This window comes from Anastrepha ludens, chromosome 3, assembly GCF_028408465.1.
Source record: "Anastrepha ludens isolate Willacy chromosome 3, idAnaLude1.1, whole genome shotgun sequence".
NCBI lineage: Eukaryota > Metazoa > Arthropoda > Insecta > Diptera > Tephritidae > Anastrepha > Anastrepha ludens.
In genome coordinates this window covers 130,432,332-130,494,102 of record NC_071499.1, presented here as the reverse complement: position 1 = coordinate 130,494,102, position 61,771 = coordinate 130,432,332, and the positions used below count along the sequence as shown (strand labels likewise).

The following is a 61,771-nucleotide window of genomic DNA, read 5'->3' as shown; positions in this document are numbered from 1 at the left end:
TAGATAGCTACTGTGCAGCACATACGCATCTGCATACATTAAAACACACGGGCGCATGCATGGATGTGGGTATTTGTCTTGCCAGCTTGAACAAATAAAATTTAAAACAAATATAAAAATATGTATGTATGTGCCTGTACTGCTATAGATGAATCGAAAAACCCAAATTCAGCAGCGGAAAAACAATTTTACAAAATCTGATAAACTCCAACACCGACATGCACTGAAGCAACGTCATTATACAATATCAAATTCAATATATTCCGTGGTCGTCACTCGTCGCGTTCGATCGGCGTTCAATCAGATGTCAACCAGCGAGTTGTGGTCAAGTGATAAGCGCAACGTCAGTTTTGTTGCTTTCCAGCTTATCACACGCATTGCCAGCATTATGGGTACACACACATACGAGTATGCACGCTGTGATAATGTAGGCAGAGGAATGTGAGCCAGTAGGAAATCATGCCACAGAGCGTAACATTGAAGTGCTTGATTTCCTTGTGGCGAAAATCTAATAGACGAACTCGATTCAAAATTCTGCTTGTTAAAATTCTGTATTGTAAAATTCTCTATTGAAAAATTATGTACTTCAGAATTTTACTTTCCAAAATTATTTATTAATTCAGAAGCTTATAAAAAAAGTCTTGCGGTATTTTTATTGAATTTTCAATTGTTCATAAAATTGGTTGTAATAATGCGATTTAAGTCAAATATGCGCCGTTTTGTTCGATGACGAGTTTTCAACGAGATGCCAACTTCATAATGCCCCTCTTATAGAAGCTCGCTTCCCAATTGTCAAAAAACTCGGAGAGCCAATTTTCACAGGACTCTCTTGTGGACAACTTCCGACTACCAAGCTCGTTCGCCATGGACAGAAATAGGTGGTAATCACTTGGTGCGAGATCCGGACTATACGATGGATGCAAAAGAACCTCCCATCCGAGCTCCCGTAGCTTCTGGCGCGTCACCAAAGATGTGTGTGGCCTGGCGTTGTCCTGATGGAAGACAATTCGGCCTCTGTTGATCAAAGATGGCCTCTTCTGCATGAGTGATGCATTCAAGCGGTCCAGTTGTTGGTAGTACAGGTCCGAATTGAGGGGATTCAGAAGCGATGCGCATGCATCCACAGGGGCAAAAATGTTTTTTTGCGTCAAGTCGTGTGGCACCCATACATCGAGCTTCTTTTTGATTCCAAGCTTCTTCAAATGGTTTATAACGGTTTGATGACTCATGCCCAGCTCTTGGCCGATGCTACGGCTGCTACTATGCCGGTCTCTTTCGATCAATTCAGCGATTTTATCGCAATTTTCGACGACAGGCCTTCCGGACCGTGGCGAATCTTCGATCACCTCTGCACCAGAACGAAAACGTGGAAACCATCGTTGTGCGGTGGAAATGGAAACTGTATCGGGTCCATAAACTGCACAAATTTTATTGGCAGCATGTGATGCATTTTTGCCTTTATCGTAGTAGTACTGTAAAATATGCCGTATTTTCTCTTTATTTTGCTCCATGTTTGCGACGCTATAACTCACGAACGACTAAAAGCAAACAACTATTAATCAAACACGTGTTAGCACGTGAAAAGAGCTTTCCAAAAAGCTCTAGCGTAAACCGATGCGACGAATACAACTAGAACAACGCGCTTGCAAAGACAAGCTTGCGGAAATACCGCAAGACTTTTTTGACAACCTATATTATATTAAGGCAATATTATTAAAAAAATTGAATTTCATATAAATTCATAAATTTTTACCCAGAATATTAATTTGCATTATCTCGCCACTTCAGAATAGTGAAAATACAGAATTCTGACCCTACGGAATTTATGTTGTGGGGAATTTATTTAATTTTTCATTTAAAATTTTTTTCCGAAAAGCATATTGGCCCTTATTATGAGCAACATTCGATCTTCCACTGTAGTCGAAAGTACTGATCGAACGAATTTTTATTTGGTATTATGGTGCTCATTCGCTAAAGAATAAGACTATTGTGAATTTCGATCGATCGACGCATTTACAATAGATAATTTTTTATCAGCTGATGCAGCAAATCAAAATTAAAGAAAAAGCGATTGTATTGAAATTCTATGTTAACAACATTTTTAAATGTTAAAAAAGTACAATATTTTTTGTGAAAATGAGTACAACGGAGTTGTGGTTCGACGATTCATCTTAATGCGAATAATGTAAATTTTGAGTTTGTGATCATACAATGAAAATAACTTATATACATGCGAAAAATCCAGGAGATACTCATGATTCTATGGCTTTCAACATGTCGCCATTGAAAGCGCATTTAGAGGAGCAACTTCTCAATGGCCATCACAATACTTGGCTCCTCGGTATATAATAAACATCAATTGAAATTCCGTTTTTAATAATTTTTGTCTGTGTCAGGTGAAGCTGGATACGCTCTAAAACCAAATGACGCCGTTCAGAAACTCTGAGGAAGGGTCTCCACAAAGGACATACAACAAACAACATGCTAAAGCGAGAAGTATCATTGAGAGAACAATTGGAGTCTTGAAAAACCTATTTCGATGTTTGCTACAGGCAAGAGCTCTCTCTATTCTGCAAAAAAGCAACACAAATTATTGAACTTTGGTGCAAATCCCTTTTGCGAATTGTGGATTCTCTTCCATTAATGCAACCAGCCTTTCCAATTGCTCCTTGGTACTCACGACTTTCGACCTGCATAAAATTAACAAAATTAGTAAATATATGTTTATTATTTGGTTACTACAAAACGATAAATAATCGCAAACAACCTACATTTTAACTAATTTTCCCACAATACGCTCCACAATTGAAAGCAAAAATGCATTCGACTCTAAATTCGGTATACAACGAAAATTTCGACGGGGCTGCACCGCTCATAATACAAAATTGACATTCGATTTTCGATCTTCAACATCCAGCGAATATCGCAGATCGATTCCAACTCATAATAGGGGCCTTTATAATGTAGAATTTAGGACCGCCTTGCATTCGTTCATTTATTGTACCTGAGGTCCGGTATGTTGAAATCCAATTAGGTGGTATGTTGAACAGGGCTACGACATGACAATGAACCAAGAACAACATAATGAACCATTCATACAAAGTGAACATGAGAACATCCAATAGGTTAGCCTTTTGCTAAGCGTCTCACATCTTCCAACTGGGTATCTTGCCTCCACACATGCACACACAATCACACATACCCACAAATGTATGCAACATTTTTGCTTTTCAAACAAACTGATAACACACTCCATATTATTGTTGTTGCAATTTACTGTTTTTCTTACTGTTTTTTTGTAATTTTATACTCTACTGTGCCTCACTATCAGTTGCACAAATCAAATATTGATAACTCAATATCGCCACCAAGAAAAAAAGAAAAAACAAATATATGCGTTCACGTTTAACTGGGTAATGGTAAATGTAAACAAGCGCCCGGCTACCACCAGAGACCACCAAGGCAAATAAGAGAAATATTCAGAGCAGCAGCAGCAACAAATGGGGACTCAGAAGAACCAACAACATTGATGGTAGCGAGATAGGTAGGTGAAATCGTCAAAGGTGACAGACGAGCGGCTGCGTGTTGGGGACAATGCACGCTCGAGAAGAGGGAGTGAGGGAGCTTGCTATATACATTCACAACTTGTATACACCTACAGCGCTCGCTTATCAGCGAAACGTATCGCCGAGATATGCGCGCATACAAGCAGGCCATCTGAGGCATGGATGGATGTATAACAATTGGGTACTAATCAAAAGGTTATTCGACACTTGGGTAAGTATTTGTTTATAGGTTTGTATAAGTGCTGGACTCGTACATACATGTGTGCATATATGTGACGCGGCTATTTCGTGCGAGTTTTGCACCTCCAGGCTTGCACCGTTTAAAGCACTCCAGTCGTCGTTTAATACCCTTTTGACTTGTATCGGCGATTGTGGAGGCATTTGAGAAGTGAGAAATCATTGTGCCACTTCAATCGCAACCACAACGGTAATGTATGTACAAATTAGTAGTAATACGGGCGCAAAAAAAATCGGTATCAAAAAATCGGGAAGCTCTAGCAGGAGTCAAGTGCGGAATCGATTTTTTAAGTGAAAATTTTTTGCGCGAAAAAGGGCATTGGTAACTGCGAGAAGTTACATTTTTATGCAAAATATGAATAAAACCAAAGTGAAGTCGTATTAATATCTTATGATATAAAAAATTTAGAAACATTTTTTTTTTGCTAGAAGCGATTAATGAAAAATTGCACAAAAATTCGTAAAATAGTAAAATATTAAGGTTTTTATTCATAATATTAATAAATAAGAAATAATAAATAAATTAATTAATAAATAATATGTCAATAAAAAATATTTTCAAAAATTGAAAAAAAAATTCTTTCAAAAACCCGAGCGAGCAAACATTCTGAATAAAAATCAAGGCATTCAAGTTGTTATGTACAATATTATTTAAAAATATTAATAAAAAAGTAATATCAATACTATCAAAAAACTATTTCAAAAAAAAATTATTATTTAAAAATAAATAATAAGCAATTAGCGAAAAGTTACACAGAAATTCCTAAAAACCAATTGAGGTTGTATTCAAAATAATTAATTTAAAAAACCTGAAACCGTATAATAACAATGCTATAAAAAAATTAAAAACCTTTTAATAAAATGTGTCTTCCAAAAACACGCAATTGATGAAAAATACCAAAAAATTCAAAAACCAGTTCAGACTTTCAATTTTGTATGCAAAATAGTAAGAAAAAGTGAAAACGCGGTAAAAAATATTGTAAAAAATTTCCCGAAAAATTTGACTTCAAAAAGATAAAAGTAAATAATTAAATGTTCAATTAAAAAAATTAAAACTTTGAAACGCCTATACAAAATATTAATCTAAAGTATTATTTATGATATAATTTCAAAAGATTTTCACACTCAAAAAAAAGTCACAAACATTTCTTTAAAAGTTCTAACTCCACTGTTTATGCGCTGCCAAAGTTTCAGTTGGCTTTCTTCGAGGTATTTCTTAATAATTCTCCATTTTTATGGCCAATAAATCTTTATTGTTGGCCCAACAAGAACATGAATGAAATAAAAATATAAAAATAAAATTTCATAAAAGGTAGCCAATTTACCCTATCAGTGACACATAAAAACCGATTTTACGATCCGACTGTTCGACGTGCTCGCTTCGCTAATTTATGTCGCAAGTGTAAAGTCCTTCCATCATTCAAATCATAAATCAAAAATATGAAATAAACATACAACATTTTCTCGCCACGATCGATGAGATCACTTGCCGATTTCGCCGGCGGCAAATCGATAAATTCAGATATATTTTTGTAATTAGAAAAACATACACATAGCGGTTAATATGAGCTTGTTTGTCAGCCACATTAATCGCTAATTGCACAATTAAAAAGTGATTGTCTTCATGCGCCTCAAACGCCTACGCAGCCGCCTCGAATCGATACCGCACAATTGGCTCTCTAGTATTATTGTTGTTGTTGCTGTTTGGTATAGTCGTCTGTCAATTGGGTATTATAAATCGATTGACAGAAATTTTATGCGGCGAATTTGATATTTTCTCCTGTATTTGTGTGCCTTGGTATTATCGCTTGTTTGCTTTACATAAAACGAATTGCACCGAATATAATAAAAAAAAAACATTGAATAAAAAATCGCAAAATATTTGAATTTGCAAATATGTAAACAATAACAGAGGGAAAAATGGAAAACAAGTCAACAAAATATGGGCTGTACTGCACTCATACACTCCGACACGCCAGGCCTGTCCAACGTACAAATAAGCCTACTTCCACCTAAAAAAAAGAAAAGCGGCACGGCATTAAGTGGTTCTGAATAATCAGATCACACGTAGCCTGAGTTACACCATGGCTAAGATCAACTCTTTGTCTAATTGCTTGGTTTTCAAACAAGGCCCAGTTGGTGAGGCCCGTTTGAAGCTTTCTCGGTAGATGGAAATACATATCAAAATATTTATTAACTATTTTCGAAGCTTCTGCAACACCATCTGCCATACTCACGCGTGGTAGGCTGCAGGAAGGCGTCGATTTTTGATTTCACACATTTTTCATACGGCTTCTAATACATTTTCTACAACTTCGACAGCAACGTCTAACAGCGATCGAACTGACTTGCAAGTGAGATGGTTCTGGTTGAACTTTCTTCCATTTGGTAAACTTTTAATAAAACTAGGATTTCCCAACTACCAAATTTGAAATAATTAAAAAAAAATATTTCTCAGTGAATATCAAACTTTTTCCCACAGCTAATTGGTACAAAAAGTGTAAAATCGATACTTGAATATTAAAAAGTGAAAATTAGAAATTCAAATATAAAAGGCGGAATATGAAAAGTGATTCGTAAAAAGTTTTTGGAAAAAGTGAAAACTGTACCTTAAAAGGCGCTTAGTGATCGACGCCAATTGGGGAATAACAAATATAGAGACTTTTCAAACTACATTCTGCAGTGCATTGCCGACGGCTGTGGAATTTCTTCTATATTTCGCGAAAATGGCTAATTACAATTCGAATTGTGGCTACTATGACGATTACATTGGCTATTACACCAACACAAATGTCTACCAGCAGGATTATTGCATGCAACCGGATTATGAATACAACAAACACGATTATGAGTGAGTACGCGCACACATCCACACACACAGCTGGACTCACACACACACATATGCTTTGATAAACATGTAAATTAATAAAAGAAAAAGTAAACCAGTAAATGCGCTAATGGCGAATATCGATTTGAAAGGCATTTAACTGCTCCACTAAACCAAAGTGTGACCTTGTCTGCTTTTAGGGATAAAAAACGCCGTCGGCAGCATTTAAAAACCATTCTAACATATAATGGTTTTGTACTAGAGATTTTAGAATATAATTCATAATAATTTAATAACAATTAATTTAATTTTTAGAAGAAAAAAATTTCTAAAATTTGATCGGAAAAATTGTATGATATGTAAAAAACTTGCACTAGGAGGATCTTGAAATTGGTGACAAGGTGAAAATGGTTAGCTCCATTTGAATTTCAATATTTCTGATTGGTAACTAAAAAAAATTATTAGTTTCCTTGCATTAAAATAAATCGTGTTTAAAAACAAAGCAACAAAAATTGCAAAACTCTGTCAACTAGGTTTTCCTTTTTTTAATTTGTATAAAATACAAAATTTTCTAAAAAATTGCTTAGCAAATTTTAAGAAAAACTTTCGTGAGCAATAAATCTTTCTTGCTGAAAAATTTATTTCACTTTTTTAAAAAAAAAAAAAAAAATTTATAAGAATTATTTTAACAATATTATTTGAAATTCTGAAAAATCGTCTGCGAAAACTCTGTTTATTTTTATTTGACTGAGTTTAAGGAAGCGCCATCAGTCGTTTCTTTTTCGTGCTATCCAGCGCCAGTGGGTGCGCTAAAACTATTACTGGAGCAATTTAATAATTTTATTTTAAGCAAATTAGATTCAAAAAGATTATGTGAAAACTTCTTTTTTTTTATTTAATAAGTAATTGGTGTTAGGGTTTGGAATTAAAATGTCCCTTCCCTTTGAAAGAGAACATTATTGTCTTTGGTGGTATTTAGTTACAATTTTACTAATACTTAATTTTATATTATTATATTTTATTTTATATTACAGTACGTGCATGATCTGTGGGAGTTTTACGCTTTAGTCTTCTTGGTTTAAGTTCCATTTCCGGTATCAGTCTCATCTCATGGTTTTTGTGCTCTAATAGTCGCAAGATGTGCTTACTGCTGCTTCTTTTTACTGCTTCAGTGATAGTGTCAATGCCGAGGTCGCGGTGAATGTCGTTATTTTTATGTACCAATTTGCGTTTGTGATTGTCCTTAGCATCTTAGATTGACTTCTCGGAATGATTTGTAGGTTTGATTTACTGGCAGTCCCCCACATTTCTAGTCCGTAGGTCCATGTCGGTCTGATTATTGATTTGTATATCATTTGTTTATTAAGTAAGCTTAGGGTTGATTGTTTTCCTAGTAGCCAGTAGAGTTGTCGGAATTTGTTTTTCATCTCGTTTCTCTTGTTCAGTATGTGTTTTTTCCATGTGAGTTTTGAGTCAATCGTTATGCCTAAGTATTTTGCACTTGAGTATATTTTTATGTCTTCCCCGTTAATTTGGATTGGATTTCTTGCAGATTTTCTCTTCGCGTATATTACATGTTGTGCTTTGTCTTTATTGACCTCAATGCCCCATTTTTCAAAGCATTATGTTGTAGCTGATAGCGTATCTTGCAGTGTTTTTGTTGCTGCTTCTTCATTGTGGTTAGCTGACATTAAAACTGTGTCGGCTGCAAATGTAGCTATCATTGATCCTCGAGTAGTTGGCGTTGGTATATCTGCTATGTATATTAAGTATAGTATGGGGCCCAGTACGCTTCCTTGAGGTACTCCAGCAGACGCCGTCAAGATAACAGAGCACTCATCGTCATGTTTTATGAAGAAGTATCTATCAGTCATGTAGCTTTTAAGGATATTAAATATGTTAAGTGGTAAAATGGTTTTTAGCTTATATAGAAGTCCTTTGTGCCATACTTTGAAAATCATTTTCTTAAAGAGATCTTCAAAATATTAACTGTTAATAAATCATTTTAACTTTGTATATTACCAGAAAGGTCCTTTTAAATAAATTGGAAATTTTTGAAAAATTACCTCCACTTTTTTAACCCCCATTGAAAACCTTTTTTGAAACCTTCGGTTGGGCACCCGGGTCTGGCCTCTTTTTCGTTCTGTTCGACGATCCTTTTTAAAAGGTTATATCCATAAATCGATAGAAAATTAAAATTTAGGAAGCTACCTGATTAAATTCAATTCAGAAATATGTTTCAAATGAAAAGCCTGTCTGGCCAGAACCGGCTGCCCAAGAGAGGCTTAATATTTGAATAACGCGAAAATACTAATTTTTACTCAAAATTTTACGCATTTCATTTAATCTATCCAGCAATTAGCTAAAACCTCCCATATATTCATTAATACTATATTTTGGCCTTCAAAAATTTTTGAAATATCAAATAATTATTTTGTTTTTCTCCAGTCCTAAACCGTAGTATAGACAATTCTAAGAAGTTACTGTTGATATTTTTTAAACAAAAAAATATTTCAAGTAAATAAATACAATTTCCAGATATGGAACTTCACTTGAACAATGAGAATTTGTTGCGTTAATATTCAGTTGGTTTTTCTGCACTCAAAAATATTTTTTTTAATATTTATTTTTATTTCACGCAGTATGAAAAAAAATTTTTTAGCTTGCCAGACAGAAACCAAGTCACCAGAAAGCATTTCTACGCCAGCTCCTTGCATTTGCATTGTTATTTTCCCATAATAAATAATAATGAAGCGACAATGATGACACTCGAAAAGTGTAGGGAAAATAAATAGCCCGAAAAAAAACGCCAAAATGCCAAGAAAATAGTGAAAATAAATAAAAACTCAGCGAAAGACATATTAAATGTCATAATGTCAGAAATAAAAGTGAACAAATGTATGAGTGAGTGCAGGTGTGTGCCGTGAGCGCCCGCCCGTCATTCAATCATGCCAAGTAGACTCATAAGGATACTCATATCACACACACGCACCTATACACACACACACACATTTTTAAGCAATTGTGCGCTGCATGCCGGATAGTTGTGACACTGAAGTGCAAAAACAATAACAATAAAACATAAAAAGTATTTAAAAGTCGCCAAGAAAGCTTCCACTTTTGGCATATGAAAATATCAATTTAACCAACGAGAGAGAAAGCGCAGAGAAAGGTGAAAGGAGCGGAGAAAACTAAATGACAGCCACGTCATGTTACAAAGTGCAGAAGGAAGTCTCGAAAAACTTAAAAAAGTGTGTGAATATGTGAATGTTTCTTCCTGCTTGTTTGTTTCTCGCCGGCAGTCATGGAGAAAGTTGTGACCTCTTTTGATTGACAGTACTGAAGTTTATGACAATTTTTTTCACTAATTTCGGCTACTTGCCTAGTGTTTTTTCAGAATTTTCTTTTTTAATGCAACCTAAACATGCAACATATTCGCTATAGCAACAACAACTATGCCGGCGATATGTTTAAATGGTATTAATAATACTAGTTGTATAATAACAAGAACAAAAAATCATTTCGGCTCTAACATTTGCGACGTTTCCCAGGATTAATCAACATTTGACTGAGCGGCGGGGGGCCACGACTCGAGTGCGTTCAACTGACGTTGAGCGTTATAAGAATACAAGTATTTAATAAAAAAACTCTTAGAAAAATTAAAAAAAATACAATATATTGGCAGTGCGGCATTTCATGCCTCGAAAAAAACAGCAATCGCCCCTATTGTGAACCATTTCATTTATTTGCAATTTCTTCCAATTTATTTTATTTTGCACAAACTTGTATATTTTGGGTTTCTTGCTTTATTTCGGCAATAAAATTATTTTTTCGAACTTCAGATTTCATTGCGCTAAGACACAAGCAGCAAAGTGGCGCCAAGTCACGACATTCGCGGCGCTCGGATTCTAACTGCAGCCCATTTGGCTATCAATAAATGAACTGGGAGCAAAAAGTATCAGCGAAGCTAGTTAAGTAGTTCGAAAAAAGAGCTTCTCATTCTAAATTTTATACTCATTACTCTTTTTTTGTTGCCTCTCCAAAACTTAATTGAGCACACTTCGGCGACAAGTGCGAGTAAAGACATTGAATTGGCGGCGTAAAATGCCGTTTGACATGGCATTCTAGATAACGAAATGAAAATAAGTTTTCGAAATATTCGTACTTTGTAGATAATTTCGCTCGATTGTAGGCATGTAAGCCCGCTCTGTAACAGAGCTACACTGCGATGGCCAAGTTGATTCATATACTTTTTATTTTTTTCCTGTAGCTCCTATTGAAGCATCATACAAAGTCATATAGAGAATCTAAATAAAATTATTTGTAAGTCAAAGTGGTGTTTTTCGAGCAAAAATATTCTCATTTGAACAACGAGACATAGCCCCTTATATCTTCTTTATAAAACACAATTTTTTTCGCTTAATACTCGTAAGAGAATGAATGAATTAATTTCAAATATTGAAGATATATTCGAAAGCTTTAACTTTTGTAGTGCATGACACTTTGTGGACAAGTCTTGCAAGATGTCAGTGATGCGAAAATTAATAAAAGTGAGCTGGTGTTACAAAATATTGAATTCTAATAATCGAAAATGTTAAGGAACTCAGATAAAATTCCCTTACACCTCAATAACATCTGGTCCGCCTCTCCCGAAACTAAAAAACGGCATTGTATGCATGTAAAATATTCATATTTAGAAACAATGTGGGAGAAAACTCAAATAAATGAGTTCTATGGGACAGAGTTCGTGTTTCTAACTTTTGACACCATCCTTTCCTTCTTCTACTTTCTTTTCCACCATTCAGCTGACTATCACTGTCCCGATTGTCCCATTTTTCCAAAACCAACGAAACGCATCAGTCTCTTTTATCGCCCCAAAGTGAGCTGCCGGCATTTGAAAGCCACGTTCTCTTCCACTTAGCCTCTGTGGTCTGTAGTCTTTGCAGTAGATGGCCACTTTCGTTTTCACTAACCGAAGCCACATGAAAGTTATTATTGCTAAAGTATTCAACCAATTCGAATTAAATGATCTAATCGGCGATTCATAAAGACCGTAGATTTCCTTTTATAAATAAAATGCAAGAGAAATTATTAGAATCGTTTTTGTTTTATTTTGATTTCATTTACGTATAAAACACAATATCCATTAAATACCTACCACGACTTCTCTGGCAACACAGGTCGCGCACATCAAAATTTTCCATGACTTTTTCGCATAATTCGGCTGTATATAATTTAAAATGCGTTTGATTTCGTTCTTGAGCCCCGGAGTAGTCTCGGTCCCCGCAATCGGCAGGGACCATTGCTTCTCATGTTGCCCCAGAGAAAGAAGTCCAATGGTGTCAAAGTAGCACCGTCTTATTTAAACCACATATTGCCCAAGCCCACATTATCTAATTCAGTTCCATAAAAAGTGTGTTAACATGCCACGATAATGTTCTTATTCACCGCTCCGTAATAGCGTTGCACGCCGCTTTTTCAAAAAAATACGGTCCGATGTCACCACTTTTGCTTGTTAACATATCAGTTTAGGTGAAAATGGGCTGCATCGCTCAAGCACTTTTTGCAGAATGACCATTTCCATAACACGTTCCATATTTTTGGATATCTTTTACTAACTTATGAAAAATACGATCAAGGCAGGAAAACTCATTCTGATCTCTTATGAACTATTTTGGCACACATTTTTTCTTCTACTCAGTGCGCTCAAAATATGCTAACACTGCATAAGATAATTTTCCAATGTATCTTCGCGTTAATATCAGGTCAGTCCATAAGTTCGTGCGTATTTTACCCATAATTTCATTTTTGTACGATTTTTGCCTACAACTCTGACGCCTTGCTCGAACTCGTGGAAGCTGAGCCAAATTTGACGGTCGATATCATAGCTCAGAGGTTAAATTCATCGCATGGAACAGTTCACAGGCACCTGGTTCAGTTGGGAAAGATTTCAAAGCTGGGAAAATGGGTTCCGCATAGACTTTCCGTCGCCAACCTTCAGCTGCTGCAACGGCCTGGAAATTGAAGTTTTTTGAACCGTATCGTTACTGGTGATGAAAAATGGGTCCTTTACAATAATCCTGTTCGCAAACGCCAATATTTAGATAAAGATGAAACACCAGAACCGACCCCTAGAGATGGCCTTCACCCCAAGAAGATTCTCCTGTCTATTTGGTGGGATATGGCCTTAAAAAAATCGACCGTCTTTAGTAAATAGAAGCAAAGTTTTGTTTCACCACGACAATGCAAGACCTCATACCGCAAGGCAAACGTTAGGCAAACTGAACGAGCTCGGATATTGCACCTTGTGGTGATCACCTTTTCCGTGGGCTTCAATTCCATATAAGTAACAAGAACTACTCCTCAAAAGAAGCTATAAAAAGAGATATCGAAGCGTATTTTGGCAAGGACAAACAATTTTTTGAGCAGGGAATTACAATACAAACGCTGGGAAGACATTGTAAGTAATGAAGGAAAATATATTATTGATTAATAAATACTTTAAACATATTTTTTATTAATTTTAAAACCACCTTTAAAAAACGCACGAACTTATGGACTGACCTGATAGGATTGCGGTTCCTCTTTGCCCGCCAGAAGGTTTGAGGAACGTTAGAAAAATGATTCGTATAAGAATACAAACATCTCGTCAAGGTAAATTGAAAACTCAAGCCAGATTAATCGATTGCGAAATATGTAGATACTACAATAGTATAAATAAAATCACATAATTTGAAGAAGTGGCCGTAAAACAAGTTCTCCACTAACGTCATTGAAAAATGAGCTCAAATTATTCATATGCTAAATCCTTAGAAGGGAAACTTAGAAAATCTTACACATAGAAAATTAAGATGGATTTAAATACTTCAGCCTGATGGGTGTGGAGAATTTGAAATGCTGTTAGAGAGGCAGCAGACAAAAGCCATAGCGAAAAACTGGACGGCTAAGTCTTATGGCACGTCGAGGAAAACAGGAAGGAAAACGTATAGCACGGCTTAGGAAACTTGTGGAATACGGGAAAAAGTGTTAAGTCAACCCTCGTCGTCTATTTGTTCAATAAAAATGCAATAAATAAGCATCAACCGCAGACGAGCAGGAAATGATTTGGTTGGAAAAAGAGTTCAAGATTTGCCACGAAGAAGAATCAGAGAGGCATAGAGAAGAAATGTACATATGAATGTGGACAACAAATTAACAAAAAAATATCATCGACATCAAATGAGTTAAATGATTTCCGCGTGATTTTATTTCTTCGCTGAACCGGATGCAAGTTTTACACAAAATATACACACTTCCACATATACACAGCCATAAGCATCGATACAGGTATCAAAGAGACTTAGAGCAGGAATTCTTGTGGCAAAGCAAAATGCAGGGAAATTTGGTAGTACGTTTTTTGAGGAAGAATTGTTAGTGTAAAGCAATAAAAAATTTAAAGCAGGAAGTTGATGTTGAACTATGACAAATCGGCAATGACAAATACTTGTGATTACTAATGCGAAAGGATAGAAGAGAAAAACAGTATATATGTGTGCGCGTATATATGTAAGCGTGTGTGAAAGGGCTAATTAGGTACCCAAATGTGAATGAAACCACGTCCAGTAAAACTAAATATTGAAGTTTAAGTGAGTAAAAAGAAGTTAGCGCAAATTGCTACGAATTTAAACTTTCAACTACCCAATAAGAGTGGCTGGTCAAGTTCAAGCAAAGGTTGGCTCCCGGTTTCAATAGGATTGCGAAATGGGGCAAGTTCCAGATATAATTGGCCCTTGTACGCTTTGTTGAGTGTCTGGCCGTGCTCCTCTTCTTATTTGTGTTACGCGTCTTGATATTTTTCCACAAATGGATGAACCTACAGTTCTATGCTGCCTCCAAGTGGCAGTTGAATTTTTAAGAGGAGCTTTTTCATGGCAGAAATGCGCTCGGAGGTTTTTCCGATGTCTGCCGAGGGCCGACCGCTATTAAAAAAAAACTTTCTATCATTTTGGAGTTTAATGTTCGGAGACCCGAATCCGGGCACTACCGAATTGTGGTCACGCACCAACCCATTCAGCTACGAAGTCCGCTAAAGAAGCAGGATATATCCTGATTTAACCATTATCATCCCTGTATATAGTCATAAAAGAACATTCGATCTGTTAAAGATCTCATGCTTGATATTACAACGCTTGTGGCGTTCTTATTAGTCATAATTCTATTCACACCCCGTCCAGCATCCTGAGTATAGCACTGATTACTTTAGAAAATGTAGGCATGAAAATGAATAGTAAACATTTGAGAATCTTTTGTGTAGATCTTTAGCTTTACTTCGAAAATAAAGGGCCTATGAGTTCAATTTTCTGCGGTATTTCTCTAAGCATATTTTTCACAGCATTACTCTATAAAGAAAAGTCAGAGCCGTGATAATAAAATATACAGACAGTCACCTGGTACAGTTCGGAAGACGGTATAGTTTTCTACTGAGATAGGAGAGTTTTATTCAGTGTTAGTAGAGTTTGTTCAGAACCCTTAATAAAAGATGGAACCAGGATCAACCTATCTCAACGCTGAACTTTTCTGACTTCACAGCCACAGCACTCTAATATACTGCTCTGGAATTAATGAGTCTGATTCTTCGTATAGTCTCTAAACGCTCCATTTTTTCACCACCACTTTTGCTATTAACTGCACAGCTTTGGACAGTATTTCCTATATAAGCTCGTCTTATTTTGTTTAAAATTCGCATAACCCCTGAAAAGTTCTCTCTATGCAAAGAGAGAGAGATGAGATTCCTTCAGCTGCTTCTGTTCCACACTTAGACATGTGGCCCTCAGTTAGCTCAACGAACCCAGGACGACAACTTTTATTTAGCAGAGCTCCTTCTGCTATTCATAATTCTTAATAACGACTGTTCGAAGATATTCTTTGACTTCATAATGATTTGTTCTAAAGCTTTTCTGATTCTAAATATATCAATTTGTGGTACACAGTACTTTGAGGGCCCGATGCGTGTGACTGAAAGTCAGTTAAGCTTTTCTTACCGGACTTCTTTTCTCATCTTTGGGGGTGGTATTGGTTTAAGTAGACGATTTGACAGCCTTCGGCTACGGATTGCCGATCTGTTGCCATAGGTTTCAGTGGATGACCATAGGTAAGTTGGGTTGGACATCCGTCACCAGTTTGATAATTTCCAGAAATGCTATAAGGAGTCTCCGCAGCCTGGCTTCACATAGAACAAGACAGATACATAGGAGATGAAATATTCATATTTCTTACAGTTCCAGCAACAAGCTCAGAATAGGCTATAAACTCTTGACTCGCTACTCCATGGGCCTTTTAAGAATTGACAAGTGTAGCCATTCCAAGAAATTATTTCATAAGAGATGTGATCTCCACAAATTTGCCAAGCTTGTCAAAATTTAATTAAAACTCACAAAACATAAAATCTGCAGTATTTATGCAACAATGAAATAAAAAATAGACATAAATAAGTTTAAACTACAAAGGAAATTCATGTAGGCTCAGAAAGGCTCTTTCGTCTTCGGCAGGTCTGGTGGACTCTGCATTATTGTGGACAATTGCTAACGATTTAAACTGCTGAAAAAACAACTTACGCGTCAAAGCAATTGAATATCCTTAGAGAATTGCTTAACAAAAACACCAATACAACTACAGGAAAATAAACAAACAAAAAATTGTCAAACTCACGGCAAATCAATCAATAATGTGTGGGCTAAGACCGAATTAAGGTAATGAAATTGCATTTAAGAAGTTGCCAAAGATCTTGCGTGAAGTCAGTAGAAAAGGACTTTGCATCCAGGATGTTTGTGGCATTTTTCGTAATCCAATGTTACGGCATTGAAGTGAAAAGGATCAGCTGAAAAAAGTAGCTAATAGCCCAGGCAGTGAGGCTTTATAAACATGCATATGAATATGTATGGGTATATGTGTATGTACATAAACATATTCGCAAAAAATATATGACACACAAAGTGTTCTACCGGTCTAGATTACAGTAGTGTGCAGTATCGACATTACTTCCACTTCGTCACCTTTTCATTCAAAGCGCATGATCAGTCCACAATCAGCCGTTATGCCTTTGCCTTAACTGTCGCAGTCATTCATTCACTCTGCCAGTCAGTCAGTCATATAAATGTCTGGATGGCCGTAGGATACATTTGCAATGTGCAATTTCTCAACTTTTTGTTGTGCCCAGCTCTAAGTGCATGCATACTAGGGATGTACATATATTTTTCGATATTCATTAATTCGCAACAACTTGAAACAAATTGCAACATTTCCGTTGGAGAAGCTGTCCTACGACGTAGTAAATGCTAAATAAAGGGGTCTGAAACATAATTCATTAATGAAAGGTTTGCTCAGTAAGCAACTTACTGGTTTGCTCTTGACAAATCGGCGCCCTTAGCAAGACACTGGGTTGCTAACTCTGCAAAATTTAAGTAAACGTTGAGGAAAAGTAAAATTTTTGAATTATTTTTCATAGAATACATCCTGACATACCGCTTAAATCAAGGGAGCATAGAACATTTTTTTGGGACAATGTGCACGAAAGATAAGACATTTTACCAACCGAGCCCGATGCCTTTCAAATATTATATGTGTGACGAAAGTATTTCCTAGGTTGCTTTAAAAATACGTAAGTTACCAACATGGGTTAACTTAGCACTCACAGCCCGCAATACCGGAAATTTTGCTGCTCTTGCAAACTGATGAAACCGAGCGCCTTCGATAAGTGGAGGAGGATTTAAGAAGCTTTCTTTCTGATGACGCGGCGATTTTAAAGGAATTCACGTTTTGCACCGAGCGAGCATTTCACAAAGTCTTAAAATAAGGAGAAGAGTTTGATAGTATCTACGAGGATACTATGGAATACATTGCAGGCTTCATTCAGGAGGGCTAAGATTGACAGAACATATTTCTAATGAGTGCACTTTTACGTGTGTGGATGAAACGTTCAGAGCACGTGAATGCCAGCGCCGATGTCAACAAGTTTTTTCCACAACAAAAATGTAAAAATGTTTCAACATTTGCGCACATAAATTCAAAATAAAAAATATATAAAAACAAATTATTTTCAAACTAAAAAAAATATTTAAATTATTAAAAAATCCCTTTCCTTTAAATATAATAATAATTAATATAAATAAGTACAGGTATTTTGAGAAGTAGTTAGTAATGTTAAATGTAAAAGTTAAAAGACTAATGTCACAAAAAGCAAACATTTTATTATTAAATCATGGGTTTTGGATATACTTTTTCATATATTGTAAATTGAAAATTATTTTATAGTACCCAGCCAAACAAAATACAATAATTCTCTTTAAATGCCTTTAGTGGTACTTCAGCCTTCACATGCATAGCTACCTGTAACTTAAGCTACCTGCATATCGCGAATACAGCTCAATACAAATGGTGGAGAAGTCGGACTAAGTTTTGTATGGGATGAAACCTGTGTAATTGCACTCGATATGCAAAAATCAGAACTTAATTTTAATACCGGAAACTGAACGGCAATTCACTCATATTATTTTAATATTTAATAGTTAATACAACACGAATATTAATATTTCACTCATTTGAAGAGTTAAACATTGAATACAAAATAATACCGCTGATGTCTACAACAAAACTGTTGTAAATGCAAACTGCTTTTCAATGTTGCTGTTTTTTACAAATCCCGAAAATTAGAAAGTAGTCACGGGATTTTTGGTACTCAGAAAATACCGCTAGCCCGGGACTGGCATCCCTAATACATACATACATACAATCATGTGTGTCACTTTGGAATTCGGTTTTTACGCATGGCTGCAACACATATGCCAACGCTGGGGAATTCTGGTTCCGCCTTAATCTTTGTTTGCGAGGTCAGTGCATCGGTATATCGGTGCACCGAGAGCAGAGATCGTTGTTGCTTGGAAGTGTTACTTACGTTATTGTTATTACTACATTTTTGGTATTGTTTTTATTGCTATTGCTTGGCTCGCCGTGCTTTTTGTAGTTTTTGTTATTACTCAGCGTTGTTGTCACTCACTGTTTATCCTCATATCGCCAGGCAATTGTAATTGGGTTTCTATGCCTAATCGCCACATCTACCTTCGGCTAATCTCGGCTGATACTCTTCGCCGCAACCAACAACGCAGTGCGAGTATGTCTTTTGCTATCTTTGTTGACAAATATAGAACGGGTAGATGCACTGAAATTTCGCTAAGAAAATTTGCAGTACATAACATAAATAAAAAATAGTTTAAAAAAACTAAAAAACACGCTTTTATTGCCAATCGAACTAAAAAGTATAAAATAAATTTTAATGAAAAAGAGACCTATAATGAAGTAATAGCAAATCGAACGATCAGTCATAGTCAACTACCTCACAACAGAATTATAACAAAAATTAAGATACAAATAGAGTAATTCAAATTAGAGTTAAAAGCGTGGGATGGTTGATATAGTAAATATTACAATCATTCTATTGGCAACTACCTATGTACAGAAGGTTATGAAAGTGAAGCAAAATGCATGGGATGCTTGATATAGTAAATATTACAATCATTCTATTGGCAACTACCTATGTACAGAAGGTTATGAAAGTGAAGCAAAATGCATGGGATGCTTGATATAGTAAATATTACAAGCATTCTATTGGCAACTACCTATGTATGTATGTACAGAAGGTTATGAAAGTGAAGCAAAATGCACCCCACGCTTTTAACTCTAATTTGAATTATTCTATTTGTATCTTAATTTTTGTTATAATTCTGTTGTGAGGTAGTTGACTATGACTGATCGTTCGATTTGCTATTACTTCATTATAGGTCTCTTTGTCATTAAAATTTATTTTATACTTTTTACTTCGATTGGCAATAAAAGCGTGTTTTTTAGTTTTTTTAAACTATTTTTTATTTTCTACTTTTTAGTTCGATTAGCAAAAAAGCGTGTTTTTTAGTTTTTTTTTTTTAACTATTTCTTATTATGAATGAAAATTATTGTTATCATTGCAGTCAGTGAATTAATGATCCGATATATTCGTGTTATATTTAATTCCTTTCTTATCGACTGTGAGTCTAAAGCTATGCAGTTATCGGCCGTGATAAAGAAGTAATCGGGATGAAGAACTTATTTCGTGGAGGGAGCCTGAGAAACGGCTTCCCCACTCCATTGGCCAGTTTTTTTCGATTTTCGTGGTGTGGTGCACTATGAATTCCTTCCACCTGGCCAAACTGTTAATAAGGAATATTATTTGAGCGTTATGCGTCGTTTACGTGAAGCAATTCATCTAAAAAGACCAGTATTATGGGCCAACAACTCTTGGTTTTTGCATCACGATAATGCACCGTCTCACACTGCACTCGTTCTTCGTGACCATTTCGCCAAAAATTCCACGCATATCGTTCCGCAACCACCGTATTCGCCTGATTTGCCTCCGTGTGACTTCTGGCTATTCCCAAAACTCAAGAGACCACTCCGGGGAACGCGTTTCGAGTCGATTGAGGAGATAAAAGCTGAATCGAAGAAGGTGCTGATGGCTATACCGGAAATTGACTATTGGCATGTTTCGGGGATGGGAAAAATCGTTGGCATAAGTGTATTTCATCGAGAGGGGATTGTTTTGAAGGGGATGAAATTGATTTACAAGAATAAATAAAAATTTTTCATTTTACAACCAAATTCACCTTACTTTCTGCCCACAGGTAAAAAAAGAAAATATTAATCCTGCCAATCCTAATAAGGATAATGGAAAACTTTTATCAAAGTATTGCATTGTCATCGGTCCTTGATAGGTGTGCAAAATTCCAAGTCGATCAGATTTTTAGAAGCCAGTGAAAATTAAGCTCAAAGATTCCGTTACATACATACATACAACCCGACCTAATAAAAGTGTGTTAAAAAATATTGGAAAACTGAAGAGTGGGAATTTTTTGGAAATTTTTTTTACAGTTTTTAAAAACACAAAAAATATATATATATTAATATTGTATATATTTGCAATAAAATACTAATAGTGCGAAACATAATTTATTGAAAGATATAGTAACAAATCACAAATTAAAAAAGCAACAAAAAATGCACTTGCGAAAAAATACTAATGCAGCAAAATATATATATCTGAATGACTGTGCCTCAAAAACTTGTAAGCCAAATTTTTTTTCAATGTTAATCTCAAATCTTATTAAATATTTATTACGAATTATTAGTAAAATTCACTTCTGAGCATTTTTTTCCATTTTTTCAATAAAAAAATTCAGAAAATGTGACCTAACATACTAAAGACTTACAAATTAAAAAAAATTAACTCTCGTATGCTATAAAAAATATTTTATGAAAGACAAATATTTTTATTTACATACGTGCATACTAGCAATTTAGTGGGCAAAATAATGTGTGACTTCATTTTTAAAGCGGAATGTATTTCGAATAGTTTGCTCTTTTATGGTAGAGCGTTCCAAAGATGAACAGCAAAAACGAAGAACTGACGTTCAGATACAAGACAAGTGAGAAAAGAATATAGAGAATTTATTGGCATATAAAAGGAAAAATTTAAAATTATTGATAAACGAGTAAGAGAAATTAATAGGAATAGCGCATTTCCAGATTTCAGAAAATATTATATTTCAAGATTAAAACGCAAAAATTTGGATAACATATTTACTGAAAAATTTATAAACACTGAAAAACTTCGAAAAAAATAACTTCTCTTTGGAAAAAACCAAAATTGCTTTCATTTGATAATATTTTTAGTTAGTGCTAGAAATATTTATGAACTTTTTTTTTTGTTTTGGAAAATAATATCTGAAGTTGAAGTTAATGTTTCAAAAACTATTTAAGAATCATGGTGCTAAAATTTGGAAATAGATAAGCTTATAAAGTTCAAAAACTAAGAAGCACGGAAAATTTTCGGAAAAAAAAATTTTATTTTCATTTCAAAAAAAAAATGCTAAATGTAACGAATTTTAAAAAAGAAATTAGAAGAAATTTGAACAATTTTACCTATATACCTATACATATATATAAATATATTTATACATATAGATAACGTTGAATTATGTATATAAAAACATTTAAATTATATTTTTGCTTTTTTTGTCCAAAATAATATCGGAAGTTGCTACGGAAATAAATCCATTCTAGGGTTTTCCAATAAGAGGTGTTATTTTGATATTGAAAGAAGAATGCTATTTTTTAATATAAATGGCGGCCGCGGTAGCCGAATGTGTTGGTGCGTGACTACCATTCGCAATTCACAGAGAGAACGTAGGTTCAAATCTCGGTGAAACACCAAAATTAAGAAAAACATTTTTCTAATAGCGGTCGCCCCTCGGCAGGCAATGGCAAACCTCCGAGTCATGAAAAGCTCCTCATAAAAATATCTGCCGTTCGGAGTCGGCTTGTTACTGTAGGTCCCTCCATTTGTGGAACAACATCAAGGCGCACACCACAAATAGGAGGAGGAGCTTGGCCAAACACCCAAAAAGGGTGTACGCGTCAATTATATATATATATAAATATGTATATATATATTCAAAACACCATAACTTTTTTGTGTGAAATTAGTTTTTATTGATTTCAAAGACAAAATTTTTCAAAAATGATTACAATTTTAACATACATATATTCACTTTAGCTGCCAATTTAGATGACCACTGCCGGAGACTTAAACGAAAATAACCAATTGATCTTGTTCCAGAAATTTTGATGACTGACAAATATATGAAAATTTCTGTCTTCCCGTATAATATTTATAACGTTTCAATAAATAACAAAACAAAAACAAAACAAAAAAAAAAAAACAAAAACAAAAAAACTTAGCTCGATATGACTACCTTTTGCCTTCACTATATACTTCAAACGGTCAAAAAAATGAGTTGCATGCTGCACGAATGTGGTCTTGAGGTATTTTGGCCCATTCTCGTATAATCGCTTTTTTCAGCGCATCCATACTGGCATATATTTTAGTCCTCACCTTGCTTTCCAAAATGGACCAGAATAGTCCATCGGATTTGCGTCTGGCGAATTCGAAAGCCATTGTGTGGACGAAATGAAGTGTGGAACATGATTTTTTAACCATTATTGGTTCACACGAGCTTTATGAGACGGTGCCGAGTCCTGTTGGAACGTCCGTGGTCTACGACCGAAATGTTTGCGTGTCCACGGCTCTAAAGCAGCTTCTAAAACATTTTCCCGATAATAAGTCGCATTCACTTTGACACCAGGCTCGATAAAAACGATTGGAGAGCGCCCATCAGCGGTCACTGCGGCCCAAACCATTACTTGCGATGGGAAATTGCTTCGAGTGGTCATACGAAGGCTCTAATTCTCGTATGAGCGTTCGGTCAAGTAAACACGATCATTTTAAGTGTTTATGAACTCCTCAATTGGGAAATTTTTTTCATCAGAAAACACAATGTTAGGAAATTCGCCACGTTCGTGCAAGCGCAACAACTCATTTGCTCGCTCTTTCGCACCGAACTTTTTTTTGCTGGGATAAAAGATCGTGTGCTTTTTGGAACTTGTAAGCCTTGACCTTGAGCTCATTTATCAATATGCGTCGAATGCTGTCTTGCGATATTTTCAGTTCTTTGACCATTTTTCTTCCACTTCGACATGGGTTTCGTTCAAGTCGAGCCTTCACTTTCCGAACCATTTCTGGCGTTGTTGCAGTTTTTTGTGGTCCACCTCCATAGCGTTTTGCAATGCTACCAGTATCATTGTAACGTTTTATAGTGCGATACACAAACATTTTATTCACTTTGAGGTGACTGGGCTCACGAACAATGGCTGGTTGTGATTTTCCAGCCAAATATAACGCAGTCACACTATTACGTTTGAATTCCATCACAGAAAATAAAATCAACAAAACTGAGACGCAAATGCTTTTGAAGGCTTATAAACAATATATTGAACTGTCACTAGAACAATTTTGGCGTTGATATCAGGAGCTGTTTTACAGATACAAGCAGTGTGAAGTTGGTAACACTTCATATCGTTCAGCATGTATATTGGAAAACCCTTTACCAGCAGTTTTTGAATTTTTTAAAAACGTTATTCGAAATTTTTGTATTCCAGGAATCATTCTTTTATGGAAATGGAAGTGTACAATTTTTTTTAATTTTTAGAGGTTTTTTTCAAAATTTTTTCTCTTTAAAGCCCTTGAAATTTTTCGCGTCCAAATATTGTATAAATCTCAATAACCAAAACAAGCCCTCTATAAACGCAAAACAAAATTTTGGAATACATTTTTTTCTTTGTTTTTGAATTGGATCCTCCGCCTGTTTGTGGTGTGCGTCTTGATGTTTTTTTTTATGGCAGAAATAGAGAGCTTTGCCATTGCCTGCCGAGGGGCAGCCGTTATTAGAAAAAACTTTTTCTACAATTTTGGTGTTTCATTCACGGAAATTCGAACATATCCACTCCCGAATGGTAGTCATGCATCAACTCCTTCGGCGACGGTGGCCGTTTTGCAGGAAATTTAATAGCAAAAAACCTTCAGACGATTTTTTTTGTTTTTGGCTTGGAGCAAGACATCGCTTAATAAATGCAAACTGCTTTTTCTTATTTTCTTTCTATTTTTTCATTTAAAAAAATTTCCTTTTTTTTGAGATTTTATGTAATGTAAATTGTTTTTGTATTTTGTTTTTAAGATTTTTTTTTTCGAAATATGATTTACATTTGAATTGCAAGGCTGGAAAAAGGAAGCTATTATCAGTAAATAAAAAATTCGTTAAAAAATTCAGATTCTGAGCTCAAATTACACTTCCATAAAAGATTATACAATTTTTCAGGAATTTTAATTAAAAATGTACTTTCATATAGGAGAAGAATATTAGAAGCTTTGCAAATCAGACTGCTTTGCGTTGCTGTGGGTGTCAAATTTATAAAAAAAAGTTCTACTTCAAAACTGCTTGCCAAAAGTTTGGTCAAATATTTTACATTTTAGAAACCTTTACTTTTGTATGCCTATGCACTTTCTAATGCTCTTTATTCAAAACTGCAGCAAAAAAAAGTGTTCTTCACTTTCTTCGACCACTTCCGCATGCTGCGCCCAGCACGCAAATGAGTAGAGCTACGGCTACCCAAGAGTTCGCCAATTAATAAATATCGAGTACTGAGCACCGACAGTGTCCACAATTTCAATTTATGGTCTATATAAGGTTATTTGCTTGCTAAATAATTTTGTTGGTTCAGAAATTTCATTCACAAAAATTTTGTTACTCCAACACCTTTCTAATGCAGTGCCAATGTTCATACATATTATACAACTGTATATGCAGTGATATATTGGAGCACCTTTCGCATATGGCCCCTGAAGAATGCCTTGATCAAACAATGAAGAGTCAGTGAGAACCTGCTGCGCCTTTCAATTTGCTGGGCACTCAAACTTTTTTGTAGTTAGCACATATACGAGAAGACTATATGTATATGTATGTAAGGATGTGTGTATGCAGCTGTAGTGGGTAGACGCATTCATTCACTTTTCGGTTAGACACATGCGTATGTGCATACCCTGCAGGGAAAAGCCAAGTTGGTATAGAAGTGAAAAGTGGGTGCAAAAATAAAAACTACTGGATTGATGGGATAACCTTTTTTCATTTTTCGACATAGTCTCCTTTTAGGCTTCTGCAGTGCGACTAACGCTGTTTTAGTTTTCGATACCTTCCGAATAATAGGATTTGTCCAAATCTGTAAAATAGGCATTCGTTTAGGCAATCATCTCCTCGTTTCAATATAATCTTTTTCCGACCAGCCATTTCTTCATATTGGAGAACAAATAGTAGTCCGAGGGATCCGATCAAGCTAAGTTTGGGGATTAGAGGAAATTTGAAATAAATTAGAAGCCTATTCCCATTAATTGTGCGATCACAACTGCTGAGGCGTGAGCTGATGCGAGTCATGATGGAAAAGAAAACCACTCGACTTCCTCCATTCAAACGAATGCCAAACACAACGAAAGAGACCGATCTGGATGTGTCTTCTTCCAAGAGATGCTACTAACTAAGCTTAACCTCGATACGTGCCATCTCACTGCCTTTGCACAAACTTTTCGAATGACCCTCGTATGTTTAATGGCCTAAAATTGGTGTAAAACTGTTTAGTATACTGGACTAGAATTTTTTTGGCTAGTATTTTGCTGACTGTTAAAAATGTCACTTGCTGACATGGGAAAGAGGTAAAACCCGAACTGGTTGCGCTGAATAGTGAACTAGTAGTATTCCTATTCACAACTAATATTTTCCCTGCAGGGTACTTTTGCATAAATATGTACATACAAGCCAATTTCGAGTTTTCAATTATCTTTTGTTTAGTTCATTTCATTTGTTGCTGATTTTTCTATTTCTTCCAAAATTTTTGTTGCTATTTTTATTGTTTGTAATTTGTTTTTTTTTTTTTGTATTGTAATTTCATTCCATTTGCGCTGCTTTTGACACATTAAAGTGCCGCTTGTCATTGTATGAGTTTGTTCCTATCCCCACGCGGCCTATCGTTACTCCTCAGAGTTCACGCTCGCACTCGCTTTTTGCTCCGCTGATGTTTATTTGTTTTCAATTTTTTTTTACTTCAGGTCCTTTGAATGCCACAAATTACAGCTTTGTATTTATTGTTGCTTTATTTTTTGTATATTTATTTATTTTTGTATCCATATAAGTATGGATGGATGGAAGGATGGATGTTGAATGGCTTTGCTCTAATTGAATTTAATTTTTGTCAATTGTCTGTATGATTTGATCTGTGCTTAAGTACCCTAAGCTCATTTTAAAAGAACAAATTGCTTGTTTGTTGCTTTTGTTTTTATAATTTATGTCTTTTTTGTTTGCAAAACAAAACTGACGGTATGTCAGAGTGACAACATTCAAGAAGTTCAAAAAAAAACATTGCCCTGTATTAAAGTACCAAAGTAGTGCCCAATCACAGACCACATAGACCATTAACGACCCTAGAATGCCATTTTTTGGTAGAAAATTTTGGTGACTACAGCAACTGTGATTCAATACAATCTTTTAACGAGAAAGCTCACTTATGTATGGTATTTCAAAATATAAGAACGCCCAACTCCTGAACAATGGTCCAAACTCAAAAAAAGTTCTCGAACCAGATTAAGTGTCAAAAGAGGTAAGTATTTCTGTTTCCCGACTTGAATTATGAGAACAAAAACTTTGCTGATTGGGAACGTTGTGATAGCTGTTCTTGAAAAAAGAGAACATAGTTGGACTATCCACTGTAATACTAAGTGGGAACTTGCGACGAAAAAGCCCTCCGAAATAACATTAAAAAAAATCATACTTATATGGACCTCACCCTAGGCGGCAGCCTCGGCTCTACTATTGAAAAAATGTGATATCGAAATTTTCGATAAAACTGGACAGCTTTTGCCTAGGCAACTGATGGAAATTTCAAGCAAAACCAAAGCTGAAAGCGAAAACCCACAGAATTTCATCGAGCAAATATAGCATACCTAATATCACAGTTTGTTAATAAGGGATTCAAGTTCTACAAACAGTCCAGTTGGTTGCCGCAATTAGTGGCGAGGAAGCTTCCTTACTTCCTGCACAGCTACCCGACTAGAAATTTTGGTAAGGCGGTGATTAGGCGCAAATAAGGCAGACCTCATTCCAAATTTGCGCCTCATAAGGCAGCCAAACTAGGCCCAAGTCCCGAAAGGTATCGCCACACATCTGCCTCATTAGGCGCAGGTACGAAAAACCGAACTTCGGTAATACTCCGGATGCCCTTCTACAAATCAGTTAAGGATTCCAATTTATGCCTAAGTGAGACACTGCCACAGATTTTCGTGACCACAACCAAATTTGGTATTGTTCTGGCATGCCAATCTTTGCCTTGCCTAACGTGGGCCTGGTAAGCTAATAGTGAGGTGTGTCTCAGTAAGGCCTGCCTAATTCGGGCCTAACTGATTCTTCGGCATGCCTCACTGTAATTCTAGTCAGGTAAGGGCAAAAGAAACCGATGTGCCTTTCAAAATTTTTGGCGCATGCTAAAGTACAACACCGCCACAGATTTTTACTCTAAAGATTGCGTTAAAACTTTTTTCTCTTCATGATTAAATTTAGGCCCACTAATTGCAAATCTAGAGAATTTAGTTTTACATTGCTGATTTATTTTTGAGAAGGTACTAACATCATTTTTTAAGTCAGTTCAGCATTCACTATTTGCGCATTCCTCAGCGCTCCTCAGTAATGGCAATAAAAATACGGGAGAAAATGAAGAACCAAAATTTAGGACTAATTACCGTGAAACCTCTCTTTCGCGAACATTCATCGTCAGTCAGCTTTTGTTCAAGAGAGGTGTCCACTCAAAAGAGGGTAACTTCTTCCGATACATTAGATTTGGTATAGAAAAACTATCTGCTTAAGGGAGGTGTCCGGCTAATAGAGGTATCCGTTACACTGTAACTACATTTGGGAAGGGCAAACCTGAGTGCTTTAAAAAGAATGTCTAGCAACCTTTCATTTTGAACTGCATAACCCGAATAAAGAGTCCTGAAAGCTGTTGAAGATGTTTATGAAATTTATGAATCATCAGTTTTCGATGCTTATATTTCACTCTTTATTCCAATCTTTACATTATTTTTGGTATAGACTACAAAGGCTGGTCTCCTATGATAAATGATTTCTCTAATGGCATACTTGCGGCTCTAACAAACAGATTACCACTATCTTTGGTCATCGATTTTCCGTTCTCCTTACTCGAGTAGCGCAAATACTAGTCAGTTATTCCCAGGGCCTTAGAGATGACGGCAGTGTTATACCATCTGCGAACTTCGTTCCCACTACTCCCGATTGAAACCATTTTCGACTGTCGACTCGACCCGGATATCGCTATAACCAAATAGCATTATAGAATGACCTTAGACTTGGAACCATCTTTGGCCATTGATTTGAGTGTCATACTACTCCGAATAGAATAGAGCAAAGTGGGCAAAGAGTTATTGCGATCCGTCAGTCTTAGCTTGGTGGTATTACCACTTGAGCCACTCTTCACAAGTACCAGAGTAGAACGAGCATCGCACGTTTGTTTTTAAACCATTCCAATTAGTCAAGAGTAGGCAAAGGTGGGCTTCTGTGCATATAAACTCAGGATATACGTCTGAACTTCTACTCATTGGTGCCAGAGATGGAATTGGCAATGCACAACGACTCAACGACTTCCCCTTCATCTAATCAAAACGGTTTAATAAAAATTTTATTACGATTCTTAACAGACTATTTTCTCAATTCCCTTAATTCAATTCTAGTTGTAGCTTTTTTGATAATGAATGGTGGATGAGTTTTCGATGCAAGAAAGATTCTGCACTGATGGCTTCCGAGTGTCGGCCACTCGGACAAAAATATTTAAAAGAAAAACGGAAGGTAATAGAAAACGAATCAATCGACGAAAAGAACAACAAATAAAGCACAAAAATTCATAATTATTTTACACAGATTTCGAGGAAGCCTATCTTAGGCACTACTTTTGATATTTGTTAACTTTTTCCTTCAATGTCTCCAACAACAAGTCTCAACAAGTAACAAGCAACCCCACTATTGTCCTGCCGGAAGTATGCAAGAGTTTACAAAAGTTGACAAAAGCGAACATATGTAAGTTTTCAAAAGGAATAGAAAATAAATGCAATAAACAAAGAAGATGGAACAAAAATCCAGCCAAGCAATTCACTTTGAAAAAAAGTTACTAAATTCTAATAGCGCTCAATGAGCCATTATAAGGAAGTGAGTGCGCCTGTGTGCACAGCTGCCCCTACTAATATGCAATTTGTTGTTGCACTAATACAACACAAGTGCAGATGGTCCTGCAGCAGGACTTTGGACTATTCTGACCCTTTGAAGAAGAATATAGGAAGTGTCTGATTGTTATGCGAGTTGAGAGTTTCTACAAGCCGCCTTGAAGTTTTATCAGCATAAATGTTGTAATGCAACAGAGAAATCAGCAGCCGCTTACCCAATTGATTTGAACATTTTTTGTTGTTCTGCATTTTTGTTTTGTTTTTTTGTTGATCACTGTCAATGCTCAAACCTCATTAATTATATTGGCCGCAAGAAAGGTGTGACAAAAATCAAGCAACAACAACAACTACATCACTAGAAACTTATTGCTTTCTTTTTTCGATTTTACTAATTTTTTTCGAATACCCAGATTTTTTTTGTATATACAATCAATGAGCTGCTTGAAAACAACATGGCAGCTCCTTCATTCCTTCATTCACTCATTCAGTTACAGACGTTGTATTGGTGTTGTTATTTCCTCAATGGCATATAATAGGGGTATAGTTCATAAAGGCCAAACACAAAAAACTACAACCCAAACCGGAAAAAGGAATTAAAATGGTTGACAAACAGCCGTGTTACACAGGCAAAAAAACCACAAAGAAAATGCATTTAGGTGCACACATACTCATACCCACGTGAGTGTACTATCATTCAACTGTATTTTGAAAAAGGTGTAAATCTGCGGCTACGGTGGAGTGAACGCTGGCAGTAATTCACAAGCGAAGATCGTTGAAGCGACAGCAGATGCTGGCTGGAGTGCGCTAATATGCTCTGAGGCAGATATACACACACACATATATGTTTAATAATTTATACACAATTAGTATTACACACACACATGCATACATATGCAGCTAGAAATTAATAAGCGTCTCGAGCCGAAGGCCTTAGTAGCCAGAGTTCTTGTTAAATTTTAGTGTATTGGTTATTTATAACTATTACTCTTACATATAAATAAATAATAGGCGTAGACCTATAGCGCATCTGCCTCTGCTACATTCGAGAGCAGTCTCTTTAGCCGTGGTTCCTTTTTTTATGATACTCTGTTTTATTAGTCCTGGCCGGCGTAAGCACACACACACATACCTACACAATCACATCAATTAATGTCAGCTAACGTACATTTATCTATCTCTGGTAATATTTACGCTAATTGGGGTTGTTACTCGACTTTGCCTTACCGCCTCTACTCCCTTCCTCCTCTGTGGCGTATTTATTTTTATTACCATAAGCCACTCTTTTTGAACTTCTGTAATAGGTTTTTGAAAAATACTCTTCCTAAATAGTTTTCGAATCGCTTTGCAATTCACAGCGGCGGGTTGGAGAGGGTAGCGTGCCGTTGAAGCACCAACTAAAGTTGATGACTCTTGTTAGGATTGTTTGCTTAAACTTTTGTTCTGTAACATCTGCTTTTTGAAGCTGTTATTTTTTCATTAGATGGGGTGGCTGGGATTTCAGCGATCATCAAGTACTTGCAACTGAAATTTTTTGTCAAATATTTGTAATTATTTTTTATTGGCGAAGGCAAGCAATGTTGTGAATAAGTAACGACAGTCGTGTACTTAGAGCTTTGCACCATCAAGTAAATTCTACAATGATTAAATTGATAATTAACGCTTGGAGTTATATCTGGACTATGCGGCGGATGCGATAACACCTATCATACGGCGTATGTGATAAAACCTCCTAATCATGCTCTCTGAACTTCAAACGTTATATTGGTGTAACGTAACATCCCTCCTCTTCACCATTTCATGTCGCTTTTGGTCGATCATCGGCTTTAATCTGGTCAATTGTTCAGAGTAGTGAGCGAATTGACTATTTCTATTTCGTCCCCTTTCGGTGTTAACCTCGTAACTTAATTTTTTTCGAAATTGAGATTTTTAGTGAAAAACACTCCTTAGCACTCCTGTTATGTAAAACAAAGCATACAATGATTATAGAATTTTTTTCAGAGCGTTTCGATTTTTCTCGTATCTACATGTTCGAATTCAAAAACCTCGTATCTACTATAAGTATCGTATCAAATAAGTTATAACTCTCCATAGAAGTTAAGTAATTCTAAACATTTTTGTCGATTTACTGAAAAATATGATTTTGTAGATACTAGATTAATACAGAAAGGGGACGATTTGTTAGTAGCAGCCTGTAGAGAATGGTTCCCTTCTCTGTACACCACACCAAGCACAGAGTGAAATTTTGTTCGCCGTTAATCCAAGAATAGCGATAATTTGGATCGGCTCAGCTCCATTTGGGTACGACCGTTTTCAGCTGCTGTTTTCGTTTGTCCCCCATTTTTCGTCGCCAATTAACTTTCACTTCAAAAATGGGTTGACTTCATTACATTTCAACAGAGCATCGCTGTCGTCGCTTCACAATCTTAATATCAGCGATCCATTATCCACCAACGCGGACGTATCCTTGGAGCACATTGAGATAGATGCCAGAGCAGTACTCTTTGCGTTTAACTGCTTCTCTGATCCTATTAATGGCCTTCTACCTAGAACTTGGCTGAAGAAATTTTTAAATTTCTACCAGTGAAGAGATTTGATGAAGCAGCGCGTTTTCAGCAGTCAGCTGAGCGTATGGGCGTACATATATATGTGTACCTATGTTTTCAAAAAATAAGCTAGAAAAGGTTCAACAAACTCAAAGCAGAAGTTTTAAAAACTTTTCTTGCCATATCGCCTCGTCTAAAACTTCATCGTGGAAACTTTATAGAAACTCGAAGCCTAGCAAACAAGTGCTTTTGAAGGCTACAAAGCCCATTTGCCTTTAAAAGGATGTAAATACGTTTTGTACATGTGTGCATATATGAGTGTATGTGTGTACATGAAAATACAGTATGGGTATTGTGTTAATACAAATATAAGTCTGAGCGCTAATGAAAGTGTCTGCATGACTTGGGCAAAACATAAAAAACAGTGGATACTAATGACTTTGATAAATGGCCGCCAGGCATGCATACACTCAACACATGAGTGACGCCACTTTAAGCGCCACACAAAGGACATGCACATAGCCATGTGATTATACATACAATACATACACGTAAACGAAGGCATAACTAAGCAAATATGGTATAGATATGTATATATGTAAGTCGCCATATCAGTTTAAGTGAGTATTTACTTTTTCACAAGCCTCCTGTTGAGTGCAAGTGGCCTGAGTTGCTCTAAGTAAAACTGGAAGTATGATAGGAGTGTATGCATACATGAACCGATATGGATATATATTTATATAAAATATATACATGTATGTATGTATGTATGTGATGTACATAGCTGAGTGAATACTACTGCGCAATTGTTTAGGAGAACACTTGATTGAAAGGCGGAGAATATCAAATTGCACTCAACAAAAAAATATAGTATAGCAAGAAATTATTTTTCTTCGGAAAAGGTAAAAAAAACATATCGGTTAACTGTAATAACGTGTACGCCTGCACTGACAATTCACTGGAAAAAATGCACTTGTTGGCTGAGCAGGGACATAAATGAATAAATAAAAAGTAAGCTCAACGGAAAGTGTAATAATACCCGCTTTACTGCAGCTCCAGCTTTTCCCTGTACTGATAGAAAACCTCCTCATCAACATTAGCGCTAACGAGGCCTTCAAAGAAAACACAAAAAAGCACACAGAAAATTTAAGTTCAGTACGAGTTCAAATCAAGTGGAAAACGCGGTAAAGTAGGCGTGCTCAACAACATAACAAGCGGTTTTCAAAGGACCCCAGGCCGCTTGCTCCACATATAAGCATCTCGCTCTTTCGCTCGCACCCACATACTCACACACAAGCGCGCTCTTGTCACAATGCAGTCCACTTGAAGCCTTCTCGCCGAACTACTACGGCCACTTCACACCACCATTATGCTCAACATCCTTCATCCACTTCAGTTTGAGAGTAGGCACTTTGGAAATTTCCCTCAATGCGCTCTCACTTGCAGCAATGCATCCTTTTCCTTGTCTTTCTTCTATCTCCATACGTGTGTATAGCCGTTGTGTGTATGCTATTCAAAGCAGGAGAAGTGCGATGTGCGCGTGAAAATTTCCCACCAGCATTCTATAGCGGCGCGCAAGTGCTACGCAAAAGCTATAACAATAGCAATAAAGCGCAAATGGTTGTAGCTAGGCGGCACACACTATTGCCTACTCACTCGTGCACATGTAAAATCAGCATACTCGGCGCGCATATAGGGCGTTGGTAAAACCTACTCGATGCAACAAAAACAACAACAAGTGGGCGCTGCATTTTGATTGGCTAGTTGGCGAGAGCGAGCATGGCGCTGGCTGAGGGCTAAGCGGAAAACAATAAATAGAAAATTGGGTATGGAATGCTTGTAGTAGGAAGGCGGTAGCGCTCGCTTTTGTTGTTGGCACACATTTATTATTGTTTTTAATGCAGTGATTTTCGCTTTTCTTGTTACTGTTTTTGTTTTTGGTTTGCCTCGTACACGAACACATCAGCAAGCACTGAGCGCTTTTTATGCCATTTAGTTGTTGCTGTTGTTGCATTTTTATTGTTGGCCATCTTTGTTCTAAAAACAAATCTTTCATTTGGATTTGTGTGTGCATGCGTATGTACGTGGTTTTAGGGGCTGTCGGGCGTATTATAATCCTTGCTGAATGTTTAATGGCTAGATTTGAGAACTTTATTAGAATCTTTTGGAATAATATTAGCGTTTGTTATATTATTTTTTCGTATGTGCTTTGGAGTGCCCTCTTATGCGCGGGGATGTGTGGCAATTGCATATACTTACTTACATAAGTATGTACATTTGTTGAAATTTATGATATGTACCTTGAGGTGACCGCCGCAGCCGAATGGGTTGATGCGTGAACACCATCCGGTAGTACCAGGTCTAAATTTGGCAAATAACAATTTTTCCGCAAAATTTTGAGCACCGTGCTTAAAAATAAGGCCGCTACATGCATCATGTGGATGCGCTCTCAGTGGTGGTCTTGAAATGGAAGCTGGTTTTCTATAAGAAGCAGACATACTCCAGGAGATGGAGATAGGTGGGAAAAGGAAGAAGGGATTTTAAATTAGAGAATGACGACCAACAGTGGCTAATTACGTTCGTATTAATCGCTTCAAGCTACTGCTGAATTTCACCAGGTGTGTGATATTTAACCCCGCAATATCCGTAGGTGTAGCAAAAAAGCGAGAGCACAGATTTCTAAATCTTTGCCGACGAGAGCGGGGCAGCTGAGAAGTAGGTGCTGAGATGATTCGTCCTTGTCCTCCAGACAGCTTCTGCAAGAAAGGACTTGACGCAATCCCAAGTCTCGCCACAAGGACACCTAAAGGTATCTACCAAATTCGACAGCTACTGTTTTGTTAGTCTTAGAAGTTCCCTCGAGCACCCCCGATCTGCTGGTGGCCAGAAGGATCTCACGACTTTGCAGGAGTAGGCCACAGGTTCTCAACCCCAATTCTCGCAGAACCCCAATCCTCTCATTTTGCAAAGAAACGGTCCCCAGAGTCTGCGGTCTAACCAGCTCTTCAGCCCAGCGGTTTCCCTCTATGCCGCTATGACCGGGAACCCATTCGAGGTATTCGAATGAGACGTCAGGCATTGCCCGACTAATTTCGAAAACACAAACAAAGAGCCTTTGATCCTAATTCCCGCTCGGCTGCCGAAGTAAATATTTGCGTCCTTTACAGTAGTTACAGAAGTAAGCAACCAATCCATTGCTTACGTAGCACGCCCCAGTTGATTTGGAATTTTTTAAAGGTGTCTTGAACTTGGTAGCTCTAGAGCTCTCAAGAATCTATCCACATGTCGGGAACGAGGCACCTCCTTCTATGTAAAAAATTGTGCAGCCTATAAAACTGCCAGTCCCTGATGAAACGGACTCATTCCGAAGTGCTCTTAAGAGACAGCGCAAAGGGGCCCACCAAGAAACGAAAAAAGGTATAGTGGCTCCTCTCTTGCGAAAAGATGTTAGCTCTTAGAGAATAGTTATAAGCAGCCTTTTCAAATTAAGAAGAGAATATTTATTTTAGATTGACAACAGAATTTAGGCTGAGGCAAAAAGGTCAAAGGCTTATAGGAATTAAGAGATAGGAGAAATGCAAACAAAATCAATCACTGTCTGCAAGCCAACATATGTATGCATGAATTATATAAAAAATACCTATAAACTTCATTGCTAACGTAACTTGTGAAGAAATTATGAACTCTATGAGCGTAGCCTGCTCAGAGTACATGTGTACGTAGGTATATATGTAAGCGCGTCGTATATAACTCCGTAAATAAAACTGATAGAAAAAGATGCAGATCTTAAAAGCAGGAAGTAATTTCTTCAGTGAACCTATAAAAAACATACCCACTTCCACAGACTAAGACCTAAAGCGAAACCAGCACGACAAGAACAGATGTAATAAGCTTAGTTGTTGCTACTTAGTGTCGTTGTAGCAGTGGCATGATTGCCTATTGTTGCATTTATTACAGTATTACGTAAAAACTGATGACAATGCGACTATTGGCATTTACGTACACACACACACACTTATACATACATTTGTATTTACATAAAACCCTCGGGCAAATGAGAATGATGATGGAAATGTTGACGATGCAATTTCAGAGCGGAAGTAACAAGCACATAACCACTGAGTAGAGGCAAATCGTCGAAAAGTAAGGAGAAGAAAGTTAAGAAAAAATGAAACAGATATCAAAGTTGGAAAAGCAAAACAGAAAAAAACGCCTAAGCTATTAAAGGCAGCTGCATGGCCGATGGTCAGCATACTAAACAGAGCTTGCAGCCCGCAGCTCTATAGAGAATGAGCCAGAATTTATGGCACCGTGTCAACATGGCGGCTGCTATATTCACTAAATCCCACAATGCGAATATGAGCCAGTTAACAGCACCACCTCATCATTGAAATTTCACACAATAACTCACACTGTCACACCTACATATGAATGCATACAGGTATTAGTAGAAGCAAAGTGGCTATGTGCTGGCTCAGACTCCAGCCATCAATGCCGCAGATACACAGTCGCCTCCTATTACATATTAATCCCGCACCAGCCCCACACACATTCGTACGACATTTCCCCCCTCTGGCACACTCCATTTCCAAATTCCCAACTAGCGCGCTGCTCTTCAGTTACACAGGAGCCTCGTTGATGGTTGATTGGCTGGTTAGTCGCTGCATGCCTATCTACTTGTCTGTCGCCCATCTGTATGCTTCGTTGGAAGCTGAATAACTAAGGCGCATCACGCAAGCACAACATTGCCACCAACAACAACAAGTAGCAGCAGCAACAAGAGCTATAGCAACAACAAGAACAATAAGAACTAAGTAGCACACAGTAGTGCCCTACTTAGCACCATCACAATGGTGGAACTCGAAATTCGAACTCGACACTCAAGTACCCTCTCAGCTATCTAAGCCGGTCCTTCGCACCAACTCACAAGCCTTGGTTGGAAAGCGATGGTACTATGATGGTCGTTACATTCGCACACCCCGTCTCGTGCGTGAGTATAAGGATAATTCACTCATAGCGAACTTATGTACGCCGCCGAGTTGAACTGAGCTGAGCTGAGTTGGATTGGACTACCTGCTCTCTGCACCGCTTGTCTGTTTGGTGGTAGTTTCTGTGCACTTTTTTACACTCGACTCGATTCGACAACTCTCTACCGCTCAACTGAAGTGTGCGTACTTGGGTTGTTGTTTTTGTTGTTGTTTTTATACGCGCAGGACATGAGAAGCCACTTAGGGAAATCGATCGAAAAAAAATTGTTTAATGGGTATGTTGCAGCATTGTTGAGTAAATGAAGTTGCCTGCCTGCCTAGCTGGCGGCAGCCTTCTCAAGTCTTTGGTATGTAAAGGTGGTTGTTGATGGTTTTTGTTTGTTTGTTTGTATATTTAATGCATTGACTGCATTGTCGTTGGTTGCCCGGACTGGGCTGATGCGTTGGTTGGTCGACTGGCTGGCTGGTTGTGGCTGCTCGGCGTACACGGCGACTCGTTAGTTATTGATGACACTTCAGTTTGAAAAGTGTGCGCGGTCTCCATACGAAAAGCCAGTTTTCAAAAACTACTCGAAATTAAGAGGATTCTATTATCACCTTGCACGCCCAGCAATTACACGATATGTGTCCAAGCGGGCAGACGCGAACAAACCACAGGCTCGGGAAACCAGAAGATCAAAAATGAAGTTAAAAAAACAAGAAAATTTAAAGTGTGAAAAAAACGTTTTTATTTGTGGCTTAATTGCTTGAAACTACATAATTACACATTAGCATTTCGATAAAGTCCTTGCAATAGTGATTCACAAAATTCGAAAAATTGTTTGCGGGTCTCTTGTTAAACATCTCTTGACCGTTAAAGCACCCTCTAATAGATCCTAGTAAAATATAGATCGTTCTCGAGGTCTTGCAAGTTTTTATTGCGTTCAAAATTACTTTTCTGCCGCAGCCGCATTTCGTAAACAACATCAAAGTGGCTGAGAAACGCAAACGCACGCCGTCGCCAGGACGTCCACCGCGGTCAACGCTGAACCGACGGAAATCGTTAGAATCGCTATCGTCCAGTGCTGCCACGCCACCGCCTTCGCCCACCAAGCCACGCAACGTTCTACCATCGCTACGTCGCAGCTCAAGAACACCAACACCACCAACACTACCGTCACCGCTACGCACTTCAACACCCACACACACAACATCGCCCACGCCAACGTCTATAACTAAGGAACATCCAAATTCGCATATACGCACCAACACCAGCATTAGTACAACATCGATCACGCCGACCTCGATTGCCGATCATTTGCGTTTACCCACAAACGCTGCCGCAGCGGCGGCGTTTAGCTCTTTTCCTGCACTACACAGCATGAGTAGTTTAATGGTGCCGTCGGCTGCTGCAGCTGCGGCGGCGGCGGCACCTTTCCTGCCCTGGTCCCCGATTTTGCTGCCACCGTGGGGGCATCCATTGCTGCCTGCATTCTATCCAGCAGCTCTGCGTAGTGCGTTACCTGGGTAAGCGAATAAGAAACGGAAATTTATGGAGAAAGGAATCTTAACTAAGCAATAATTTAGGAACGGAGCTTTTATTTATTCACGCAAGTTTTACTACAAAATTTTTAAAATTTTTTTCTGCTCTTGGAAATCTACTGTGGTTTCTTAGTTCAACCGAAAAGTTTTGAGCTTCAGAAACCTCCAAAGATATATGTATACTGAAAAAAGAAAGCCAAAAAAAGAAAGGCTCCGTAAAAGTTTTGTTAAAAAAAGTTGTCATGCGGGGTTTCTGGAAATCCACTTTAACTTTTTTTGAAAAGTGGAATAGATTGAAATCTCTCAAGCTTCTCATAAAAAAAAAAAATCTGCCGCTCGGAGACGGTGTTAAATTCTAAGACCCTTCATTCATTTGTGAAAAACCATCAAGACGCACACCACAAATAGTAGGAGGAGTTCGGCCAAGCCTCAAATAAAGGGTGTAACATATCTATTATTGCAAAGAACATCAAGTTTAGGAAACCAAAACTGTGTAATCGAGCTCAAAACATAAATTTTTTTATATAATAATATTTATTAGAAGTTTTATTACGGTTAAAATTGTTAGCAGTATTGGAGCACAGGTACAAGGTGGCGCAAAATTAATCAGTTAATCCCATTTTGTTTTGAATAACTCTTTTTCTGAACAAAAAAAAATGATTTCGAGTGAAAAAAATTTTTATTTATTTTGACCCGCGCTTATCTGTTTGTATGCCGCAACTGTTTAGTTCACAAGCGTCAAATATGCTTCAATTACGACGCCATTTCCAAAAATTATAAATCTTTCGATAGAGTGGTTAATTTTGGGCCACCTTATAGTATGTAAAACCAAGTTTCAACTCCATGTGGCACTTAATTTTTTTCCAGCTGAATATTGCGGAAATGTGCCTTCCGAACAGTTACCTTCACTGTTTGAGGTGTGAAAGGAAAACCAAATCTTGAATTTTAAATCAAAACTAGGTGATCTTTATAACACGGCACAAACAACGAGAAATACACAAATGTGTGTGCTATTACTATTACACAGTTTCCGCTTGCAAAATCGTTCTTTCTTTCTTTCTCTTTTCCTTTCCCGAAAGTATCAATTATAAGTCAATGACTTCCAATTTTCCACACAGACGCACACACACGCACTCGTTTAAAGGACCTTTCAAAGTGCTAACAATGAGAGAAGTCAATAAAAAGACGGAAATCAGCACAATGGTGCTCAAACACGTGGTTCCTGCCGTTCTGAAACAAGTGTGTATTTATTTTTTTTGTGATATCTATGGGATTCTGACTGTGCATGTGTGAAGAAAAAGGTAATATTTCGTTTATATTCTAGCCGAATAATTAATACAATTTGACAACAAAATTCCCCATTCACACTTAGAAGAGTATTTCGTGTTTGACTGTGTCGAGAGTGGAAATTATTTCTCCTGGTCATTCGAGCTGGCCGTGTGTTGGCAACTGACACTGGGAAGCACGCACTAGACGACAATGGAACTCCCACTGTGAACCTATCATTTCATGCACCAGCATTCAGGCTGACGCAGTTTTTATGCGAACAATATGCGTTCACGCATTCTGCAGGAGTTTTGGAGTATTTTTGATTCGCAAACACGCCGTGTTGGCAAAGTAGCTGATAAGCACAAGCATTTTGATGCTTCCAGTTCTATTTTGATACTTGCAGGGCTTAAGTGCTCTTGCTTAGGGATTGGTATGACTTACGAGCACAACAAGCGGGTAACTACAATAATATAGTAATATTGCACTTCCCGAGACATTCACGCAATATAATGATGATCTCATTTTCCCTCTTTCTGCTCTTGTTCCTATTTTTGTAATAAAAATCATGTTTTATTGAAGCTTGTTTAAAACATCTTTTTTTAATACCTAATAATAATATATATAATATAATTGGCGCGTACACCCTTTTTGGGTGTTTGGCCGAGCTCCTCCTCCTATTTGTGGTGTGCGTATTGATGTTGTTCCAAAATGGAGGGACCTACAGTTTTAAGCCGACTCCGAAAGGCAGATATTTTTTTATGAAGAGCTTTTTCATGGCAGAAATACACTCGGAGGATTGCCATTGTCTGCCGAGAGGCGACCGCTATTAGAAAAATGTTTTTCTTAATTTTGGTGTTTCACCGAGATTCGAACCGACGTTCTCTCTGTGAATTGCGAATGGTAGTCGCGCACCAACCCATTCGGCTACGGCGGCCGCCTTTTTTTAATACCTATATCTTAATAATTAAGTGAAATTTTAGTGCTATTTTTGAAATAAAATTCAGTGCCACTCTCCTAGGCTAGATCGTATCGCATCAGCCGGAGAAGTCTGCGGGCTTACGTTGGTCCCTATTTCCACCATTAACCCAGTCCAGTTTTTTTGCAACAGTGCATGCCCATCTATTCATACATCGATTAAGTCCCTTGTCTTTCACTTCCTGTTGTTGCGTTAACCTAAGCGAACTGCCTGGCCTCTACAAATCTCTGCTTGGATAAATTAACTTTGATTTAAAGAAGTAAATCGTCAGATTATTCGCACATTTGCCACCTACGTGCATGCTGCAACAGTTTCCTGGACTCACATGTGTTTGGACTCAACAATAATACACTCTGCACGCTGGGTCTAATCCTGGACTAGTTAATCAGTGCATACAAAGTTTTGGTCAACCTTAAGTCAGCTTACAGTTCGCACCCGTACACAAATAAATTGAAATAAATTTGATTCAAATTTTTTCTAATACCCACAACAATGACCAGAAATCTGATTAGTACTGAAAACTTGGCTAGCTTCCCGAACACCTTGTCATTTATGCCATAACAAATGTATGTCTGTATATGGAAGTGTGTACCTGTGCTCCAGCAAGTCTTTCCGTCTTTTCGCGCACATTGGTATTCTTCCGCTTGTTTCGTTTACACTGGCCGTTGCAAATGCGAAACACATGTTACTTCCTGCACTTACAAACACACACAATGGGATGCAGCAGTGCAATATTTGCTTTGCTCAAATTGGAGTTTCGCAAGACATCGGCACAGGTTTACGAGCAAAGAAACAACCTTGGCGGTCCAGTAAAATCAGTTGGCCAGACTGTGCAAGTCCGTCCGTTCGGCTTACTGTCCCTTTGTGCGCATGAGTTGCTTTCCTAGGGAGGCTGTATTAATTTCCCACGCCATTATAGGTTCCTAAGAATCTTTTGTGTGTCAACAACGCACACAAACCAACCGACACTTGCATAGCTCAACAGTTGAGAGGTCATCCAAGATGCTGCTAGTATTTTGGGATCTCCCGCACTGCCAGACAGCCTGTCGCCATCGTTGTTGCTCAATTGTCTGCGAGAGGACATTGTCTACCTGTTAGCCGGCATCGCAGACTATTCTCTTTATTTCTTTGGTGCACTTCCCTTGTCGTCCTCTCTGCTCTCTGCCGGCCTAACAAGTTCTTTGCCGCTCGCACATACTGCTGCAGCACCTTAAACACTTTTCCACTTATTTCAGCAGGTTGTGTTGGTGTGTTTTGTGTACCTTATTGTTCATGCAGTTTTCGCCTTTTTGTTTGTTGGCCGATTGAGCTCATTTGTACGCACGCGCGCCTGTCCGCTACTCAACTTTTCGACTCACATGTGCTGCACACATGGCCAGGAATTCCCCAACCGCAGCTTAGTATTTATCGTACGAAGTTGGGAAATTCTCTCAAGGTGCAAAGTGCGCCTTAATGGCGTGCTAGATAATTATAAGGACCCTTCGGCTTCAGGTGAAGTAGAAACACTTCAGCGAGATTTTCGATATATTTTCCACTTAACAGGAGTGACCGCTAGCGGATTTTAATTGTGTTCGTTGCTTGTTTTTAGTGAGTGGTAATGCTTGGAACGTATTTATGCATAAACTATTTCTACGAACACTTGCTGGCTTTGGACAAATCTGTACGTGTCTTTAGCGAGTTTGTCTCTGTATTTCCCGTGGGTATTGGAGTATTTATTTCACCGATATCTTGAACGGAGATTAACATGGTTCGAAGTAATAAACGCACGAAAACGTGCTGGAATTTCCTACTGGCGTTTCTTAAAAATATGTAATACCAAACAGACTTGTTGTAAACGGTCAATCAAGTGGGAGCCATGTTCTGTTGGCACTGGTGCATAATTGAACTGTGTTCAAGAAGCTGAGGAATGTAGGCTGAAACATTTAATAAATGACAAATTTTTCACCCAGGTCCCCTTACTTTAGGAGGTGAGGAGGGAGTTGATCGGTTGCATGAAAGACTGGTTTAATCTCACTTGCCACCATTTTTTTGTAGTGGCTGCTACTAAACTTAGAGCTCTAATTTAAACAAGAGGCTTAAGACTCCCTTTGCGACCTAAAATTTGTTTAAATTACTGTACTACAATTAAAAATATATAACTAATTTAGGGCAATCACTTGAACAAAAATCACGGCATTCAGGAATCTTCAGCAACATAAAAGCCCTTTGCATCCATTAGCTGCTTTCTTTGCAAAATTTGTCATACAAGAATCTACTTACTTGAATTTGAATTGAATTTGAAAAGGTCGAGCCAAGGAGCACCAGGAGATTTGGTGGCTCCTAAAACACTCAGGCTAAAAAGCCCATTGTATTTAAAGCTCTGGAAAGGGGTTAGATAGTCAAGGAGGGAGGGAGAAAAGTATCATAGAAAGAGATAGGAAAGAATAGAGACAGAGATAGAGATAGTTAGTCCTGTGAGAATTTTCCAGATTCTTTGGCAAATCTGTAAATATCCTCCAGTTTTAGAGAACGAATATTACTCATTCTCATGACATCGGAACCCAATACTCGTAGTCGCGCTCTAGCAAAGGCAGGACACTCACAGAGAAAGTGCTCAGTGCTATCCGCCTCCTCCAAGGATGACAGGCATACCGGGTCCTCGATGATTCCAATGGTGGTCATATGCTGACCCCATGGGTTGTGTCCTGTAATGATGCCGACCATCAACCGAATGTCTTTCCTTCTAAGTTTTAGTAGAAAGTTTGACAGTTTTCTGTTCGGGCTTGTCACAAAACACTTTGCAGTTCTGCAGCGTTCTAGACCGGACCATCGCTCTTTATGTAGATTGCCTACATAATCGTTGATCCAGTTCTTGATTCCTGCGGGACTGATTCCGATTATTGGCTCTGGCCCCTGTGGAGGCACCGCTGCTCCACGGTTGGCCAATTCGTCGGCAATTTCGTTTCCTTGAACACCGGAGTGTCCCGGAACCCATATAAGTACAAGCCTGTTTTGTCTTGCGACAGAATTAAGCTTCTTCTTACATTCTTGAACAATCTTTGAGGCTTGCTTCGCGTTCTCCAGGGCCTTCAATGCAGCCTGACTGTCACTGAAGACTCCAATCTGTTTCCCGCTCCATCTCCTCTCGATTATCCATTCGGCTACTTTTAGGATGGCAAAAACTTCTGTTTGGAAAACAGTTGCCATTCCCCCCATAGCGTAGTGATACTTATTACTATCACGCAATGGAAATCTGACATCAAATTTCCTTCCGAATGAAACTGTGGGTATCAGGTCATCTTTAGGTGCCAAAAACAGTGGATACTGCTCCGACAGCAACTTAAAGATTTCTCTGTGTCCCGAAGTTCCATCTTCGTGCCAGAAACCATATTTATGGAGTCTACACATTGCTTTTATTGCTTCCTGTTGTATCTTAAGATCCAGGGGGAGCAAATCAAGCATAGCATTTAGGGCATCTCCAGAGGTTGTACTCATGGCACCCGTGATGCATAAACATACACTTATTTGCAGCCTGTATAGTTCCCAGATTGTGGACTTAACCATGCTCCGTCGCCACCAGACCACAGAAGCGTAAGTGATGATTGATCTAATAAGTGCCGTGTATATCCATAGGACCACAGCAGGTTTCAGACCCCAAGTTTTGCCAAAGGCTCTAGGGCATTGCTGAAAAATCTTCAATGCACGATTCACCTTCAGTGAAACGTGTGTCTCCCAAGTCAAGTTATCCAAGATTACTCCTAGATATTTAACTTCGTTGGAAAGACCAAGAGTCACACCTTTCAGTGTTGGAAGACTGAGTCCATCCAATTTCCGTTTTCTCGTAAACAAGACTATAGTTGTTTTGTTCGGATTAACGGAAAGACCTTGTCTCATGCACCAATCATCGATTTTGTCAAGAATCCTCTGCACTTTCGTGCAAAGCCTCCTTAAGGATTTATCCGATGTTAGCGCACAGACGTCGTCCGCATATGCTTGGACGTGAAAGCCGAGTTCCTGCATCTCCACTAATAGGGAGTCTACGACGAAGCACCACAGCAGCGGAGAAAGAACACCCCCTTGGGGACATCCTTGCTTGGCCCTGACTGTGATTTGCTCGTCATCGCTCCCACCAGCGGTTAACAGCCTCTCAGAGAGCATGGAGTATATCCATTTTATAATGGCTTGATTAACTCCGTGTCGTTCGGCAGAAGAACATATAGAGCCGAAAGTGGCATTATCAAAAGCCCCCTCAATGTCCACGAACACGCCCATTGTGTATTCGTCAGCTTCCAGCCCAGCTTCAATCTTGCTAACAAGATCGTGTAAGGCTGATTCACATGATTTTCCACTCTGGTAAGCGTGTTGATTTCTACTAAGTGGACTTCTCGGCAATACCCCCACTCGAATATGTTTCTCAACCACTCGTTCCAGACTTTTCAACATGAACGATGTCAAACTGATTGGTATAAAACTTTTTGCTAGGGAATAGTCATCTTTTCCTGGTTTCGGAATAAATACTACTCTTACTCGTCGCCATTGGGATGGTATATAACCAAATGCAAGACAGGCTGTGAAGATCCTTTTCAGGGCCTCAATCAGCCTGTCTCCTCCTTTTTTAAGCATTGCTGGATATATTCCGTCAGGTCCAGGGGACTTAAAGTTCTCAAAGGAAGATAAGGAAAACCTTATCGATTCCCTTGTCACTATCTGACTAGCAATATACCAGCTGTACCTAGAGGTTCCACCGTTGCCACCGTTGTTGTTCATGCCACTCTCAACTTCAGAGAGAGTTCTACTACCCGGAAAATGGGTTTCGAATAGAGCATTAAACATTTCCGATTTGGAAATGGTGTATGAACCATCAGGTTTTCGAATGGAATCCAGCCTTACTGAGCGGTCTAAATGAAGGACCTTACAAAGTCTCGCTGTTTCCCTCATTTCTTCGACGTTACTGCAGAAATTTCTATAGGATTCAAGTTTGGCTTGCCGTACCTTTTTCTTATATTCTCTCTGTGTAAGTCGATGATTGGCCCAGTCCTCTTCTGTTTTGGTCTTCAAGGCCTTATTAAGAAGTTTCCTGGACCGTACACGAAGCTTCGACAGTTCAGGGTTCCACCAAGGAACCGCTTTCCCCTGTCTGCTTTGCCTGAGTGGACACAGTTCCTCAAAGCAATTGATTAAAGTACCTTCTAATTTCTTAGTAGCATCTTCAATCATTTCTGCTGATTTGAGTTTTTTCAGGTTTGGTAATCGCTCTGTTACAAGCTCACCATACCTGTCCCAGTCCACATTTCGAGGATTCCTACCGGAAGGTATTGATATTGTGTCAATTCCCAGTCGGAATTCGATAAGACGATGATCAGAAAGAGAGTCCTCTTCCAAAACTCGCCATCGGTTGATTTGATTTCCAACTGACCTATTGGTAAGTGTTAAATCAATCACCTCTTGTCTCCTTCTGGTCACAAAAGTTGGTTTGTTACCAGTGTTTTGAATGACCAAATCGGATGACAGGATGAAATCCAGTAACTTGAGACCTCTGGGGTTGCATTTGCTGCTTCCCCACACAATGTTCTGTGAGTTTGCATCACAGCCCACTATTAGCCCCAGATTATTGGATTCTACGTACTTGACCACTTCTCTTAGCTCCCTCGAAGGAGGTGGCTGTAAAGAGTCGTAGGGTAGGTAGGCCGAAACTATAATAGCTTCGACACTGTTCCCACTTTTCAAGTACTTTATTTTTGCAGCAACGATATCTCCGGAGCATAGCTCTTTTAACATCGTGTGTTCGATCAACCTCGGCATGATAATACATGCTCGCGGTCTGACATTCCCTTCACAATGAAGTATATGTCCCCACGACATAGCACTTAGACCACAGATACGCTTGTGACATACCCATGGTTCTTGTATAAATATTATACAACCGTATACCGTGACGTAGATCGGGCTTACTGGGGCGTCTTTGTTCACACGAGTAACACTGCCAAGCCGGCGTTGCCGCTGTATATTTACGCGCTTAACTATGTCCCTAGTCACGTTTGAGCCACCTCACCAAAAGCGGACAATCCCCCAATGCACAAACTGCCAAAAATATGGCCACACGAAGAATTATTGCACAAAAGACCCAGTATGTGTAAAATGTGCTGGTAAACATAACACCCTTAACTGCAAAATCCATCACTCCTCCAACAAAAATGAAATTAAATGTGCCCTATGCGGCGAAAATCACACCGCAAATTATAAAGGATGCATGGTCTACAAAGCCCTACAAATACAAAAATTCCCCTCCCTCCGTAAAAAAGAACTACCAGCAACGCCAACGCCACCCACAGATCAGTATCAGAACTCTGGCACAAATAAACAAATAATCCCAGAAATATCGTACGCAGAAGCACTTACCAAAAATATGCCTTCATCAGCGAGCCATAAACAGCATCCTCCCACAATTAACACTTACCCGACGCAACAACAAGACGACTTACAAGAATTGAAACAAATGATGAAACAACTAGTTGCTCAAATGACCAACATGATGAATATCATAACCTTGCTTGTAACTAAACTTGATAAACAATAAATTAATAATCGCTATCTGGAATGCTAACGGACTATACCGCCACTTACTAGAATTGAAAATATTTTTAACAGACAATGCAATTGATATCATGCTCATTTCCGAAACCCATGCCACTGAGAAGACCTATATAAACATACCAAACTTCGATATTTATTATACAAATCACCCTGACAACAAAGCTCATGGAGGCACAGCTATCATAATAAAAAGAGCAATAAAATGCGAAGAAATGGATGGCTACAAAGCAGAACATATACAGGCGACTACAGTCTGCATCAACACTTTGACTGGCCCAATAAATATATCAGCTGTTTATTGTCCACCCAAGTATAATAATACAACACACCAATACCTTGATTATCTTAAATCAGTTGGAAATCGATACCTAGCAGGGGGAGACTACAATGCTAAGCACGTAACATGGGGATCTAGGATAACCACCACGAAAGGAAGACACCTATATGAGGCCATTAAGGCAAATAACAACAGCATATTAAGCACAGGAGAACCGACGTATTGGCCAACTGACAATAAAAAACTTCCTGACTTAATCGACTTCTGTATTACGAAAAACCTAACTCACGAAAACATTGCAATAAAATCATGCCTTGACTTATCATCAGACCACTCACCATTAATAATAACGCTCCAGGATAGACCTGTTAGAAAAACCATCACTTCGCTATATAACCATAAGACGAACTGGAATATATTTCGTGATGTCATAAAAGAAAACATGGAAACTCGAGTCTCTTTGAAATCCTCCTCCGAACTGGACAATGCAATCGTATACTTAAACGATAACATAATAAAAGCAGTAACACAATCGACACCAATATTAGACACCTTAATAACAAAGAAAATCCCTGCTTTTATTTTAGACAAAATCAAACAAAAACGCAAACTCAGGAAAGACTGGCAACGCTCCAAACACCCAGCCGATAAAGCTAAACTAAACAAATCATCAAACGAACTCAAAAAAATTCTCGAAGAACATAATGACAACCAACTGAAGAAGTACCTTAGCAGCCTCGAAACAACTACAGCTACCAACTATTCCCTATGGAAAGCAACTAAAAAACTCACCAAAACAATCATACGCAAGCCTCCAATAAAAACAAACTCCAACACATGGGCTAGAACAAGCAAAGAAAAGGCTGAAACATTAGCTGACCACTTTAAAACAATATTTACAAATAACATGGATAATAAAGACATTAATCTGCCGAATACAATTGAGAATGCAGACCACACAATACAAAACACGACAAAAGAAGAAATCAAATATTATATAAAGAAACTTAAAGACAAAAAGACACCGGGATATGACCAAATAAATGGGAAAATACTAAAGGAACTACCCGATACTATAATAAAATACATACGAGACCTCTTCAACGGAATAATTAGGTTACAATACTTCCCAAAAGCATGGAAAGTTGCACAAGTTATAGCGATCCCCAAGCCAAACAAGAACGCCACTGTTGCTAGCTCGTACAGACCAATTAGCTTGCTGCCCATCCTCTCTAAATTGTTTGAAAAAATACTGCTTGACAGAATTGCCCCGATTCTACAACAAAAAGACGTTATCCCCTCACACCAGTTCGGTTTCCGAAAACAACACTCAACTGTGCAACAGATTCACAGAGTAGTCAACAAAATTACAGACGACTTCGATAAGAAGAAATATTGCATTGCCGTGTATTTGGACATCGCGAAAGCTTTTGACAGAGTATGGCACAAAGGACTTCTATATAAACTAAAAACCATTTTACCACTTAACATATTTAATATCCTTAAAAGCTACATGTCTGATAGACACTTCTTCATAAAATATGACGATGAGTGCTCTGTTATCTTGACGGCGACTGCTGGAGTACCTCAAGGAAGCGTACTGGGCCCCATACTATACTTAGTATACACAGCAGATATACCAACGCCAACTACTCGAGGATCAATGATAGCTACATTTGCAGACGACACAGTTTTAATGTCAGCTAACCACAATGAAGAAGCAGCAACAAAAACACTGCAAGATACGCTATCAGCAACAACAAAATGGTTTGAAAAATGGGGCATTGAGGTCAATAAAGACAAAACACAACATGTAATATACGCGAAGAGAAAATCTGCAAGATATCCAATCCAAATTAACGGGGAAGACATAAAAATACACTCAAGTGTCAAAATACTTAGGCATAACGATTGACTCAAAACTCACATGGAAAAAACACATACAAAACAAGAGAAACGAGATGAAAAACAAATTCCGACAACTCTACTGGCTACTAGGAAAACAATCAACGCTAAGCTTACTTAATAAACAAATGATATACAAATCAATAATCAGACCGACATGGACCTACGGACTAGAAATTTGGGGGACTGCCAGTAAATCAAACCTACAAATCATTCAGAGAAGTCAATCTAAGATGCTAAGGACCATCACAAACGCAAACTGGTATATAAAAAATGACGATATTCACCGCGACCTCGGCATAGACACTGTCACTGAAGCAGTAAAAAGAAGCAGCAGTAAGCACATCTTGCGACTATTAGAGCACAAAAACCATGAGATGAGACTGATACCGGAAATGGAACTTAAACCAAGAAGACTAAAGCGCAAAACACCCACAGATCTTGCTCGTACTGTAATATAAAATAAAATATAATAATATAAAATTATAATATAGAAAACTATGTATTAGTAAAATTGTAACTAAATACCACCAAAGACAATAATGTTCTCTTTCAAAGGGAAGGGACATTTTAATTCCAAACCCTAACACCAATTACTTATTGTTAATATTAACAGATCGTAATTTATAATGGAAATAAAAAAAAAAAAAAAACTATGTCCCGTTACCTGCATAGCTCATGCAGCTCGCTGTTCCACCGTGGACGATACTCCTCACCGATGTGGAGGGGGCCAGCAATCTACTACTAAACACACAATTTGGAGGCAGAAAGGTCCTCAGCTTAGTGTTGGATTTGAAGCGAGCTTTGGCCTACTTTCTGCTAACTATTTTTTTATTTTCGTTCGCTAGATAAACAAAGTTTATAAGTGTGAACGTACTACTAAATTTCGGGAGCCCGTATAAACTAAAAAATTACCATTCAGATTCTTTAGAGGCAGGAAAGTTCTCAACCCGCACAGCGTTCAATGTAAATTTCATCTCACTTGGAGCCTAAAATTTTTTAAATACATTAGTTAGTTTAACAAAATTTATATACTGGAATCTGCGGTGAGAGAAATGTATCAGAGCTTACAGTATAAAATAAGGCACCCAGCGATATTAATGAATATTTCTCAAAGAGTGTCATTTGAAAATCGTGAATTTTTTATAAGCTTAAAATCAGTATATAGTAATTAAAGCACAGTCGCTTTCAAGCACAGTCGTCTCCTTACGAACTGTCTCTCCACATATCTTAAACTTGCCTTTTACCCTATAATCTGTTAACTCCATATGCTAATTTGTTACTCATTCTTCCATTTTCTTCTTCTCCATAGTCTCTTCGACGCAAAGGTGCCCTCATCGCAACGCTCCTCCGGCTTTCACATATCGGATATACTCAACTTGGATGGAAGTGAACTGAAGAATGGCGTTGTGCCTTCACACGCCACCGCCGCCGCCGCTGGTCATCACAGTGAAACTGATATTAATCACCACATACAGCAACAACATCAGCAGCAAAACTCCAGCCATCTAACACATCTTCATCCGCAGCACCATCACAACAACAATAACAACAATACGAGCATACACAACAACAATAACAATAGTAATAGTAATGGTGAAGTACAAAGCGCCCATTTAACTCCGCCAGCCTCGGTGTTAAGTTGCGCGGGTCCCAATACACTAACAGTACCCAGTGATGATCAGAAAACGCAGCATTCCGCCGGTACCACACCCACCCCAGTAGCTGGTAGCGTAGTAAACGGCAACGATGGCAACGGTCAGCAAACTGCAACACATCATCCAACTGCAGCGGCAGTGGCGGCGAATGCCGCTTCTCAAGCCACTGCTCACCTCTTAGCTAGTCACCACAATGCTGTGGCCGCAGCGGCAGCTGCTGCAGCTGGTCAATATTTGCCAAAGAACTTCTCCGCTTTCAGTGATGAATTGTCGTCGTATCATCAGATGACGCACACAGTGTTGGCGCATCCGGCGCGTAGCGCTTGGATTAAGGAAAATGAGCTTTATGGTGAGTAAAATGAAACTACTAGTTTTATCTTTTCTTATTTCGGTAGGTATAGGTTTGATGAGCAAGGCTTTTCTCAACCAACAACCGCGGCAAAAGGATTTATGCTGCAAGCTTAATTTTGAACCTTGATGAAAGTACTAAATTTAATATTCTAGATCTTTACAGTCTTCCAAGTGGTCTTGCACACCACAGCAATTTAACATACAACATATCCAACCTATCGAGCCCCTTGCCCTCGGTTAAGTCAGACTGAGACATATACCGGTAATTCCGCCAGTGCGTCTGTACCCTCATTGTAAAACCGAATGGCTAAGTCTTACTCTGCTACTGAAAATTGTTCGTGGAGTCGACGGTAACTAAATTTGTTGTCCCCCCTTCCAAAGTGCGCAACAATCGGAGTGTAAGTGGATGCATCTTAGCGACGGTCCGGAACAGTTGCACTCTGATTCTCAGACAATTCTGCAGCAAACATTTTTTCAAATACTCCAAAACTCGGGTCAATAGCTGATTAGTTATGTTAAGAAATCTTAATTCATTCAATGAATCATTTTCTCCAATCGCTCATCTACCATTCCATTGCCTTCATCTGCTCCGACAAACATTCAAGAGGAAAAGCAAGCCGTTCTGTGGTCACGCTGAAGAATTCGCCGAAACTCAAGGGCTTAGAGAAAAACTCGATTTCTTAGCTTTAAATTTGAGACAAACGAAATGGTTTTCACTCTGTATATACTTTCACCAGTGTCTTCTTATAATTAAAGGTTATTTAGCACACGTAAATCCCCATTGCCTTGGCAACATAATCACACTTTTTTCGAATGACTTAATAACTGCAAAACGTCAGAGGGGGAATGGGTTAAAATAATTCGTACATTAAGACAGCTGCGGAATTTCTCAAAACATTGAAGAGGAGCACCTTTTTATAGGCCAGTATTCAACGGAATTGCGTGACAATTTAGTGAAACAAAAACTTAAAAAGGGCTTAGTGAGCAAAAAAATATAGAAGCCTCGAGTGGCGAGCATTTAAAAATATATGCCTAATCCTGAAGTGTAAAACAGCAAAACAAAAAACACAACAAAACACGAAAATACGAAAGGACGACGCTCACGAAGGCAGTAAACAAATATGATTAGACAAATTTGTATACGGAAATTTGAAAAGTAATTTGGAAAGTAGTAAGCAAAAGCCAAAAACAAAAAAGGCAGATGCCACTGAAGCTACGAGGGTGCACTGCATATTTGCTAACATAATTTGCGGCGCACGAAGGCAGGATACTCGCAATGCTCATATGTACGAGTACACCCAGTATGTGATATGTGCATTGTCAGTACACACCCATACACATGAATGGCTGCGTATTGACGTTGAACATCTGCCTCTTGTTAAGATTGCAATGTATCGATATGGTGTTAAATAAAAATAACTTTTTAACTTACAATTAATGACAAGCACAAACCTACCAAGTCAGTCGAGAGCCAACAACCAACCGGCGAGGAATCAACCAACAAAACAGCACCAACACTTACCCATAAAATATTGCACGTAGGGGAAATGGGCACTATGGAGTGTATGCGAAATGTAGCTAATTGTATTTGATGGCATACTTGTTGTTGTTGGTTTGTATAACACTCACCGGTGGTGGTGATGGTGGTTGGTTGTACGCTGAGCAAACACAACCAAAGGTTAACATGGAAAATTTGTCGGCAATTTTACGGCTACGCATTGTAGTCTTCATACATACGGTTTTTGGGAACACTTCTCTCCTCACCCTGCCAAACGATATGAAAATGCACAGAATTGCTTGTAGATGAAATTAATATACAAGCCAAAGTCGAAACGAGTACGCGCCCGTTGAGATGATTGTGAACCGGCAGTTTACTGCGTTTGATGTTTGGTTGTCGAACTTTGGCTATGGAAGCTTTCGATTTGAGTGTTGTCGTAGATGGCTTAGGGACGAGCTACAATTGAAAGTGCACATATAAATATAATTGTAGGAAGCTAACTGGCACAGAGAAAACTATATAAATAACGCTGCCGAAGATATCGCGGCTTAAAACAGAAAAGAGCCCGCACGAGATCGCACGCCACATAACAGTCCAACTCTTTTATAGGCTGCAACTCGACTTTGCAGACCAAAAATAAGAGAATACGCAAGTAGACAAATTGAAGTGCAATTTTGAGGGCAGTTTTGTCATGACTTCATTTTAGACAAAAAATGTGAAAATAGTGAACTCTTGTAAACAAAAATTAAACCTTGGGTTCGGTTAAATAAATTATTTTGTGCCATGAGGCACATAATTTTAGATGATATGAGGGAGAACGTAGTGGAGAATGTCAAAATAGCGAACTTTTGTAAACAAAAATAAAAATTTGATTTTTTTGCGACTTAATTTTCGATAAGATGGGAGTGGAATGCAAAAAATGGAACTTTTAAAACAAGAATTAGAAGTTAGGTTAGTTTAATGAGAGTAATTTTGTCGAGAGTTGTAGTTTTAGATGAGATGATGACAAAAAAAAATAACAAAACTTTACGTTAGTTCAACAACTGATTCTGTCATATTCGCTAAGAGCCAAGTGGCGGTACTACCAATGCGCCACCATCTCTCACAGGATATGGAATCCATTTTTCGCTCTACTACTCTCAAATTGCAGATATATTTAAAAACTTCACTTTAGAGAACAAAAGGTTTTGAAACCAAAAAATTGAAGAGTAAGAGGAAAAATCGATGTTTTAGAAAAAAGTTGAAATGACCAGAAAACGTCCATTAATATTGGTGAATATACGTTTTAAGTCTCACTCAGAGCTTCAATATTGTTTACCCACATAAAAAGGACATCTTAGGGAATTCCGAGAGTGTAGCAGTCGATATTTAGACTATCATTATTATACCCTCTTCCCCTTCCTCAGCCATACACTCTTTTCATAAAGTAATAGCATCAATTAAATACGCAAACCTCCTGCAGTTTTCACAATCCTATCAATCTTCATATACATATGCAGAGTAGAGAATGCATACGCGCGCACACACAAACACGTTCTGCATACTTCCGACTACCTGAGTTAACTCTGCGGCATGAGCCGTATGAGCCCTTTACTCATTCATCACTTTTTACAGAACAAAAGTAAGCGGAACAACAACAAAAGTGCATAAAAGGCGTCAACTATCGCACTGTGAACAAACCACATACACACATGCACGCGTTCTCATTCACATTTTACAAGCCAAACGCTACTCGCCTCCTTGTCGCTCACCCTACAAGCAAGAAATTTCCTCAATGCTTACAGTGATTTTTTGATTTTTTGTTTTCCTTTTTCTTTTGAATTTTCAATAACTCAACGGGCAACAAAGACTCAGCAGCGCTATTCTGCCCATTCACTTCCTACTTCCAGCGCTTCCGTTGTTCGTCAGTTCTTTCCACCAACTTTCCTATCTAACGCATTCTTTAGTGACTTCCCTACGAAATGGCCGTCGGTCGGCCGCTAAAATTTCTTCCATATGCCCGCTATAAAGCCGAGTATAGTTCGAGATCCCCTCTACTGCCTGAAATCGACAAACTAAATACTATTAAACGTCGCTTGTCCGCCCTTTGTCACCTTCTATTGGTTTTTGTGTGAAAAGTGAAAACCTCAAATGAAGGTGTGATCTAATCCATGTGCCATCCTTCCGGTTTGCCTTGGTATTGTTCTATCATTGTAGCAATATGAGATTGCTCTTGGGCGAATAGTGAGAAAAACTCTGAAATGAAAAGAAGAAAAAAAAACAAAAAAAAGAAATGATTGTAAATTTTTGATATACGGCAATTTATTTCCGCCCAAATTAGGAAAATTGACGGCTACGCTGTTTGTTTGCCCTCCCATGGTGCCTTGTTTAGAAGCTAATAAATTAAGGTATTTTGTAGAGTTCCCGCCCAGGATGTGTAACAGAGAGCGAGAGCAGAGAGTACAGGCCAGGCTTATTACGAATAGGGGAATTGCATTGCAATAGGAAAACAATGACAGAAGGATGTTGCAATTGAATAGCTAGAAAGACAAATTGTATTTTTAATAGCTGATGGGCATTAGAACATTACCAGGAGGAATAAAAGGCAGTGAGAATGCGTAGAAACTAAAAAATATTAAGCGGTGAGGAAACTGGGGAAGCAGAAATATTGCAGTCAGAAATATTAAACACCAAGAAAGCAGAACCATCGAGTAAATTCATTATGGTATACTAAAATACAAGTATTTCGCGGTCAAGCAAACTAACGAGAAGGCAATAGCAAGCATCCGAAAGTGTTTCTGCCATGAAAAAGCTTCTCATAAAAAACCATCCGCCGTTCAGAGACGGCATACAAATTTCGTTCGTTTCATTTGTGGAAAAATATCAAGGCACGCACCACAAATAGGAGGAGGAGCTCGGCCAAATACCCAATAAAGGATGTATATATAAATAATTGAAGCGCACATCCTTTCCTAGAAAGAACGGATCCAACCTCATATTTAATCTTAAGCGTTTCTTGAGTTACCCATTCACCACAGCATCTCAAACCATTATAAAATCTCACTAGAAGTTTGCTCTGCTTCATCGTATAAAATCAGTATCATCTTCATGATCTGCTTCTCCGCCCTTCCTCCGAAGAAAAGGTAGGAGGTAGTAGAGGCAGTTGAAAAGTCCATTCCGAATTGGTTGGGAACTTGTAAGAGATCTAGTTAAGGAAGTAAAATTAAGCTGAGGCCGCACCAATTTTTGTTTTTAAATTTATTACTAAGTAATAGATACCTTCAGTAAAGGAAATCACCTATTAGTAAACCCAAAAGCTTTTTCGGGATTCAACTGATAATGGTAACCAATAACTTTATTTAAAAAAACAAAAATCTCACTTTTATTTAATTTTGTCCCCTCCCGTCTACACCCAGAGTTTTTATCTTAATCAACGTTTTTCTTCTTCTTATATCTCTCCGCAGGCATACAACAGCCAGCCAGTCCTGACAGCACTTCGCCACACACCTCAGAGGTTTCCTACACCTACATCGGCTCCAATTGTCAAACCTCTCCAGCGCTTTCCGCTGACTACAAGACCTACAGCCGGTCCGCCGAAAGCGATGCGCTCTCCGTCGGCGATGCTAATTCGTTGCACATGCAAGCACATACCGGCTCAGCTCCCCACCAGCAACTACACGCGCTCCATCAACAACTTAACAAAACCATGCCAGGCAGTGCCGGTGGCAGCGTTGGTGGTAGTGGCACCGGTGCGGACAACACCAGCGCCGGCGGCTCCTCCTCCAATCCGCACGACGACACCCTCATCGAAGACGGCATCGAAGAAGAGATCATGGACGATGAGAATGACGAAGAGAATGGCGGCAATGGCTCCACCAATGGGCCCGACGGTATGCCGAGTAAGAAACGCAAGCGGCGCGTGCTCTTTACCAAGGCACAGACTTACGAACTGGAACGACGTTTTCGCCAACAGCGCTACCTATCGGCGCCAGAACGTGAACATCTCGCCAGCCTAATACGTTTGACGCCGACGCAAGTGAAGATCTGGTTCCAGAATCATCGCTACAAGACCAAACGTGCACAAAATGAAAAGGGCGTTTACGAGCACCACCCCGCCATGCATCCACATCACGCGGCCGCTTTACCCTCACCACGCCGCGTAGCGGTGCCAGTTTTGGTGCGTAACGGCAAACCCTGCTTGGCGGATGGCACAAAGCTACCGCAGGACTGCATGACACAGCAAATGCAGAACGCAGCAGCGGCGCATCATTTGGTGCTGCACGCGAATGGCGCAGCGGCGTACCAGCATGCGGCAGCAGCGGCGGCAGCAGGACTGCACGCAGCGCATGCGCATCCACATCAACGACCCTGGTGGCCCTAATATTGTTGAGGTCTAATGGATAGGATGTGGCGAAGTGGAGCTGGAACCAATGCAGTGTGAATGGAGGCTGAGTGGAGGTGTTGAGATTTGTTGCAAAATGTGTGACAGCAACAGCAATAACATAAGCATGTTGGGTGATAAAGCTTGAGCGGTAAACCATATTGGCTGGAAGACTAGTTTATACATTTTTTTTCGACGCAGCTGGTGCTTTTGGTGGCGCTACTCGAATATTGGACAATAATTTCAGAAGGCCAGAAAATAATGGAACAACAATAAAAAGCAAACGCTAAATAAAAAGTTTAAAAGAGTAGGAAATATATGTATGTATGTAGCAAAAGTGTTTTCTTGGTGCAATAAAACTTTGAGAAAAACAAAATTAATTGTTAAAGAAAATTTGAAAAAATCCACAGAAATTACGTAAGCGCCATTTAGCACGGAAATGTAAATATTGAAAAGATATGTAAATATTATTGAAAGTAATTTTCTTATGCCAGAAAGTTGTCAATATCTTCAATTGATGTTCTATTATTGCAGGGAAAAAGTTGTAAATATTTCTACTAACAGAAGACAAGAAATTTCAAAATTCTCGATTCTTTTTAAATGTTTTTCACTTCTCTAAATCTTTTAACTTTTCGTGAGTAAAAATCACTCAGAACTTCAAATCGTCAAACTGTTACTTTTTCTTCCTAACAACGCAACACAAGTCACTCAAAACTTAAGTGAATATTTTTAAGAAAAAAGTATACCATAAACGTAGTTTAAAAAATAAAATTAAGTGAAATTTAAATAAATTCAAATACAAAGAGCACAGGAAATTAAAAATAGAATAAAATAAAAAAATAAAATTACAAATAAAGTTTTTCCAAAAGATGTCTTGAAAATTCCTTAAACATTTTCTCAAGTTCTCTCTGTCATGCAAAACTCTTTTAAAATTTAAACAATTTTTTATTAAAATTTAAACGAAAGAATTCGAGAATCTAAAAGCCCGAAACTGTAATAATTATATATCTACCTTCTGTGTAAAGTTGTAAATTTTAATGTTAGTAAATAACAAAATAAAAACAAATTTATTGGTAAATATTAAAAATTGTAGTTTTTACAAACATAGACAAAAAGACGTAAGCCGGAGGTGAAGCAAACATTTTTCAGTGGTAATAAATGCGCAAAGCTAGAAAATGTAACCGAACGGACACAACGTCATTGTGACAAGTTGAAAGTATTTCCTTACAAACTTGAAGCTGAGCCCTGGTTATTCATCTCCCTGGTTATGCATTCTCGTATGGATGTATCAATCTCACTCTTACACCTTTCCGTTTATTCACTCAGTGCTACTACCCCTTCTTCTCTCTCTTATTTACCTCTACACTTTCAACTACAAACTTGCGTCATTGCCTTTTGTTTACCACGAAATTATTTCTTTTTCGTATCTTATCTCGTCACAATTATCTTTGTTTTCTACCGTCGAACTTCCTCCATATTTGGACATAATCTTACATATCCAATTTAAATCAATCCAGCACAGCCTATCTGAATCCCGTAGATCTCTTAGCGTCATTCATTTCGACTAATTATATTGATAATTATTGAAAGGTAGCAGCCCGAATAAGCAGCGATTGTGAAACAAAATCTTCATACCTACATACATAGTTGCCATGCTTGCAAAGGTAAAATCAATTAAAGTCTCCAAAAATTAAAAACAAAAATCACTGATAAACATAAACATACATATACGAGTGCGTACTTCCAGATTAAGAAAGTTATAGCTGGCCAGGTGGTAATCATACAACGGCCACGAGGTCTACACAAAAGCCTTAACAAAAAACTAAAATAAATCCTTCCAAAAACACAAAGCAATAGAAATAGCATAAACAGAAAATATCACGGCCTTGCAAGGGCAGAGCGACTGAGCTGTGAGAGCGACTTTCAAGCTCTCTAACTAACTTCGTACTTCCCAGCATCAACTTCAAACAAAAGTGGGATAGCGGCAAACTCAAGATCGGAATAGTTTTTAGTTCGAAAATTACATTGCTGTAATTCTAGACTGTTAATTTCCTTCCTAACTACTTAGCTCCACGTATTTGCGCCAGACTATCTCTTCGACTAACTCGCTATCCCTCGTCAACTGTGCCAAAATTTCAGGGAAATCGGAGTAAACCTTACGGAGATATTTGACTTAACCCGCAGTGGGTTAATTGGGGAAATTTTAACGACAGCAGACTTAAGACGTGTTTTATGGATTTATTTTCAGAACATCGAATTTTGGTTTTTTACTTTCTACTAACGCGCAATGCTTCCTAAATACTGGGTCAAAATTTCAAGGAAATCGGGGAAAAATTTACGGAGATGCATGGCTTTAACCAAAGTAGGTTAGTTGGGGAAATTTGAAGCATAGCAAACTTTGGACAAATTTTATGGATTTATTTTCAGAACATCGATTTTTGGTTTCTACGTTCTTTTACTTTATTCTATTATTTTCTTACCTGCCAACAGACTAGCTCAAAATATGCTGAGTAGATCAGGCTAATTTCCCCTCCAGCTTTCACCTCATACACCTGGTTTATCTGTAAAGAACTTTGAAATAATCTTTCTTAAACATACTGAATTTTTCGCCAACAGCTGATTTTGTAACAATTATCAATTACCGCAAATTAGCTTCACCCGATCCACCCCATGTATCTACTTAAAGGCAACACTTTTTGTGCCACAGCCAACACTCCACAAAGACAATTTCCTAAAAACATCGACGCCACAAAACACTCCCAATTCAAGTGCAGCTCTCGAGTATCTCATAAAACAAACGAGTGTTGAACTAATAAACGACAAATTAAATTACACATCAACATTGTAGCCAGCACCAACAACATCAATGATATTCCGTACACTTCGTCATCCAAGAAAATAAAAATCATTCCAGAAGCGTCATCAATAGAGTGCCACGCAGTACGAGTATGAAAACAACTGCTAACAACAATATGTGCAATAATAAACACTACAACAACAATACGAGAGGGGGCACAAATAACAAATACAGCAACATTTTATACGACGTAACATCGGTAAAAAATGTTGTACGACACTTATGGCCAAGTGGACTTGTGGTGGTGGTTCTGGTACCAGTTGGTGTACTTGAAATTCTCAAGAAGCTGAAATAAAAACTTCAAGCACTAACTACGCAAGTAGAGTGGAGGTCCACAGATAGAGAGGCCAGCGAGAGTACGGATCGGTTAGTATCTAGTAGGCCATGCCGTGCTTGGCGAAAGGAGGTTCCATAAAATGTTGTGATATATGAGCTTGTTGATACAAGTAATACTACGTGAGTACAAGCGTTTGCTGAAGTGCCATAAAATTATCATGATTCGTACCAAAGTACCTACCTGACCGCCTCGCTACTACATACATACATGCATGCATATCTACATACATTTTTTACTATTGTAGGGGTAATGAACAAATAACTGAGTTGTCGCGCTGCACCCGCAAATATAGTTGTTGGTTTGATATATGATATGCGATAGGCAAGTAGGCGAGTAGGCGGGCCAATTATTCGTACGCTCAGCCGGTTGGTCACAGCGCTAACGGGTTATCAACGAACTGCGTCACTTTGTTTAACAAAGCTGTAGCGACAAGTGTACGCTCATGCTACGAACATGGCAGCGGAAGAAAGCCATGTGAGTAGGTGAACGTGAGTGGCTGAGGTAGATGTAAGAACATGTTTGCGTAATAAGGAGATTTCAAAAAACAAAACTCAAAGTCGTTATCAACGCCTATCAGTGGTCCACAAATGTCATCTGCATCAGTCGTCAATCGTCACGTTCGTCTACTAATTGGCCCAAACGTCAGTAAGTTGTCTCGCGCACGAGTATTTCATGCTCGCAGGTGCACGCTTACACATGCGTATGCATATGTGTGCGCCTGTTTATAACTTTTATCCCTCTTTAATTGTTGTTGTTTTTGCTATTATCAAAAACTAAAATTTTTATTGTTTTTACTATTATATACCCATAAACATTGGGCCGATTCATAATTTAAAAAAAACTCAACCTTTGTTGCTTTTATTTTTATTTTGACGTACTTGTTGTTTTTATGCTGTCAAATTTTCCTATCGCCTGTTTGACCTGCAAAAATTGTTATATTGTCAGTCAATTGAAGTTGGACGTTATCTGGCTTTCGTGTTCGCCGTGATTTAATATATGATAAGGATGTGTGTATGTCTTATTTATATATAACTGGCTTTTTTATTTACCACAACTCTTTTTTAATTTGCTTTATTTGCTCAGCGCGCACATGAAATAGGGTTTTTCTTCATTGGATTGCTTATTGAATGTTGATTTGTGAGGTTTTTTTTATATATTTTTCAACATTTTCATTGAGTAGACGGCAAGTTGTCGGGTAAGTAGGTAATGAGTGCGAGGTTAACGGTAACGGTGCATAGATTTATGCGTGTTATTGGTTTAGCAATCGACGAAGTGCTGAAGCTCTCAATTGTTGTATTT

General features: G+C 38.2%; 1 protein-coding gene and 1 long non-coding RNA gene across 4 annotated transcripts; both read left to right on the top strand.

Moving 5' to 3' along the window:
• The first annotated feature begins 3,911 nt into the window (after nt 1-3,911).
• On the top strand, nt 3,912-58,317 carry LOC128859267 (homeobox protein vnd). 3 transcript variants are annotated; one of them, XM_054096132.1, is made up of 5 exons: nt 3,912-3,998; nt 6,126-6,191; nt 6,286-6,654; nt 50,724-51,418; nt 56,362-58,317. In XM_054096132.1, exons 3-5 carry the CDS (start codon nt 6,530-6,532, stop codon nt 57,276-57,278), a joined length of 1,737 nt encoding a protein of 578 aa, XP_053952107.1. In that variant the 5' UTR covers nt 3,912-3,998; nt 6,126-6,191; nt 6,286-6,529; the 3' UTR covers nt 57,279-58,317. The 3 variants fall into 3 exon arrangements, with proteins under 3 accessions (XP_053952107.1, XP_053952106.1, XP_053952105.1); XM_054096131.1 differs by lacking the exon at nt 6,126-6,191; XM_054096130.1 differs by having other exon boundaries at nt 6,126-6,654.
• On the top strand, nt 38,321-40,155 carry LOC128859268 (uncharacterized). The gene is made up of 3 exons (XR_008454118.1): nt 38,321-38,396; nt 39,530-39,712; nt 39,784-40,155. It is a non-coding gene; the product is annotated as an uncharacterized LOC128859268 (long non-coding RNA).
• Nucleotides 58,318-61,771: the final 3,454 nt, after the last annotated feature.

Excerpts from the sequence above, each read along its gene's own strand:
- LOC128859267 (XM_054096131.1), top strand. The coding sequence starts at position 6,530 with ATGGCTAATTACAATTCGAATTGTGGCTACTATGACGATTACATTGGC. Across the intron at positions 6,655-50,723 it reads TACAACAAACACGATTATGA|TCTCTTCGACGCAAAGGTGC; the intron begins GTGAGTACGCGC and ends TCTTCTCCATAG. Across the intron at positions 51,419-56,361 it reads TAAGGAAAATGAGCTTTATG|GCATACAACAGCCAGCCAGT; the intron begins GTGAGTAAAATG and ends ATCTCTCCGCAG.